The following is a 72,089-nucleotide window of genomic DNA, read 5'->3' as shown; positions in this document are numbered from 1 at the left end:
AAATCCAGAATAACTTTGACCGCATGATCTCATGGCATATACAGCCCTTGTATTTATATCAAAACTTTTTTGTTTGTTGAATGTCGATGAGTAAAATTCTTTTGAGTAATTACAAATAAAACAGTTAATATAGAGACAAGACACTAGATCCTTTCTCTTGTTTTCATTTTCTGAAAGAAATAGCTCTAATGACATGCATTCTGGACATCTAAGGGTAGAAACTACAGAGTTAAGTATTTCTAAGTCAATAAAACAGTATCCTGTAATTAAGCTACTCAATATTGTGGGTCTTGATGATGAAATGTTTTTAATTTTTTTAGCAGAAGCACTAATTTGATCAGAACCAATTACATTAAAATCAACAGTTCTCATCATACTTACATTTATATCTTTAACACTTTTAGTAATATTTACATTTATATCTTCACAATTTGATTCTATTTTTACATTGCTATTATTTACACCCATATACACACTATTTACAACTAATTTCTTCGTTCCATAAAACATTTGTTTATTTTATTTCTTTTAGTTCCTTGTTTAACGCTACAAGCTTTAACCATTTTAAAAGATCAAAAATGGACATTCCAGTGATTGCTTTTATTCTAAAGTGGTTTTAAACAATAGAAAATAAATTTCCTTTTTTAAGTATGTTTTCTAAACAGAAAAATAAGATTTTTAGTGGATTTTTTCGTTATTACGAAAATAAAGTGCCGTCGCTATTGCGGTTGTTATGGAAGTTAAAATTTTTAGGGTTCAATGAATTCTAGCTTAATAAAGATCTATAAAAAAAATTTTTAAAATGGTTTTGAGAAAAAGAACATAGCTAAGGTACACAGTGAATTAACTCATTTTGAAGTTTATATATAGTTTAAATACTAGGAGAATAAAACCTCCACCTTGGTGCGATAAAGATGATTGTGATTTCTAGAAACGAGTCACAATAAAATTACTCGGTTTTGAAATTTTGATCCGTTTGCAAAAATCAAAGAAAATAGAGTTATGAAAAAATGTGTAATCCATTAAATTTAGAGAAATTATTAGCAATCATAATTTAAAATTTAACCGGCTGCGATTTACCAAATAAACAAAATCATCGTCTTTTGGCATCGCAATTCTTAGATGCGATAAGAAAAACGGCACGAAAACTAGTTACCGGAGCTGGCTAACGGTGGAATTTTAACTAAAAAAATTATTGGAGTGGTTAATAAACGGAGCCTAAATGGACGGATTGGAATACCATTTACTTTTCTCCGTTTTACAACCGACCGTTTAGACGTTTTCCTAATGGATGCTCAAATTCTCTGTTAGTTTAACCAAGAACGTTTTAATAGATGGACGTTTAACTAATTGTTTAAAAGCCAAGATATGAGCGCTTGCAGTTGTTATATATAACAATAGCCAAACAATAGGAAATACTTGTGTCTCGAAGAAATAATTTTATATGATTATATATCAAAATGACAACTGTCTCATCTATCGAATTAAATAAAAAAACTTTATTATTCAAAGTATTGTAATTAATATATTTTGCTATTTTGTTAAAAGTTATTCTATCTATTCAATTACCCTTGTATAACTCCTGTATAACTATATAACAAAAAGTCTTTAATTCGTATGATTATTCTAGAACTCTACTTGTAAAAAAAAATCATATACCAAAAAATATCAAAACAAAGTTGTGAGACAAAAAACAATTTGATTTCCATCCTAAATTAGAAGTTTAAATTTTAAAGAAAATAGTAAATTCAAAGTGTAGGGAGTAATGGTTGCTAACAATTTTTAGTTCCATCTTTAAATGATTTATGATATGTCCTACAACACGTAGAAAATTCTTTTTACAATATTCATATTAATATATCATATATTGGATTTTACGAAAACAATAATTTTGACGTCGAAATTTTTTTACAAATAATTTATTATTAAACGAAGCTTGCACATTATTTAAAATGTTTTTAAATACATGAGACATTCTTAACTACATTATAATGCGTTTATATTTTGTAAAAGTTAGTATTTTACGAGTAATTAAACATTTACTGAAAGAAATTAGTAAACCAAAAATGTCAATTTTATGTCGGTTTATTTTGTAAAGTTTTTTGAAAAAATGACGCTAAGAATTCCAACCCGCATTGAATTTCAGTAATTAGCGGCGCCTCTGATCTATAAACGTCCTTTTATATATTTTTATATATATTTTATTATGTATTTTATTATTATGTGAAGTTGCCCAAGGATCTATCCTTGGTTCAATCCTGTTTTTAATTTATACTAATGATTTTTGCAATGAGTCTTTAAAACTTAATTCAGTCATGTTTGCTGATGATACAAATCTATTGCTTACTAACAATGATATCAAGAAATTAAATGCAGACATGAATACTGAAGCAAATAAAGTAAATAATTCGCCGAATTCAGAAAAAAACAAACTATACATTATTCCTTTAAAAGACACATTAAGAAAACCTTCCTTATAAGTTGCCTGACCTTATCTTAAATTGTAATTTAATTAAAAAACAAGCTAGTATAAATTCTAAGGGTTTTTTTTATCAGAATTTATCCTGGCTTCATTAAATAAGATATATTCAATCTAAAATTACCAATATAAACGGTATGATGTATCGAATTTGTTCTTATATCAATAAACAAAGTTTCAAACTAATATATTTTGGACTAATTCATTGCTTTATTCGGTATGAAAATATATCATGGGCAAGTACGCAAGTATCAAAACACAAAAAAACTTATACCTTAAAAAAACATGCGTGCAAAATCATTTACTCTAAAAATAAGCGTGAACACGCTAAACCTATGATGAAAGATAGGAAAATGATGGATATTTTTAAAATAAGTATTTATCAGCATTTTATTTTGATGCATCAATTAAACAATAATCTCTCTCGTGAAAACTTTAATAAAAAGTTTAAATTAAATAGGAATGAAAGCTATTATTTAAGAGCAAATATAAGTAACAAATATAAACAACCTCAAAGCTTTAAGAAATATACTGACAATAGAGTTTCATCATGAGGACCAAATATATGGAACATTTATAAAAAAAAATTCAAAGTTGTGGCAAAGTCATTAAAGTTATTTAAGTTTCTAGCAAAAAAGATTTTTTAAAATATGAGATTTATTTGTACTTGAGTAACTTTGTAGTTATTTAGTTTTAATTTTTCAGTTTTTTATCTTTATCTGATCAACGGAGCAGTTTTGTGCCCATTAGGGTATTATAGTTAATGAAGTTCTGTTGAAAAAATTTATAGGGACTCTATGGAAAGATTGCGATGACGTATTGTCATCTCCATCTTCTTTGAGCCCCTATCTCTTTACTTCATAATTTTATCAAGTCTGTTGTAAAAATTAAGTTTATGTTATATATTGTTCATACAAAAACGGTGTTTGTTGACAATACTTTACTGTCTTCTTCGTTTTACGAACATATTTTTTTCTTTCTTGTATATATATATATATATATATATATATATATATATATATATATATATATATATATATATATATACACAAACACACATATATATAAATATATTTATATATATATATATATTTATATATATATATATATATATATATATATATATATATATATATATATATATATATATATATATATATAAATATATATATATATATATATATATATATATGTATATATATATATATATATATATATGTGTGTATTTATATACACATATATATCATTATATATATATCCCAGACAGCAAGGATATACTGGTCCGATAATGGCTAGCCTATGCCAGCGAATTCATTTCAGTCCCGATAAAGTTCCGTTCTTGGATTGCCAGTTCTGAGAAGCCGTAGCAGGGCCATAGCCGAGCCTTTATAAAATTGCCTGAGCTGGTTAGCTGCAAGAAAACCATTAATGATCCAACAAAGGTTTGCCGAAGCAGAACAAAATTCTGCTTCGGCGAACCTTTGTTGGACCATTAATGGTTTTCTTGCAGCTACCCAGCTCAGGCAATATTATAAAGGCTCAGCTATGGCCCTGCTACGGCTTCTCAGAACTGGCAATCCAAGAACGGAACTTTATGAGACTGGGCCGATCCTGGTTTATCAGTGGTATAATCCACTGATCTATTTTATAACTGGATAGCGCATCTCCTAATAAAATATCGTAATTTTTGAAGCCAAAATATTTTCGCCAGCGCCATATTGGGAGGACCCACGGAGAAATATTATTTAGTTAAAATATTGCTAGGTGAACAAGCTATTTCTTTAATTTGGTGGTTTAACTTTATGTTTTTTTATACCTAACATAGATAGAACGTATGGAAAATTATTATTTTTTTTTCAAATAATAATAAATATTTTTCAGTAAAATAATTACAATGTTCATTCTATAAATGTCTGGAGAAAATTCCAAATAGCGAGGGACACAGTGTATTGCATTTGGTTGCAATAAAAGAAAACATAGTGACAGTAAAGAAGTGATAGTGATGGAATTTCTGATGATAAATCATCTTTAAAACAAAAGTTTCCTAGAACATTTTATAAGTGACTTTCTTAATTATTTTTAAAAATAAAAAATTTTTAAAGTTTATTGACCTCTGTTTGTTTGCTTGGAATCTGAACAAATGGATTTAAATAAAATCAGTTGTGAAAAAAGTATAACAAACTTAATAAAATATCAAACGTTAATTTTGCTACCAATTTTCAGATTTCCTTCAAACACTGAAAAAAGAAAAGAATAGACCAAATACACCGTCAAGAATGAAGTCCAAGTAGAAGCAGTTTGATATGTTCTGATCATTTTTTAGAAAAAAGATATTGACAGAACCGGACAAACTGTTAGGTTAAGGGAAAATTCTTTTCCTTAAAGATTTAAAATTTCCCAGACCACTTAGAAAGGTATATAATCAATTATGTTTTTATGTATTGTACAGGTTTGTTCAATATGTACCTTTTAGCTTTTAGTTACGCTATGCAGTGTGCTAGAAGATTTATAACACAACTGTATGGTAAGCTAAAACATATAATAACCATTTTGCTATTGTATGCTTTAATTTTATAAATGCTGCATGAACTATTAGCTAAGCTCTGTGAGTAAACATAACTTAGAGGTTCCTTTTATTTTGAGATCAAATTTGAAAATTTTACAACTATATATATATATATATATATATATATATATATATATATATATATATATATAATTTTTTTTTCTTTCAATATTAGAAAATGAAAAAGAGAAAAGTTCTTGTTAATAGATCAACTTTTGAAAATTCTGAAATAAGTGATTTTGAAACTAGTGTTATATTTATCTCCATGAAAGTTGGCTCCCCCAAAAAAATATATAATTGCAGTTTAACTCCAGAAAAAAAAACAGATCGTAGAAACAAGATAGTTGTGTCTTTGATAAAGAAGGTATAAGCAGAACAGCAAAAATCTCAAATGAAAAAAAAGATAACATCTCTTAAATCAATTGTAAAAATATTAGGTCAAATACAAAAAATATCATCAAATTGTGAAGAAATTCTATTAAAAACATTTTCAGAAGTTCCTCAAGCTCTAACCAGAAGAATGATTATGTGTAAAAATCATGGTAAAGGATATAAATATTCATAAGAAACCATATCCTTTGCACTTACCCTGCAGTTTTATTCAAGTAAAGCTTATGATTATGTGTGAAAAATATTTAACTTTAATTTACCACATCAAGCACAAATTAGGAAATGGTATGGAAAAGTTTCAGCAGAACCAGGATTTACAAAGCCAGCGTTCGCAGCGCTTAAATACAAGGTTAAAGAAGCTGAAAAGTTACGATCTAAAGTCATTTGCTCACTTATGTTAGATGAAATGGCTATTGAAAAACACATATCATGGGATGGAAAATCATTTAATGGGTATGATAATCTTGGGAACGGCATACAAGATGATTCATCCCCAGTTGCAAAAGATGCCCTACTTCTCATGGCTGTTAGTATAAACAGTTCATGGAACGTTCCATGTGGATATTTTTTTATAGATGGGTTAAATGGTGCTGAACGAGCAAACATTGTAAATTTATTTATTTAACGCTTGACAGATGTTGGTGTTGGAGTCATATCAATAACATGTAATGAACCCTCATGTCACATACCCATGTTATTAAACCTTGGTGTTTCAATTGATGCTTTAAAAATGAACACTTTTTTTGCTCATCCTCTCAACTCTGACAAAAGTTCATACTTTCCTTGATATTTGTCACATGCTTGATATTTCTCCTTGATTTTTGTCACATGCTAATTCGAAATTGCTTTGCAGATAGTGATGTTTTGTTTGATAGCGAAAACAATGCAATATCATGGAAATATATAGTTTATCTTCAAAAACTGCAAGAAGCATGTGGTTATATTTCAAACTTACAAGACTCATCTCACAGACTGTTGCATACGACAAGAAGAAAAACTGGGTTCATTGGATTTTTATTAGCTATAAAAAGTATTAGGCAGGTTAAAATATTTTGAAAAGTTATATTTATATCTGAAACTTGTAAACTTGGTTCTAAAAAACATGCTCCAGAAACCAATTTTCTTAAAGTAAAGGACAATGGTGGTCTTATAAACCAACAAAAGATATAATTACTGTTTGTGAAGAAACTGAAAAAAAAATACAAGAATGCTAGCAACAATTCCTTGAAAACTGCCACAGTCCAAAAATATCCCAGAAGATATATCTATCTCAGTTTTAGAAAGTTTAGGATCTGTTATATATTGAGACTTGTATGAACATATTTTTGATACTGGTATTAATGAAAACCATTTTTTAAATTAATCAAAATAATTTCTCAATGTTATGGAAAAGTCAGACTATATGATCTGGGAAAAAAAGCCACTGAGAAAATGTCACAGAAAAATAATAGAAAAACATTAAGTAAGTTCGTATTATTTAATCATCAATAACTACAACGCTTACAAACACAAAACTATCTTATATCATAAATAGTAACTTAATATATATATATATATATATATATATATATATATATATATATATATATATATATATATATATATATATATATATATATATATATGTATATATATATATATATATATTCATATATTTATATACTTACTTTTAGGAGTATTATATTTTCAACTTGTACTTTTAATCATAGTTTTTGAATATCAACATAAGAATCTAGATAAATTATCTAAAGAATACGATCATTCGTTAGACATTTTACAACAGATTTTTACTATTTTGTTAATATTGCCTTTTTTCCTTCTAATTACTAGGTACTTTCAATCCTTTTCTTATCGTCTTCTTTCTATTGGTTTCATTTCTTAGAATTTCAAGCGCGTCATAATAAATCGTCGGTCCTCACAATATGGCCGCCAAAATAGTTTTTCGGCTTCAATTTCGATATCAGAGATGCGCTATCCAGTTATAATATAGCTCAGTGGGTAAAATCAAATTAATAATGATATAAACGAGAGCATTTACGTTTAAGGCGCAGATTTTCGCATCCATCTTGAAAAAGTTTTTTTCCACTTTTCATACAAATATATCTAAGAACGTTATTGCTTAAAAAATACTTTCAGGTAAGAATCTAATCTGTTTTTTTATATTCTTCCTTGCGTACATAATAATTTCTAGTTAAGTTTTAAAAATTAACATTTTTTAACAGGAAATTTATGTTTTTTAAATAATTTCTAAATAAATTATTGCAAGTTAATTCTTTTTAAACAAATAAAGTTTCATATACGATGTATTGTTAGACTACAAATAACATAATGATCATGTTAAATAAACATTTTTTACAAGTCTACTTATCTCAAACGTAATTATTTGCATCAAACATTAACCATTAAAATTGGTTTAATGTTTAAATTAAATTTTTTTCGCCAAGCTAAACTGGTTAGAGAAGCTTAAAACCTAATTTATGGAAACAACGGCATTTGAAGAATGATAGATATTCATAGAAAATAGCTGATAGAAATGTTGGATTGAAAAGGAAATATATTAAATATATGTATCTTATTGTGTAGACTATTTGAATAACTTTGCTTTATTTTATTTTCTTTTTGTTGTAATAATCATAACTTTTCCTAAATATAATTTCAGTGTTATTAACACATTTATCTTTTTTGTTTTTATAGTTCAATAGGAATAATATTAAGATAACATCTTCTTTAAATATATAGCATAAGAATATTATTGTGTTATACAAAGTTGTTGAAGTCAAAAAATGGATACCTAAGTATTATTAACATATGCATTAGATAGGAAAGACAGAGGAATTAGATAGGAAAAGTTATCAAGTCTATAAATCTAGATTTGGGCATATAGGTGTGTTTAGCAAAATAGTTTGAAATATTCGTTGTGGACTATATATATTATTTTTTTTAAGGAGTTTAAGCAATTTTTAATATTTTTATCTAAATAAATTTGCTACTTTGTTTACTTTTAAATACAATAAATAAATATAAATAAACCAAAAAAGTTGTGATACACATTATTAGTGTATAATCTTACAAAAGTAAATGTCAGACCTTAACAGCTTTTCACAGTTTGGAATTTTTTTATAGTAGAGTGTTAAAAATATAGTTTGGTTTTTCGCTTTTGCAACTTCTAGTTATAAATAGTTTCATTTGTCGGCTATTCTATTTATGAAAAAATTATGTTGACTGTTTGACTTTTTGCATTGTTGTTTATATATCATTTATTTTTGTCTTTTTTAATAGAATTTTCTTTAATGATTTCAGCAATATACCAATTTATTACATCCAAGTCAATAATAATTATGTATAGTTGTATCACATCACCTCTTGATATTCTAGTTTTTAATGTGGAGAGAAAGGTTAATCAGTGAAGTTTTACATGATATATTTTTTAAAGTATACCTCGGAGTTGTTTAATCATACTAACATGTTTCCGTATATTAAAACTTCTTAATGGGTTCAATATTTAAGGTGAGGTCTAAATAATGATATAAGTAATAATGTTATATTTCTTTTATCTAAGTATTTCAAGAAGTATTTGAATCGCCCTAATGTCAAACTTCCAAAGTTCCTAATGTCAAAATTTTTTCTCTATAATTTCATTTTTAAAACGCTTTCATTAATGGTTATAAAGAGTTGCCAATAATGTTTTTTCTTATTTTGTTATTTTATATGAAAACAACTCAAAGAAAATAATTTCAATTATTAGATTTAATAGTATTGATGTTTTGTTTTTAGAGTTTGTTTGTGATGAATAAGGTGCCACCACATAAAAGTAGCAAATATTAATAAAGCTCTGGCAATTAACATAATGTTGAAACAAAATGCCAAATCTCAAGTTAAATGGTTAATCTAAATCAGGTAAGTTTACACTTAATCAAATAAGTTATTAATATTTCCGTTTTCAGTGTTTAAGTGAAGGAAAAGTTTTTTTTTCTAGATTTTGCTATTACTAATGATTAGATTTACTGTGTTTTATAATATAGTTTCTGTGTATAAAAATATTTAGGAAGATTGAAAGGCAGTTAAATTTTTTTTTTCTTTTTATTTATTCAAAGCAAGTTTTACAATAAAAGAATGGATAAAGTACATAAAACACATCCAATAAAAATTGCAAACTTTGTAATTCTTTTTGTTTATAACTTTACAATAAGTTTGCAGATACACGCAGAAGACTATAAGATCTTGTGATTAAGAACTGCCTAAACAGACTATAAATAAAAAATAATATTTTAATGATACATGTGTAAATATTCACCCATAAATACATATATAATTATTTACTCACAAATAAATATGCAAACATATTAGTGTATAAACTTACACATTCACACACGTATACATGTATGTCTAAATTTACACAATTGTCTTGTTTATTCGAATTTGATGAATTTTTTTATCAATGTAGTTAATAAGTCTTCTAACATTTTTAGTGCTCCCTAACACCTTATACCTACCAGATACAAGTAGTAAATTAAATCTTTTTTTGTTCCCTTGCTGACAAGTTTGTGTTGCTGTTAGATAAACAGATTTTATCTGGGTTTTTACAATAATGAAGAACAATTTTAGGATTTCAATTTAAATATTTTATGTAATATATGTTTTTGTGTATAAAAATATATAGTTAATATATAGTTTTTGTGTATAAAAATATTCAGGAAGATTAAAAGGCAATTAAATTTTTTTTTATTTTAATTTATTCAAAACAAGTTTTACAATATAAGAAATGGATAAAGTAAATAAATTACATACAATAAGAACTGCAATTTTTGTTAATTTTACAATAAGTATGCAGATACTCGCAGAAGATCATAAGATCTTGTCATTAAGAACTGCTTTAACAGATTTTAAATAAAAAATAATTATTTATTAATACATATGTAAATATTCACCCTTAAATACTAATACTGTTATTTACTTACATATATTGTTATTTACTTACATATCATGTTTATTCAAATTTGATGAATTTTTTTATCAATGTAGTTTTTAAGCAACATTCTACTAACATTTTTAGTGCTCCCTAACACTATATACCTATCAGATATAGATAGTAAATTAAATCTTTTTCTGTTCCCTTGACAAGTTTGTGTTGCAGTTAGATAAACAGATTTTATCTGGATATTGTCAATAATAAAGAACATTATATTAGGATTTCAATTTAAATATTTTAAATAATAAATGTTAATAATTTTAGATATTATAGGTTCAATCTTAAAAATTTTAATGGTATAATGATAATGTGCATCTTTCTTAAAATATTTAAGATGCTTCGAAAAACGGAGCTTCGCCAACGTCGACAGCCATAGCCGGTCCAGCGCGGCAGCCTATTCAGGACCAGTGCGGGACCATTATATCCTTGCTGTCTGGGATACATATATACCCAGACAGCAAGGATTTAATGATCCCACACTGGCCCTCTATAGGCTGCCGACGTTGGCGAAGCTCCGTTTTGCTCAAAGGATTTTTCTTGGACCAGCCGTGGCTAACCAGTGATTGCAAAACAGCAGCTAGGCAGTGCTGGACAAGAAGTGGCAGAACAACAGTTTGCCAGTTTTACATCGTACCATTGTGGTTTTGTCTTCGTTAACTAACTGGGTCGCGCATGGGATTGTTCTGGATTTTTTTCGGGCAATCCTATTTGAAGTCCCTATATTTTCCTTTATATTTAGACTTCTTAATTATTTAAAGTTATCTTTAGCAGAATCGACAGTAATTTTCTGGTTAAAAATTGGCGTAATTTTCATTAGTTTAAGGACAATAAAATGTATTAAACAAATGATTACTGACAATTTTAATTATTATGAATAAATTTAAAAAACAGGTCTAAATTTCAAAATATATATATACGCGAAAATAGCAATGTTTATACAAAGATTTGATTCACAACCATTCGACAATGGTGCTTTTCTGCGATTCGTATCCAATTGTCAACATGGTTCATTATAAATTTATGCTTCAATTTGTAACGTTACTTTCTTTTTTAGTGCTTGCATCCGTTTTAACTTTGATAACATAAAAATAAACATAAGCACAACTTAATAATTTATTACATATATACTTATACAACATAGTAACAACATATATACAAAATGGTCACAGATTAAAAACACCATGGTTATCATGTTACAATAACAATTATCTTTATTGTTGACGAAAAAGTATAATCCATTAACATCAAACCATAAATTCATAGACTTGAGTTAAGGATCTTATTAAGACTTTGTGAACTAAAATGTAATGAATATCACAATGAAAATTTACAATTACAAAAAAATGCAGGAAACTTACAAATATATTTATTAAAACATGCGTTACTCGGATTATTATGGACCAAAACTCTATTAGCAATTTCATGTCTTGAGATTTGGCAATTTATGATTGAATATTCAATTTACTCTACAGCAGATTTTAAATAAAGTATACAACAAACTGTGAAAAAAATAATTTATCATTTTATTATAAATAGACGACTTCTTGCTACAATATGATTACAATTTAAAGCATCTTAAACATTTTAAGGAAGATGCACATTATCATTATACCATTAAAATTTTTAAGATTGAACCTCTAATATTAAGCAATATTAACATATATTACATAAAATATTTAAATTGAAATCCTAAAATTGTTCTTCATTATTGTAAAAACCCAGATAAAATCTGTTTATCTAACAGCAACACAAACTTGTCAGCAAGGGAACAAAAAAAGATTTAATTTACTACTTGTATCTGGTAGGTATAAGGTGTTAGGGAGCACTAAAAATGTTAGAAGACTTATTAACTACATTGATAAAAAAATTCATCAAATTCGAATAAACAAGACAATTGTGTAAATTTAGACATACATGTATACGTGTGTGAATGTGTAAGTTTATACACTAATATGTTTGCATATTTATTTGTGAGTAAATAATTATATATGTATTTATGGGTGAATATTTACACATGTATCATTAAAATATTATTTTTTATTTATAGTCTGTTTAGGCAGTTCTTAATCACAAGATCTTATAGTCTTCTGCGTGTATCTGCAAACTTATTGTAAAGTTATAAACAAAAAGAATTACAAAGTTTGCAATTTTTATTGGATGTGTTTTATGTACTTTATCCATTCTTTTATTGTAAAACTTGCTTTGAATAAATAAAAAGAAAAAAAAAATTTAACTGCCTTTCAATCTTCCTAAATATTTTTATACACAGAAACTATATTATAAAACACAGTAAATCTAATCATTAGTAATAGCAAAATCTAGAAAAAAAAACTTTTCCTTCACTTAAACACTGAAAACGGAAATATTAATAACTTATTTGATTAAGTGTAAACTTACCTGATTTAGATTAACCATTTAACTTGAGATTTGGCATTTTGTTTCAACATTATGTTAATTGCCAGAGCTTTATTAATATTTGCTACTTTTATGTGGTGGCACCTTATTCATCACAAACAAACTCTAAAAACAAAACATCAATACTATTAAATCTAATAATTGAAATTATTTTCTTTGAGTTGTTTTCATATAAAATAACAAAATAAGAAAAAACATTATTGGCAACTCTTTATAACCATTAATGAAAGCGTTTTAAAAATGAAATTATAGAGAAAAAATTTTGACATTAGGAACTTTGGAAGTTTGACATTAGGGCGATTCAAATACTTCTTGAAATACTTAGATAAAAGAAATATAACATTATTACTTATATCATTATTTAGACCTCACCTTAAATATTGAACCCATTAAGAAGTTTTAATATACGGAAACATGTTAGTATGATTAAACAACTCCGAGGTATACTTTAAAAAATATATCATGTAAAACTTCACTGATTAACCTTTCTCTCCACATTAAAAACTAGAATATCAAGAGGTGATGTGATACAACTATACATAATTATTATTGACTTGGATGTAATAAATTGGTATATTGCTGAAATCATTAAAGAAAATTCTATTAAAAAAGACAAAAATAAATGATATATAAACAACAATGCAAAAAGTCAAACAGTCAACATAATTTTTTCATAAATAGAATAGCCGACAAATGAAACTATTTATAACTAGAAGTTGCAAAAGCGAAAAACCAAACTATATTTTTAACACTCTACTATAAAAAAATTCCAAACTGTGAAAAGCTGTTAAGGTCTGACATTTACTTTTGTAAGATTATACACTAATAATGTGTATCACAACTTTTTTGGTTTATTTATATTTATTTATTGTATTTAAAAGTAAACAAAGTAGCAAATTTATTTAGATAAAAATATTAAAAATTGCTTAAACTCCTTAAAAAAAATAATATATATAGTCCACAACGAATATTTCAAACTATTTTGCTAAACACACCTATATGCCCAAATCTAGATATATAGACTTGATAACTTTTCCTATCTAATTCCTCTGTCTTTCCTATCTAATGCATATGTTAATAATACTTAGGTATCCATTTTTTGACTTCAACAACTTTGTATAACACAATAATATTCTTATGCTATATATTTAAAGAAGATGTTATCTTAATATTATTCCTATTGAACTATAAAAACAAAAAAGATAAATGTGTTAATAACACTGAAATTATATTTAGGAAAAGTTATGATTATTACAACAAAAAGAAAATAAAATAAAGCAAAGTTATTCAAATAGTCTACACAATAAGATACATATATTTAATATATTTCCTTTTCAATCCAACATTTCTATCAGCTATTTTCTATGAATATCTATCATTCTTCAAATGCCGTTGTTTCCATAAATTAGGTTTTAAGCTTCTCTAACCAGTTTAGCTTGGCGAAAAAAATTTAATTTAAACATTAAACCAATTTTAATGGTTAATGTTTGATGCAAATAATTACGTTTGAGATAAGTAGACTTGTAAAAAATGTTTATTTAACATGATCATTATGTTATTTGTAGTCTAACAATACATCGTATATGAAACTTTATTTGTTTAAAAAGAATTAACTTGCAATAATTTATTTAGAAATTATTTAAAAAACATAAATTTCCTGTTAAAAAATGTTAATTTTTAAAACTTAACTAGAAATTATTATGTACGCAAGGAAGAATATAAAAAAACAGATTAGATTCTTACCTGAAAGTATTTTTTAAGCAATAACGTTCTTAGATATATTTGTATGAAAAGTGGAAAAAAACTTTTTCAAGATGGATGCGAAAATCTGCGCCTTAAACGTAAATGCTCTCGTTTATATCATTATTAATTTGATTTTACCCACTGAGCTATATTATAACTGGATAGCGCATCTCTGATATCGAAATTGAAGCCGAAAAACTATTTTGGCGGCCATATTGTGAGGACCGACGATTTATTATGACGCGCTTGAAATTCTAAGAAATGAAACCAATAGAAAGAAGACGATAAGAAAAGGATTGAAAGTACCTAGTAATTAGAAGGAAAAAAGGCAATATTAACAAAATAGTAAAAATCTGTTGTAAAATGTCTAACGAATGATCGTATTCTTTAGATAATTTATCTAGATTCTTATGTTGATATTCAAAAACTATGATTAAAAGTACAAGTTGAAAATATAATACTCCTAAAAGTAAGTATATAAATATATGAATATATATATATATATATATACATATATATATATATATATATATATATATATATATATATATATATATATATATATATATATATATATATATATATATATATATATTAAGTTACTATTTATGATATAAGATAGTTTTGTGTTTGTAAGCGTTGTAGTTATTGATGATTAAATAATACGAACTTACTTAATGTTTTTCTATTATTTTTCTGTGACATTTTCTCAGTGGCTTTTTTTCCCAGATCATATAGTCTGACTTTTCCATAACATTGAGAAATTATTTTGATTAATTTAAAAAATGGTTTTCATTAATACCAGTATCAAAAATATGTTCATACAAGTCTCAATATATAACAGATCCTAAACTTTCTAAAACTGAGATAGATATATCTTCTGGGATATTTTTGGACTGTGGCAGTTTTCAAGGAATTGTTGCTAGCATTCTTGTATTTTTTTTTCAGTTTCTTCACAAACAGTAATTATATCTTTTGTTGGTTTATAAGACCACCATTGTCCTTTACTTTAAGAAAATTGGTTTCTGGAGCATGTTTTTTAGAACCAAGTTTACAAGTTTCAGATATAAATATAACTTTTCAAAATATTTTAACCTGCCTAATACTTTTTATAGCTAATAAAAATCCAATGAACCCAGTTTTTCTTCTTGTCGTATGCAACAGTCTGTGAGATGAGTCTTGTAAGTTTGAAATATAACCACATGCTTCTTGCAGTTTTTGAAGATAAACTATATATTTCCATGATATTGCATTGTTTTCGCTATCAAACAAAACATCACTATCTGCAAAGCAATTTCGAATTAGCATGTGACAAAAATCAAGGAGAAATATCAAGCATGTGACAAATATCAAGGAAAGTATGAACTTTTGTCAGAGTTGAGAGGATGAGCAAAAAAAGTGTTCATTTTTAAAGCATCAATTGAAACACCAAGGTTTAATAACATGGGTATGTGACATGAGGGTTCATTACATGTTATTGATATGACTCCAACACCAACATCTGTCAAGCGTTAAATAAATAAATTTACAATGTTTGCTCGTTCAGCACCATTTAACCCATCTATAAAAAAATATCCACATGGAACGTTCCATGAACTGTTTATACTAACAGCCATGAGAAGTAGGGCATCTTTTGCAACTGGGGATGAATCATCTTGTATGCCGTTCCCAAGATTATCATACCCATTAAATGATTTTCCATCCCATGATATGTGTTTTTCAATAGCCATTTCATCTAACATAAGTGAGCAAATGACTTTAGATCGTAACTTTTCAGCTTCTTTAACCTTGTATTTAAGCGCTGCGAACGCTGGCTTTGTAAATCCTGGTTCTGCTGAAACTTTTCCATACCATTTCCTAATTTGTGCTTGATGTGGTAAATTAAAGTTAAATATTTTTCACACATAATCATAAGCTTTACTTGAATAAAACTGCAGGGTAAGTGCAAAGGATATGGTTTCTTATGAATATTTATATCCTTTACCATGATTTTTACACATAATCATTCTTCTGGTTAGAGCTTGAGGAACTTCTGAAAATGTTTTTAATAGAATTTCTTCACAATTTGATGATATTTTTTGTATTTGACCTAATATTTTTACAATTGATTTAAGAGATGTTATCTTTTTTTTCATTTGAGATTTTTGCTGTTCTGCTTATACCTTCTTTATCAAAGACACAACTATCTTGTTTCTACGATCTGTTTTTTTTTTCTGGAGTTAAACTGCAATTATATATTTTTTTGGGGGAGCCAACTTTCATGGAGATAAATATAACACTAGTTTCAAAATCACTTATTTCAGAATTTTCAAAAGTTGATCTATTAACAAGAACTTTTCTCTTTTTCATTTTCTAATATTGAAAGAAAAAAAAATTATATATATATATATATATATATATATATATATATATATATATATATATATAGTTGTAAAATTTTCAAATTTGATCTCAAAATAAAAGGAACCTCTAAGTTATGTTTACTCACAGAGCTTAGCTAATAGTTCATGCAGCATTTATAAAATTAAAGCATACAATAGCAAAATGGTTATTATATGTTTTAGCTTACCATACAGTTGTGTTATAAATCTTCTAGCACACTGCATAGCGTAACTAAAAGCTAAAAGGTACATATTGAACAAACCTGTACAATACATAAAAACATAATTGATTATATACCTTTCTAAGTGGTCTGGGAAATTTTAAATCTTTAAGGAAAAGAATTTTCCCTTAACCTAACAGTTTGTCCGGTTCTGTCAATATCTTTTTTCTAAAAAATGATCAGAACATATCAAACTGCTTCTACTTGGACTTCATTCTTGACGGTGTATTTGGTCTATTCTTTTCTTTTTTCAGTGTTTGAAGGAAATCTGAAAATTGGTAGCAAAATTAACGTTTGATATTTTATTAAGTTTGTTATACTTTTTTCACAACTGATTTTATTTAAATCCATTTGTTCAGATTCCAAGCAAACAAACAGAGGTCAATAAACTTTAAAAATTTTTTATTTTTAAAAATAATTAAGAAAGTCACTTATAAAATGTTCTAGGAAACTTTTGTTTTAAAGATGATTTATCATCAGAAATTCCATCACTATCACTTCTTTACTGTCACTATGTTTTCTTTTATTGCAACCAAATGCAATACACTGTGTCCCTCGCTATTTGGAATTTTCTCCAGACATTTATAGAATGAACATTGTAATTATTTTACTGAAAAATATTTATTATTATTTGAAAAAAAAATAATAATTTTCCATACGTTCTATCTATGTTAGGTATAAAAAAACATAAAGTTAAACCACCAAATTAAAGAAATAGCTTGTTCACCTAGCAATATTTTAACTAAATAATATTTCTCCGTGGGTCCTCCCAATATGGCGCTGGCGAAAATATTTTGGCTTCAAAAATTACGATATTTTATTAGGAGATGCGCTATCCAGTTATAAAATAGATCAGTGGATTATACCACTGATAAACCAGGATCGGCCCAGTCTCATAAAGTTCCGTTCTTGGATTGCCAGTTCTGAGAAGCCGTAGCAGGGCCATAGCTGAGCCTTTATAATATTGCCTGAGCTGGGTAGCTGCAAGAAAACCATTAATGGTCCAACAAAGGTTCGCCGAAGCAGAATTTTGTTCTGCTTCGGCAAACCTTTGTTGGATCATTAATGGTTTTCTTGCAGCTAACCAGCTCAGGCAATTTTATAAAGGCTCGGCTATGGCCCTGCTACGGCTTCTCAGAACTGGCAATCCAAGAACGGAACTTTATCGGGACTGAAATGAATTCGCTGGCATAGGCTAGCCATTATCGGACCAGTATATCCTTGCTGTCTGGGATATATATATAATGATATATATGTGTATATAAATACACACATATATATATATATATATATATATACATATATATATATATATATATATATATATATTTATATATATATATATATATATATATATATATATATATATATATATATATATATATATATATATATATAAATATATATATATATATAAATATATTTATATATATGTGTGTTTGTGTATATATATATATATATATATATATATATATATATATATATATATATATATATATATATATATACAAGAAAGAAAAAAATATGTTCGTAAAACGAAGAAGACAGTAAAGTATTGTCAACAAACACCGTTTTTGTATGAACAATATATAACATAAACTTAATTTTTACAACAGACTTGATAAAATTATGAAGTAAAGAGATAGGGGCTCAAAGAAGATGGAGATGACAATACGTCATCGCAATCTTTCCATAGAGTCCCTATAAATTTTTTCAACAGAACTTCATTAACTATAATACCCTAATGGGCACAAAACTGCTCCGTTGATCAGATAAAGATAAAAAACTGAAAAATTAAAACTAAATAACTACAAAGTTACTCAAGTACAAATAAATCTCATATTTTAAAAAATCTTTTTTGATAGAAACTTAAATAAATTTAATGACTTTGCCACACATTTGAATTTTTTTTTATAAATGTTCCATATATTTGGTCCTCATTATGAAACTCTATTTTCAGTATATTTATTAAAGCTTTGAGGTAGTTTATATGTGTTACTTATATTTGCTCTTAAATAATAGCTTTCATTCCTATTTAATTTAAACTTTTTATTAAAGTTTTCACGAGAGAGATTATTGTTTAATTGATGCATCAAAATAAAATGCTGATAAATACTTATTTTAAAAATATCCATCATTTTCCTATCTTTCATCATAGGTTTAGCGTGTTCACGCTTATTTTTAGAGTAAATGATTTTGCACGCATGTTTTTTTAAGGTATAAGTTTTTTTGTGTTTTGATACTTGCGTACTTGCCCATGATATATTTTCATACCGAATAAAGCAATGAATTAGTCCAAAATATATTAGTTTGAAACTTTGTTTATTGATATAAGAACAAATTCGATACATCATACCGTTTATATTGGTAATTTTAGATTGAATATATCTTATTTAATGAAGCCAGGATAAATTCTGATAAAAAAAACCCTTAGAATTTATACTAGCTTGTTTTTTAATTAAATTACAATTTAAGATAAGGTCAGGCAACTTATAAGGAAGGTTTTCTTAATGTGTCTTTTAAAGGAATAATGTATAGTTTGTTTTTTTCTGAATTCGGCGAATTATTTACTTTATTTGCTTCAGTATTCATGTCTGCATTTAATTTCTTGATATCATTGTTAGTAAGCAATAGATTTGTATCATCAGCAAACATGACTGAATTAAGTTTTAAAGACTCATTGCAAAAATCATTAGTATAAATTAAAAACAGGATTGAACCAAGGATAGATCCTTGGGCAACTTCACATAATAATAAAATACATAATAAAATATATATAAAAATATATAAAAGGACGTTTATAGATCAGAGGCGCCGCTAATTACTGAAATTCAATGCGGGTTGGAATTCTTAGCGTCATTTTTTCAAAAAACTTTACAAAATAAACCGACATAAAATTGACATTTTTGGTTTACTAATTTCTTTCAGTAAATGTTTAATTACTCGTAAAATACTAACTTTTACAAAATATAAACGCATTATAATGTAGTTAAGAATGTCTCATGTATTTAAAAACATTTTAAATAATGTGCAAGCTTCGTTTAATAATAAATTATTTGTAAAAAAATTTCGACGTCAAAATTATTGTTTTCGTAAAATCCAATATATGATATATTAATATGAATATTGTAAAAAGAATTTTCTACGTGTTGTAGGACATATCATAAATCATTTAAAGATGGAACTAAAAATTGTTAGCAACCATTACTCCCTACACTTTGAATTTACTATTTTCTTTAAAATTTAAACTTCTAATTTAGGATGGAAATCAAATTGTTTTTTGTCTCACAACTTTGTTTTGATATTTTTTGGTATATGATTTTTTTTTACAAGTAGAGTTCTAGAATAATCATACGAATTAAAGACTTTTTGTTATATAGTTATACAGGAGTTATACAAGGGTAATTGAATAGATAGAATAACTTTTAACAAAATAGCAAAATATATTAATTACAATACTTTGAATAATAAAGTTTTTTTATTTAATTCGATAGATGAGACAGTTGTCATTTTGATATATAATCATATAAAATTATTTCTTCGAGACACAAGTATTTCCTATTGTTTGGCTATTGTTATATATAACAACTGCAAGCGCTCATATCTTGGCTTTTAAACAATTAGTTAAACGTCCATCTATTAAAACGTTCTTGGTTAAACTAACAGAGAATTTGAGCATCCATTAGGAAAACGTCTAAACGGTCGGTTGTAAAACGGAGAAAAGTAAATGGTATTCCAATCCGTCCATTTAGGCTCCGTTTATTAACCACTCCAATAATTTTTTTAGTTAAAATTCCACCGTTAGCCAGCTCCGGTAACTAGTTTTCGTGCCGTTTTTCTTATCGCATCTAAGAATTGCGATGCCAAAAGACGATGATTTTGTTTATTTGGTAAATCGCAGCCGGTTAAATTTTAAATTATGATTGCTAATAATTTCTCTAAATTTAATGGATGAAACATTTTCTCATAACTATATTGTCTTCGATTTTTGTAAACGGATCAAAATATCAAAACCGAGTAATTTTATTGTAAATCATTTCAAGAAATCACGATCATCTTTATCGCACCAGAGTGGAGGTTTTATTCTCCTAGTGTTTAAACTATATATAAACTTCAAAATGAGTTAATTCACTGTGTACCTTAGCTATGTTCTTTTTCTCAAAACCATTTTAAAAATTTTTTTTATAGATCTTTATTAAGCTAGAATTCATTGAACCCTAAAAATTTTAACTTCCATAACAACCGCAATAGCGACGGCACTTTATTTTCGTAATAACGAAAAAATCCACTAAAAATCTTATTTTTCTGTTTAGAAAACATACTTAAAAAAGGAAATTTATTTTCTATTGTTTAAAACCACTTTAGAATAAAAGCAATCACTGGAATGTCCATTTTTGATCTTTTAAAATGGTTAAAGCTTGTAGCGTTAAACAAGGAACTAAAAGAAATAAAATAAACAAATGTTTTATGGAACGAAGAAATTAGTTGTAAATAGTGTGTATATGGGTGTAAATAATAGCAATGTAAAAATAGAATCAAATTGTGAAGATATAAATGTAAATATTACTAAAAGTGTTAAAGATATAAATGTAAGTATGATGAGAACTGTTGATTTTAATGTAATTGGTTCTGATCAAATTAGTGCTTCTGCTAAAAAAATTAAAAACATTTCATCATCAAGACCCACAATATTGAGTAGCTTAATTACAGGATACTGTTTTATTGACTTAGAAATACTTAACTCTGTAGTTTCTACCCTTAGATGTCCAGAATGCATGTCATTAGAGCTATTTCTTTCAGAAAATGAAAACAAGAGAAAGGATCTAGTGTCTTGTCTCTATATTAACTGTTTTATTTGTAATTACTCAAAAGAATTTTACTCATCGACATTCAACAAACAAAAAAGTTTTGATATAAATACAAGGGCTGTATATGCCATGAGATCATGCGGTCAAAGTTATTCTGGATTTTAAAGATTTGTTACATCTATGGATATGCCTAAACCAATGACTAATAAACAACTATAGTAAAATTTAACTAATGCAGTAAAATGTGTAGCTGAAGTCACAATGATGGATGCTGCTCAAGAATTAAATGATTTGAAAAATGATCATTTTATTTTAAACTCCATTACTGACCATTTGCTCAACCCAATTGATATTGCAGAATCATTGGATGGAACTTGGCAGCGGTGAGGCTACTCCTCAATTAATGGAGTTGTTTCTGTTATTTCAATGGAAACAGGCAAAGTATTAGATGTTGAAGCAATGTACAAGGTATGTAAAGGTTGTTTTCTTAAAGAACACTTAAAGAAAGAAAACCTATTTGCCTATGAAAAATGGCACAATAAACACAATTGTACTTATAATTATCAAGGACTATCTGGTGGTATGGAGCCAGAGGAAGCCCGCAGAATATGTAATAGGTCTATTGCAAAACATAGTCTACGACATACTGAATTTTATGGTGATGGAGATAGCAAAGGTTATGATGCTATTTAAAATGTTTATGAAGGTGTACAAGTAAACAAACTTGAATGTGTTGGACATGTTTAAAAAAGAGTTGGAACACGCTTACGTAACCTAAAAAAAAAGGGAAAAGGTCTAGGTGGTCGCGGAAAATTGACTAATGCAACTATTGATTGTCTCCAAAATCATTATGAAATTGCAGTTCGCCAAAACAAAAATAATTTAAATAGTATGAAATCTGCTACAAGAACTATACTACATCATGTTGCCTCATCAAAAAATGAAAATTTACATTTTCCTCACTGTCCTGAAGGTGCAGAGAGTTGGTGTTGGTACAATCGCGACAAAGCAAATCATACCTCAAAATATAGGTCTGGCCCTGGTTTACCTATATCAATTTTTTGGAAACTTAAACCAATTTATGATGATTTAAGTAATGACATTCTATTAAAATAATGTCTTACCCAAAATAATAAGGAATCATTTAGCATGACAAAATGGGAGCGTATACCAAAAGGTCATTATGTTTCGCTTACACATCTTGAGTTTTGGTGCTTTTGATGCAGTTGCCCATTTTAACATTATTAAACAAGCTAGTGTGTTAATTTTAGAAAAAATGAATTTTAGACCTGGAATGTACTTGTTAGAAGGATGTAGGCAAATAAATAAAAAACGATTAAATTTAGCCAGATGTAAAAAATTAAACCGCGTAAAAAAATGCTGACAAAATAATTCGAGGAAAAAAAAGAATAGATATCATAAAACTCTTGAAAAAGAGGGAAACCCATATCAAACTGGTTTATTTTGAGATTTCTCTCATTTATTTTATCAAAATTTAAGTGCAACAGATTTTTTATAAAATTTATTCCAGTCGTGGAATAGGTCAACGACGTCACAAAATTCGGTTAACTTTTTAGCCCAATTTTGATCCCACTCTTTAGCCTATTAAAAAATCATATCAAAAATTTGTTCGACTCATATCACAGAACAAACTTGCAAGAACAATTATTAAACAAAGATTTTGTTAAAGTTGTGTAGATCTTGAGATACGCTGGCTGGGGTCTTTCAATAACTGTGTAGTTTTTTACAGGTGCCATTTTACCAAAAAAAAAATTTTTCTTTTTTAATCTAGTTTTGTTATTTACATTATGTATATAAAGTTAAATATATAAAATGATAAATATTACTCAAAAAAAATTCTGAGGGGTATTCCACCTTAAATGATATTTAATATAAAGTGCTACAAACAAAAAAACATATTTATTTTTGTAAAAATTTGTGCCCAAATTCTTTTAATTATGCTTAGTATGATTTTAACCGAAAAAGTTTCATATAACTTCTACAGAGTTTTGTCTTAGAGCATATAAAAAGCTTTATTGGCCACTAAATCCTTTTTTTTGTTACTACAGTCCTGTAATACAGGACTGTGTACATATAATGCAGCGGTATGATACAATCATACAGTGTATGATTATACAATTTAAAAACATAAACTCAATATAGCCAAAGATTAGACATACAATGTTTTAGAATTTACCCATCGATATATATATATATATATATATATATATATATATATATATATATATATATATATATATATATATATATATATATATATAATATATATTATATATATAATATATATATATATATAATATATATAATATATATATATATATAATATTTATATACATATATAATATATATATTATATATATATATATATATATATAATATGTGTATGTATGTTTATAGATGTATATATAACAGTGCGTGCATTATAATCAAATGCAAAATAAACTTAATTTTTAATAACTTCATAAACAAGATAAATAATTTTTTTCACAATTAAGGGATAAATCATATAAATTTGGTATTGTATATATTATAGCTTATTTGTTATAAAAGTAAACTTATTTGTATATGCTTGTTTTGATTGGATACCTTTTTTTTATTTTTCTTAGTATAATAGAAAACTCCTCCCTTAACAGTTTTAACAGAAGGGAATAGCAGGGTTAGATTTTGGCGTTAACAGCCATTCGATAGCAAAATTTACTCCTGCCGTTAACCAAATGGAGGCATTAGAATACGAGTTATTTTTATCGCTGGCGTTAAAAACTGCCGATTTACTTTTAACCAGCCGATACCACATTGCAGGGTTAAACGAGAAAGGGGGACGTCCGAATACGGCTGCAAAACAATTGATGGCTCTCGTTCTACTTTAGCAAGCCCTATTCAATGGGCTTGTTCAACTTTAATATCTTTCTCGATTCCATGTTGTACATTAAAAATTTTATTTTTTCTTTAGTTGCATCCCAATCTTTTTCATTGCTCGTTTCAATATTATTTAATAAGTATTATCAAAGTCATCTTCTAAATATTTCCTGTGGTGTTCCTCAAGGGTCTATCTAGGGGCCACTCTCGTCTAATCAATATAAATGACTTAAATAAAGCCTCAAACTTAATGAGTTTAGTGTTCCGACGATAGCAACTTATTCCTGACTAATATTGACATATCCAAACACTTTTCTACAATAAATGATGAACTTAAAAACATATTTACTTGGTTCAAATGTAACAAACCAAATGGATTCTTTTCCATTCGCTCTCTTAAAAACGCTATTTACCCCAAAATTTGCCAAAAATATTTATTGATGAAGTCGAAATAAAAAAGTTTTTGTTACTTAAATTTTTAGGATTGATTCTCGACAAGAACATTACATGGAAATCGCATATTGACTATATTTGCTCGAAAATATAAAAAAGTAACTGAGTTAAATATAAATCCATATCTTATTAAAACATAAAAGCCTTAACCCATCTTTATTACTCATTAATTCACACGTATATAAATAATGCCAACAGCTGGGGAAGTATCGAAAAAAGTTAGTTAATATGCCTTTATCGCCGTCAAAAGCATGCGATCCGATTGATTAATATTGCGAATTGTTTTACTCATTCCAAACCGTTTTTTACGGAGATAAAAATACTTAATATTTACGAGCTTAATGTTTAGAACATTTTATGTTTTATTTACATGTGGAAAAACGATTTAACTTTACCTATCTTTAAAGATCATTTTCTCTAAAACCGATTAATAAATATTTACTTAAAAATAAAAAATTTTTATATGAACCAACTTGCAGAACAAAGTTTAACAAATTTTACGATGCATTACGAGCACCATGTCTTTGGAATAAAATTGTTATATCTAATTTGATACACCCATTACATTTCCGATCGTTAAAAGTAAATTTAAAGGTTTGATTTTATCTATTGATGATGTATTTAAATACTTTTAATAACAACCACGTATTTGTCTTTTTAATTGTAAGACTGTTGAATTTTCGCTATCCTATTATAAAGAAATGTCTTACTATATTTACTTTGTAGCTATATATTTATATATTTGCGTTTTCATAAGTTCTGACGATAAGATCAGACATTTTTAATTATAACGGGTGATTACTAAAAATCTGTACAAAATTGCTTACATCATATTTCTATATGCAACTAATACTTTATTTTTCAAACAATTTTTAAAATTTATTCTTCTTTTGAAATATATATTAACTTTTATATAAGTATTTTAAATTTAGTATTAAAAATGACGTCAAACGAAGAGCTCCAGAGAAAACGTGTGTACTAGTTTTATCAAGAAAATTCAGATAAACCTAAATCATTCACTGTTTCTCATTTTGAAGCAGAAAAACGTATCAGGATTGACTATATATGGAATTATTAAACGTGTAAAAGAAGATAAACCATTTGAAAGGCAAACTGGTAGTGGTAGAAAGCCGAAAATAATGACTAAGCGCGCCATCAGTCAACTTACCAAGCTTTTTGACCATAAATGTGGCATTTCTCAGCGTATAGCTTCAAAAAAGTTCAAATGTTCTCAGTCACTTATTTCTAAGACATTGAAAACCAAAACATCAATAAAAAAAAGAAAACAAATGAAGATTCCAAGTCAAACTGAGAGCCAGAGAGCAAAAAACCGACGTTTGTGTGGGCAACTTTTTAAAAAAAATAATAAAGGTTTTATTTGGGTTCTTGATGACGAGTATTTTACTCTCTTGAACAGCCAAATTAATGGTAATGATAATTTCTATTCAAGTAACATCGAATTAACACCAAACAATGTTAAATTCAAAGAAAAAAGAAATCTGAAGAAAAATTATTGGTTTACGTGGTCATTTCGCCTTTTGGCCTATCAACTCCATACATTGTACAGTCTGGAACAGCTATTAACGAGCATATTTATGTAGATGAATGTTTGACTAAAAAACTATTACCACACATCAAACAGCTTCCAAAAAATACCAAATACACATTCTGGCCTGATCTAGCAAGTGCCCTTTACTCAAACAAAGTTGTTAAGTTTTTGAATGAAAATGGTATAAAGTTTGTAACAAAAAGTGAAAACCCTCCAAATATGCCTAAATGCCGTTGTATTGAGTATTTTTGGTCTTGTATCAAAGGAGATGTTTACAAAAATGGTTGGCAGGCAGAGAATTTGGATCAATTACGCTCTAGAATAATTTACTGTTTTAAGAAATTCGACAAAGAGCTGGTACAACGCTAGGCAGAGTCTACCAGCAGAAGACTCGACACAATAAAATTAAAAGATCTTGTTGAATTAAGATAAATGTATTCTGAAATAGATATTACATTTCATGTAATATTTACATATAGTACAAGTACTAATTTTAAGTAAACACCATAATAAGACTAAAACACCAAACTAAAAAAACAAAAAACACAAAATAACACAAAAAAACACACAAAAAACACACACGCAAGAAAAAAAAGAAAAAAAAAACGTAAAACAGTACAATACTTAAACGAAAAACTTTTAGAATAATAATTAAGTAAGAGGTTTGTAAATTTAGGACATAATTCAAATTTCTTTTATACATCTATCTAGTATAAAAGACTTTTATATACCTAATTAAAATATAGCAATAAAAGAGAATTAGATTATAATAATATACAGTAACAACATTGTAAATAATGTATTAATATAAGTATCGGTAATAATAATAGTCAATAATAGTAAAAACTCCAGTTATTAATATTATCTATTGGTAATAATAATCAATATAATAATAATACAAATGATAAAGATAACTATCCTACTAATAATAATAATAATAACAATAATAATAATAATAATAATAATAATAATACTAATAATAACAATAATAATAGTAATAATCTCAATTGTGCTTTCTCTACGCGTAGTTTGTGCTTTTTCTACGCGATATGTGCTTTCGCTACAGATTTGTGCTTTCTCTACGCTTTTTTTGTGCTTTTTCTACGCAATGTTTTTTTTTCTACCGTTTTGTGCTTTCACTACATTTAACGTTTGTGCTATTTCTACCGCTTTGTGCTTTTACTACAATTTAGTGCTTTCTCTACCTAATATTTACCGTTTTCGCTACCGGCTAAAGGTAATTATTATTTAATTATTTTGAAGAATTCTTAAAAGAAAATCAAAAACCTTTTTTTTATTTGTTACACGTTTTTTATTTTTTTATTTATTTGAATAAGTTTAATCGCTTAAAATAAAAGTTATTTTCTTGGAATTTCAGCAAGATACATGTGTTTGTATATTTATTTAATTGTTATAGATTCAGATGAATTTGGATCAAGATATTCTTAAAAGTTTAGCGTTAATTTTTAATAATATTTTGACTGTTTTATGATGTTTATTGCTATATTATATATATTTTTGTTCGATTGTCCCTATTATAAATAATTTTTTTTTCATGCAACTGCCTTTAATTTAAATAACCCAAACAATCTTCAATAATAAATCTGGAGAAAATCTAACTGTTTCCATTCTACAACATTATTAATGTTTATTGTTAGTATTGCTTATTAATGTTAAGCAATAATAATAATAAATAAAAAATAATATTTATAATGTGTTTCTAATAATATCATAAACACATTATAAATATTATTTTTTGCTTATATTTAGCAGTTGAAGTTTAGTAAGAAAAAGTTTTTAAATTAAACAGTTTATATCATGGACAAAATTGTGAAATCATATGAAAAGGTAAAGTTCCTTAAATATATATATATATATATATATATATATATATATATATATATATATATATATATATATATATATATATATATATATATATATATATATATATATATATATATATATATAATATAAACCAAAAAAAGTTTTTTATATTATATATACAGTTACAGAATATACACATTCATTTAAGATTAGTTGAAATAGATATTGATATCTGTATAATATTTAGAGAGGATCTGAAGTTTCAGCCAAACAAAAGTTAGTATATGCTTGTGAAAGAGATGAATCACAGCATTTTAAAAAGTTGTTCATTGATAATAAAATTGGTTTGTTTTATTTTTTATAATATGTTCATTATTTTATAACAAGCATAATATTTAGTATTTTATATTTTATTTTACATTTATGTTTATTTATCATAACTTGTAAATATCTTAAGTGAACAGATAAAAATAATCCTAGTGTTATCTAAAAATATTTTAAAATGTGTTATAACATGTCCTTTAACGTGTTATAACATGTTCTTATAACATGTTATAGCATGTCCTTTAATGTTAAAGGACATATTAGTTTTCTTTTCAAATACTTTACATATATTTTGAGATGTAATATATTAGGTTATGGGATTTTTACCAAAAGAGATTTTGAAGCTAACGAAGTTTTATTAGAATATAAAGGTGAAGTTATATCTCGTGTGGAAGCAAAACTGCGTCACAAAAAGTATTTTATGGAAAAAAAAGGTTGTTTTATTTATGATGTAGATTTTGGCTCTGAAAGAGTGAGGTATGTAATTTTTTCGACAATATAATTTTTTATAATGATAATTGATGATAAATATTGAAAGGTTCCTTATAATAATCTCCTTAATATTTGTGTTAAACTTAATTAAGTTTTATGTGATAAATAATTAAACTATTGCTTTTAATAATTTGAAAAAATAATTTTATTTATTGAAGAAAACTCAAGTTCAAGAAGCTGAATTTTATTAAGTTACATTATGTTTAATAGGCTGTTGAAAAATAACTTTCGTAAACTTTTATTATTATGTTTTATTATTAATATTATTGTTATTGGGTGAGAATCTTATCAACATTCGGTGTTTCTATGTCTAAAATTCAAATGATTTTTGATATTATAATTTTATAATGAAATTTAGCATTGATGCCACTTTTTCATTGTCTTTTGGACGTTTTATTAACGATTCAGCTGAAAAGTTTTCAAACTGTAGGCCAAAATGTTGTTTGGTGGAAGGAAAGTATCGCCTTATGTTTTTTTCCAAATGTTTCATTCCTTTGAATACTGAGCTGCGATATGATTATGGAGACAAAATCAATCAAAAATGGAGAGATTCTGTAAATTTTTTGTAGTTTATGCATTTTTTGTTTGTTTTCATAAATAGATTTAGTTTAAGATTATTAATTTTGTTGCTTAAGATTTTCTACATCCTAATCAAAAATTTATCTTATCTAGAGAGACTATTTAAAACCATTAACAGTTAATGACTTGAGAAATTCATTACTTGGAAAGGTTTACTCTATATACTTTTTGTATTTTAACAACCTAGTTGTTTTTTTATTTAGTAAATAATTCTTTTAAGAGCGTAAAAGTTAATAAAATTTATTTATTAATTTTTGTTTCATTTCACTTTCAGCCTCTTAAACAACATTTGACAAAGGTGTCAGAGGTTTGTGTATTTGTGCATTTATTATAGATAAATTTTCTATACTTATATATTATTTTTTTTAAACATTTTAAAATAAAATTGCTTTAAAGGTTTTGTTGTGTTCAAGTTCTAATCAGTTAGAGGTATTTTTATTGTCAGCTTTTTCAAATAATTTAAACTTATTTGAAAACTATTATGAATAAAATTTAAATAAATCATATTTAGCATTTACTTTATATTTTTTCCCTCAAATGCCTAGATATCAATAAAACTGTTTTTTTTTTGAAAAGAAAAGAGTTGCAAAAAATTTTCTAGATTTATCCAAAAATCTGGGTTTTTTTAAACTTTCAATTTTTCCAGATTTCCAAAAAGTTTTATGTGAATACTAATTTAAATATATATTTTTGCAATGTTTTTTTTTCTAGCTTTTTCAGTCTTATAAAAAATATATTAAATATTTCATAGAAATTAAGAAAGCCATTAGCTTAAAGCTAAATTAAGAAAAAAATAAAGAAAAATAAATTTTGTGTGTGTGTGTGTATATATACACATACAAAATATGTGTGTATATATAAATATATATACACACATATGTGTGTATATATATTTCAGTTAGTTAAAATTTTTCAGCTTTCTTTAAAAATAATTATTCAGAAATTTTTGGGTTTTATTTGTAAAAATTTTATAAAAACATAAACTTATTTTTATAAAATATTTCTTTCTTTCAGGATGTAGGTTTGAAAGAAAGTTCTCTTGCAACAAAGTAACCAAATTTAGTCTCACTTATTTTCTAATTTTTTGTTATAGTTTATTACTTTTTGTTTTTAACAAAGCTTGAACTTAATATTGACAGATATCGAAATTTTGGGTGAATATGTCAGACTTGAGTTAAAAAATATTTTATTTTTTGAATTAAGCTATTTTTGTTAATTCTCCTTTACCATTGATTTGCTTTTTCTACTTATTGATCAATTTTATAGTTTAATGAATCAATTGCGTCAGTCCCCGGCTGTGTTATTCAAGGAATCAGAAGAAGTATTGGTATTACATCAGTTGTATTTATGTTTACAATGTTTTATTCATTTAAATTATATTGCTTGGGATAATTAATTAATCAATGTTAAATAATCAAATTAGTCAATATCTCATATATTTATGTCTAGTCTTGCAAACTAGAATTAGAGTACGAACCAATGGTTTCTTTATCTGACATCCTTCTTGTAAGGTAAAATTTAAAAATTAGTTATTTTTAAAATAGTTGTTCTTCAATTGTTTTCTGTCACTAACTAATTATGAAAGTGACATTCTTTAGACCCACTGAAGAAAAAATTGATGAGGTAGTTTTGATAATTTTATTTTTGTTTAAAAGGATGCAATAAATATAAACTAAAATGCCACACTGATTTTATGTGCAGAGTGAAAAGAAAAACCTAATGATTGATATAAAAGAGATCAAGACAATGAAGCAAAAAAAGCGAACTCCGATAATGTGATTCAAGAGTAATTTTATTAAGTTCTTCAGCTTGTAACCTTTTTACTGAAAATTATTCTATTAACAAGCTAAATAATTTTTAGATCTTTTAAAATCAGTGTTGAGGAGGTAATTAATTTGAGTTTTTATATTTATATGTTTGTATGTGTGTTTATATATATATATATATATATATATATATATATATATATATATATATATATATAATTCATTTTAAAATAAGTGTTTGCCAACCATTGGAATAGAAAAAACTACTTTTATGGTGTCTAATGAGAACAATGGAAACCATCATATAGGTTTAGAAGAAAGTCCTCATGGGTCCAAGTAAACCGAAATTAACAATTAATTTTTTAAAGTTTTTTTTTTTTTATTGTAAATTTCTTTTTTAACTTAAGTTTTAAAATTTATATTATAAAAATGTAGAACTTTTGTGTAAAGTTATTAAAACAGCTTCCTATCTTTTTTAATACTTTTCTTTTCAATACACTTTTTCTAATAAAAGATCAATTTTTTACTTATATGAATCAAATGCATCCCAATGAAAACACTATGAAAAGGGAGGAAACAACAAAAGTATTGGTATGTTATAATTGCTGTATTTTTCTATCAAATATTTTATTCAATGAAATTATATTGCTTGGTAAAATTAATTAATTAAATATATCTTCAATTTTTTTCCCAGTCTTGCAAAAAAGAATTAAAGTATGATGCTAATATTTCTTTACCTGACACTCTTCTTGAAAGGTAAATTTGAAATAATAAATTTTTTTGAAATAGTTTATTAATTTTCTGATTTTCTAATTAATAATAGTGATATTCTTTAGAGCCTCTAAAGATAGAATTGATGAGGTAATTTTTATAATTTGTGTTTGTAATAATACATATACACAGTGTTGTCAAAAATATTAGAATCAACAACGTAAAAACCATAAAAAAATGACTTAGTGAAAAATAATTTGTAAATTCTTTATAATTTTTAAATCAAACACTTCATTAATACACAATTTAGTTTAACAAATTTTTCAACATGTTTTAGTGTTGTTGTTTTTTAAATTTTAGACACATTTTTTAAATTTTAGGGTCATAAACATTTTTATTTTCCAAATATTAATTAAAGCAAAATCAATGAGATTTTGCAAGTTTGTTAATGCCGTGAAGCTCTCTGAATATTAACTATTTTTAAACTTTAGATTGAATTCAAATCTGATGAACTTCTAGGCCACAGAAGATTGAAAATTTTTTATCAGGGTTATTGTTAAGTAGATCATATGATAAATGTTCTGGATAACTAATGTAGCAAACAGTTTAAATTAGGAACTCTATTTTTCAAAGGTCTAGGTTGCATATAAGAAAAAATAAGTAAAATTGAGTAAAATTGTTGTTGCACAGAAGAATGAATGCGATAAAATAATGTGATTCAACTTGGTTTGCTCCCAACTGGAATTTTAAGGAATGTTAGGCCATAAAAAATTTTAAGGAATGTTAAGCCATAACAAATTCTGTTTGTCTATACTGTGTTCTACTAATGGCAGGCCATATAATATCCTACTAAAGACATTTGTGTTTTTATTTGGCAGTGGCTACTTGCTTGGTCACAAAAATAAACCTGATTGATTAGATAGGACTTTACACAACTGTTAGAAGTATTGATATTATCTTTGTTTTTCTTGCACTAAGCCAATCAAAATAATATGACAGATGCTATTGTGATCAACTTTTAATCTAAAATCTGAGAATTTTAGGGTAAGTTTCAGCTACATAAAGTTTTTTGGATAGTGTAAACTTACTAACTGTAAACTACTATTTTAACAGTCTTAAAATAAAATTGAAGTAAAATTTTATTAAGGCTTTGGCTCTAACTTTTGCTTTAATTAAGGCAGTGGCATTGGTCTTGAAGTTGTACTTGTACTATGTATCATAGAATATTTGTCATCTGTTTAAAGTGTCTTAATGGTACTTATCTGCCATCATTTAAAACTTACTAGTAAAGATAAAATATATAAAAATAGCCACCAAATTATTATTTATGTGTATTTTTAAAAATAATTAAAATTATGCAAACTTGCCCTAAATTTAAAAAACTTTTAATAAAATAGTTAATATTTTATGTTTCGTTGTACAAATGTAACTAGTAATATAACAAAATTTTTTTTTTTTTTTAATTAGACTTAAAATTTTTTAAGGATTCTAATATTTTTCACACCACTGTATATGTATGTATATATATATTTATAGTATATGTATATATATATATATATATATATATATATATATATATATATATATATATATATATATATATATATCACTTTTTTTAATTTAGTTTTTACTAAACGAAGGCATTCAAAAAATAAACTATACTGTGTCTACTGAACAAAATAGAAACCTTCCCATAGATCTGGAAAAACGCTCTCATGATTCAAAGTAAACCTAATTAATTATAAATATTTTATTTATTTATTTATAGTTTAAGTTTGTTAATATTTTTTTTACAATTTAGGATTGTGGAAATTTTGGGTGAAGATTACAGGCTTGAGTTTAACAAGTTGTTATTGTTTTCTATTAATCTTTTTTACAAACATAGATTTTTATGTCTCAATAAATTATCATCTGTAAAAATCTTGTATATATATACATATATATATATATATATATATATATATATATATATATATATATATATATATATATATATATATATATATATATATATATATATATTTATTTATTTATTTATTTTTTAGCTTTATGAATCATTTTTATCAGGGCAATAGTAATTCTATGTGCATGAAGGAAACAACAAAAGTATTAAATATGCGTTGTTTTTTTTGTTGTTTTTTTTTTTTTTCGTATCAAATATTTTATTTGGCAATAATTATATTAAATTTTACTTTATAAAATTATTAATTGTAATGGCAAAATTTATGTGCAGACTTGTGAAGCATATTTAAATAATGAACAGAAGATTTATTCACCTGGAACTCTCTGTGAAATGTATGAATGTTAATTTTTGAGATAGTGTCCTTGTAATGTGTTGTTGAACAGCATAATAATAAAAGAAACAAATTTTTTAGATCCTCTGAAGATGAATTATATGAGGTAATTTTTTAACTAATGCGAATATATAATTTAATGAATTAGATTTTGGAACAACAAAGGGATTGGTTAACTAATTTTATAATTTAATGATTTGTATCACCTCAGAATCAGAACTTGGCATTTTTATTTTTTGTTGCTGGTGATATTTTTTTAATGAGTTATTTCTTGTTATTTCCTTTGGATTAAGTTTGTAAGATTATTAATGTTGGGGTTCCTTCAAAGTTTGTATGCTTAAAAAAATTATAGTTGCCTAATTGTTTTTAAAGTTTCCTATGCTTTATTTATCTTTGTTTTCATATAACTGAAATAAATTGTAAAATTTTCAATAATTTGATTTATTTTGAGCAGACTGGTAAGATAGTGGTGATGACTAATAAAGTGGAAAAGCTAGAAAGTAAAAAAAAAGAAACTCCGCTTGAAAAGTAATTTTATTTTTTTATAAAATTTAAACATTCACTTTTTTAGACGGTTTTTAGAACTTTTGAGGAGGTAATTAGTTTTAATTTTGTTAATTATACTTTTTTTTAATAATCTACAATTGATCTAACTATGTTGCATGATATAAGTGACAGAACAAAACATTGTTTATAAAACAAACCAATTGATTAACAGGCTTTAAAATTTACTCAAAAATTTTAACTCACTTTTAAAATAATTTTTAAAAGCAGCACATATGTATTGATTTAATATGATAAAATTAGCTAATCTTTTTATTTAAATAATCCATAACTTCCTTTAATGAGAAACTTTTATTATTTTGTTTTGACTTATATTATATTCCAGTGTTTTGGTACCTTTACTAGTGGTGTTTAAGAAATTTCCGATAAAAAACAAAAAAAAGAGTTATTTTGAAAGAAACCTTTAAATTGTGCTTGTATCATATAGAAAAGTCTGAATTGTGACCTTTATTATAGAATTACTTGAAAATGTGCAGAAATATTTTTGACTAAAGATTTTGAGACTTTTTACAGGAAGAGTCATAAGAAATAAAGATTTTATTTCAAAAAGTTTTGTAAATTAAAATATTTATATAAGTAAATATTAATTATATTATAGGAATCAATTAAGTTTTTAAAATTTAACCTCTACCAAATAATAGTTTAATATTTTTGTTATTTCAGCCTCTTTAAACATAAAACATATAGATGTCCTGTTGATGGTTGTTTTAAAGAAGTTGTCAATTTGTCAAGACATTTACAAAGCAAACGCTTAAACCACTTTTGGAGTAAAGAAAGTGCACAGGAAGAAGCTCTTACCTACTTCAATCATCGTAATAGATCTTCTGATATACAAATCCTTTTTCAGTGTCCTTACCAAAATTGCATGGCTGCAGTTAAAAGAATGGATAACCATCTTAAAAGGGTTCACAATTTTAAATCTAGTGATCCATTTTACAAAAAGTTATTGAACAGTGCAAGCAAAATTAATATTAATAATATGCCACCAAATGTCATTTCCTCTCCAAAACAGTTGTTTAAAAAAAATTCTTTAACTGAAAGCAAAAGTGCATCTACTTGTTCTAGCAATGATATTAGTATGCCCTTATTGCATCATGCAGACAGTAATATAAATTTTGGTCATATCATTAGTGATATAAATTCCTTGCCTAATGAAAATAAAAGTATAGTTTTGGAAAAAAAATCTCTTCTTACTGATATTATTTCTAGCAGTGAAGTAAGTTTAAATCTTTCATCTACACCTTATATTGCTAATATTCCTTCTACTATAGCTTCAGAGTCAGATTTAAGCACTTCAGGTTCTGATGATGACAGTGATGAATTATATATACCTGAAGACAATTTCATATTGCAACTTGATGCTAATATTGAAATATTGTTAAACAATTTTAAAAACTTTTTAGTCGGACCTGATAACAAACGAGTATCTGAATCTGCTTGCAGAACAGTAAGAGATGTCCAGAGGTATTTCCAGTTAGTTAGCACTGCACATTTTAACAATGCTTCTAACCTTTTCACTATTGAAACTATACGGGACATCTATATTCCAAAACTTGAATCCAAACTTTTGAAACCTGGCTCAATAAAAAAATATTTGTTTTCTTTGCTAGATTTTTCTAATTTTTTACTATCAGAAAAAGAATCTTTAAAAATTTCTCAATGTAGTAAAGCAGATTTATATGATATAAAATTAAAGTTAAATACATGGATAAAAACATATAATCGCGAAAACAAAAAGCAACATTTTCATCGTCAAGAAAGGGACTACCAATCAATTATTACACCATCACAGATTTCATCATACTTTGAGTCTAACATTGCTAAGGAAGCTTTGAAGCTTTTTAATTATTTTATTCTTAATAAAAGACCTGTAACTCTGACAGAGTACACTATCATGAGAGATCATTTGATACTTGTGATTTTACTTGGCACAGCTCATCGCTCTGGTGTCTGTGCCAATATCACAGTAGATGAATTTTTGATGTCTGAAAAGAATGCAGACGGAATGTTTCTTATTCCTGTTGCTAATCATAAAACATTTAGCACCTATGGTCATATGTATGTTGTTCTCCAACCAGAAAAGTTTCAATGGTTAGATGTTTTTGTAAATAAAGTTCGTTCACAGCTAAGTACCACATATAGAAATATTTTTTTATCGTGGTCTGGTCATCGCATGAAGTCTGGTGCCATAAGTGAACGACTTGGTTCACTGTGGAAAAATGCTGGGATTTACCACAAAAGTTCAGGGAAACGAAATGTTTGTGCTACACTTCTGCGTAAGTCTGTGGCTACCGGTATACGGGAACAAAATATCGGAAATAAAGATGAGATTGCTGGTAGTATGGGGCATTCGTCTTTAACAGCAGAAACAAATTACACTTGTCGTAAAAATCGTAATACGGCTGTGAAATCCAGTAAGTCTATAAGCGCTTATTTTCAACATGATTTTATGGATTCAAAAAATTCAAATTCATATACATTAGATAAAAAAATAGAAATAGAGGGTAGTATGACTCCCACCAATAGGAAAAAATGGTCATTGCAAGAAGAAAACATTTTGAAAAATACTTTTCATGCAACTCCAACAATGAGTGAGATAATGGATGTACTGCCATCAATTGGAATTAATGCCACTCCAAAAAAGATGTATGATAAACTAAGAAGCATGTTTGAACCTGCAATAAAAGTATAAATTTTGTAATTTTTCAAAGTAATAATATTATTTATTGTATATATAATTTATTATATATGTAACTTTTCCAACTTTTAAACTGATTTCACTCAATTTATAAGTTAAATACCCAATTTTATTTTGTTTTTAATTGAATTTATCAGTTTAATACAATATATTAATTGAATTTATGTTTTTTTTAATGCATTTAGACCAATGTTACACCAAAAAGGCAAAAAATGTTCACTAAAGAACACATATTAGTTCTACATTCAAATGGTGGTGAACTTATTTCTGGTGGCCCATTGATCGAAGAATTGTAAATGTTTTACAAAATTCTTTGTTATTAGAAAAGTATAGTTGGCAGCAGTTGAGAACGCGGATTCTTATGAAAGAAAAAAACGCCTAATTAAAGTAACTTTTAAATTATAATATTTATTTGCATAATTTACTTAATGTTTTTGTATAGGAGACCCAGGCTAAAAATAATATTAGATTTTTGAATGTACTATTTCTAGGTCAAAATTTAATTTTTTTAAAATTAGTTGCTCAAGGTCATAAATTATCCTATTGATTAAAAGACAAATTACATGAACACAAGTTTCACTAAGGAGTGTTTAAAGTCTATGGGTTACTCTTAACCTCCCTACCACTTTTTGCTCTTGTAATTTATGCTCATGTAATCTTAAATTTATATTTTAGTTTCTCATTTTGATTAAAACTTAATTTCTTCATGTATTTTTTTACTCACAAATAATAATAAATTTTTTAGTTGGAGACAAATGATGGAAATTGTCAATGAATATGAAAATGATTTCATTCCAAGAAGTTCTTAAAACACTTTTCTAGTCATAATATTTGTTATTTGTTATATTTGTTAGTTATGTTTTAACATTTAAATATTTTTTTTATTTGTTTCATTTTATTAGATCATATAGCTGATTTTTGTATCTATGATCTATGATTTTTATTTTAAGCCATTTGAAGTTTGTTTTTGTTGACCTGTTTTTTGGAAAATTTATAATTATTTACCTTATAGTTTTAAAGTATGGCTAATTTATCTTAAAGATAAATTATAACTTACCCAGATTTTTTGGTGGGAAATTTTATTTGTCGAAGTTTTAACTATTTACTAAATTTATTTGTTATTTACTTGATTTTGGTGTTATTTTCCTAAAGTTGGTGTTGTTTACCTGTTTTTTGTTATTGTCCTGACTTTTTTTAATGGCTTCATTTTTTACGTTTGTTGATTTTTTTATTATTAACTGATTTTTTTTTTTAACCTGGTTATTTGTCTGATTTTTAACTTTGGGTTTTCTGGTATTTATCTGATTTTTTTGTTATTTAACTGATTTTTTATTTGATTTTTTTCGTTATTTTGCAGCAGATTTTTTTGTTATTTACCCGATTTTTTTTCTGTTTTTAACCTGGTTATTTGTCTGATTTTTTACTTTGGGTTTTCTGGTATTTATCTGATTTTTTTGTTATTTAACTGATTTTTTATTTGATTTCTTTTGTTGTTTCAGCGGATATTTTTGTTATTTACCTGATTTTTTTTCTGTTTTTAACCTGGTTATTTGTCTGATTTTTTACTTTGGGTTTTCTGGTATTTATCTGATTTTTTTGTTATTTAACTGATTTTTTATTTGATTTCTTTTGTTGTTTCAGCGGATTTTTTTGTTATTTACCTGATTTTTTTTCTGTTTTTAACCTGGTTATTTGTCTGATTTTTTACTTTGGGTTTTCTGGTATTTATCTGATTTTTTTGTTATTTAACTGATTTTTTATTTGATTTCTTTTGTTATTTCAGCGGATATTTTTGTTATTTACCTGATTTTTTTCTGTTTTTAACCTGGTTATTTGTCTGATTTTTTACTTTGGGTTTTCTGTTATTTATCTGATTTTTTTGTTTTTAACTGATTTTTTATTTGATTTCTTTCGTTATTTTGCAGCAGATTTTTTTGTTATTTACCTGATTTTTTTCTGTTTTTAACCTGGTTGTTTGTCTGATTTTTTACCTGGGGTTTTTTTAGTATTTATCTGATAACTTTCGTTATTTATACTGATTTTTTTGCAATCTACTTAATTTTTTTTTATTATTTAGCATGTTTTATTTTTTACTTTGTTTAACAAATTTTTTCTTTGTTTAACAGATTTTTTTGTTATTATTATAATTAACCTTATATTTTTATTTAATTTTATTTACATGGTTTTTTTCGATAATTAATAGGTTTTTTGCTATTTATCTGATTTTTTTAATTTTATTTATTGTTTAACAGAGTTTTTTGTTATTTAACTGATTTTTTTTTCGTTATTTAACTGGTTTTATTTGTTATTTAACTGATTTTTTTTTGTTATTTACCTGGGTTTTTTTGTTGGTATATACTGGGTTTTTTTTCTCGTTATTTACCTGATTTTTTTATTTAATTTTTTCATTTGACTTTTTTCGCTATTTACCGGCTTTTTTGTTATTTGCTTGATTTTTTGTTGTTGCTATTTACCTGATTTAAAAAAAAATATTATTTATCAAAGGCTATCAATTTAAACTTCATTAATGGCTTGTGTCGTGGTCATAAGAACCAATACTAGCACAAAGTTGTGAAAAAACTTCTCAAGAGACGTAATTTTGTATTGAATGGAGTAGCTAATATTGGAATGAGCTTATAGAATATATAGTAACGATCTTTCGAAAAGTCAGAATTAGTCAGTGGACACTTTCATATATATATATATATATATATATATATATATATATATATATATATATATATATATATATATATTTATGTATTTGTGTTTTTTTTATGTATTTGTATTTGCATATGTTTTTATGCATGTGCGAATGTATTTATGTATGTATGTGTTGTGTTCTGACCAGGGGAGGATCCAGCATATTTTTGTCTTTTTGTCGAGATATCTACCTTCCAGACATGGAACTAACTCCTAACATTTATATGTTTATACTTGCGTAAAATAAAGATGCTTTGCAAAAAATTGCGGTTATTGGAGCCTGGAAAAAAAAAGGCCACAAATTTTCGCCCCTCTTCTACCCCAAACTTGAAAGCAACAAGTTGATGATATATTTTTTGAGCTATTTTCAACTAAACTTATATTCATCGAGAAATTATAAGTTTCATAGCATAATTTCTCAGCGTTCAAAAATTATGACCCTATAAAATTTGCAACCCCCTCAAATTGAGGGGGGTTTAAACTTTATATGGTCTTTATTTGAACGCTATAATATTTTACCATGAAATTTATTGATGAAAATAAGTCTAGTTAAAAATATTAAAAAGAAAACTTCATCAACTTGTTGCTCTCACGTTTTGGGTAGGGGTGCAAATATTTTGTTTTTTTGTTTCCAGGCTCCAATCATGCCATTTTTTGCAAAGCATCCTTAATTGACATAAGTAAACACATAAATGTTTGGAGTTTGCTCCATGTCAAGAAATTAGCTGTAAATCTCAAAGACAAAAAAATGCTGGATCCGCCCTGGTTCTGATTGGGTTTGATTATTTTGTATATATTACTAGTTGAAACAATAAAATTGATCTGACCTAAGGTTTATTTTCTGCTTATTTCTAATTTCGTAAATAATAGTTTTTTTATACGCATTTGTGTGTAACTTTACTGCAAAAAACAGTGCAAACAGATTTTGTAATTATTCAAAAAGAAAAGTTGTAAAAATCAGCTGGCATATCAGTTTAAGCTTGCTAATAACTAAAAAACTTTACCCAAAGTTTCGTTACTTTTACATTACATAACAAAACCTAAAAGAAAATTTTAAAAATATGTAAAAAAAAGTTGCAATGTCAATCAATTTTGAACAAAATAGAAAAAAATTTAACTTGAAAACCGCTAAAAGTTAGAGTTGATATTTGATAAACGTTTTATGCCAATAAAATGAATGGCATGCCCTTTAATGACTGATATGCTTCTAGTAAAACTTGCAGTTTTTTGATTTTTTGGCAAAGACAGGAAAGCTTGGAGAATCGGTTTAGAAGGGTATATTTGATATAAGCACTAGCATGCAATAAAATTGTATGCTAATAACATAGTAATTGTTAATTTTGTTGTTACAGAATTCCCTGCTGACATATTTACATATGCACCTTATTTTGGGCGCCCTTTTATATTAGCATTGTATTTTTTTTTATTAAAGTATTATTAAAAAAATATTTTAAAACCTTTCAGAAGTTTAAATTTATAAAGCAGAAAATCAATTTTACAAAAAGTTCTATTATCCATGAAGTTCAATTATTCTATTATTCAAAATTATTCTTTTATTCAAAAATTCTATTATTATTGAATTATTCTATTATTCAAAAAGTTCTATTATTCTTCTAAATCCCTGGATGACCAAGGGTCTAATAAAATCGTCTAAAAAAAAACAAAAACTATATGTTAAATATTTAAGGCATAAAACATATAAAAATGAAATAAACTACAAAAAATATAAAAACTTATTTGAAAAAACAAAAAAACATTCTAAAAAAATTTATTATGCAAAGTTGCTAGAAAAAACCAACGGCGACACTAAAAAAACGTGGAATATAATTAAACAAGTAATTGGTAAAAATAAATGTGTAACAAATAATCTCCCCCAAAAGCTTTTAATTGACGGGGAAATGACTTACGATAAAAAAAAAAAATAGCTGAAAAACTTAACTCATTTTTTCTTGAAGTAGGGCCAAACTTGGCGAGTAAAATTCCACCAAGTACCATAGAGTTTGAATCTTATATCAAACCGTGTAATACTATTATGGAAGAATCTAATTTAAATCTAAGCGAGTTAAGAAATGCTTTTAATAGTCTTAAAAGTAATAAAAGTGTCGCCATTGACAAAATTAGTGTAAATGTTGTTAAATCCGTCTACGATATCATTGAACCGTCATTATTTCATATTTTTAACCTTTCATTAAAACTAGGTGTTGTGCCAAAAAAACTTAAGGTTGCCGTATCACTCCAATTTTTAAATCTGGTGACGAAACTAATATTTCCAACTACAGACCAATTTCCGTCTTACCTTGCTTCTCAAAATTATTGGAAAGAATTATGCATAACAGACTTTATAACTATTTGATGTCAAACAGTTTGCTGTACAGTAAACAATTTGGGTTTAAAAAAGATAATTCAACTAACCAAGCGGTAATTGAACTGATTAATCACGTAGCAAATGCATTCAATAATGACTATTATGCCCCAAGGTCAAATCTAGGACCATTATTATTTTTACTGTATATAAATGATTTGTACTTAGCATCAAATATTTTAAATGTTATATTGTTTGCATACAACTGCAATCTTTTTTATTCCGACAAAAACATAAAAGTTCTCTTTAATATATTTAATGAAGAACTATTAAAAATAAACGAGTGGTTTACAAGTAATAGGCTTTCGTTAAATGTAGAAAAAACTAAATTTATCTTATTCTCCAAACCTAGTAAAGGTGATGATGTTCCTCTAAAATTACCTAAACTTATAATCAATAAAATATTTATTAAAAGGGAACCAATCGTTAATTTTTTAGGAGTAATACTAGATAAAAATTTGTCATGGAAACCACATATAAAATACATAGAAAATAAAATCTCAATAAATATTTCCATATTATATAAAACTAAACCATATCTTAACACTGCTTCCTTAAAAAAAATATACTTTTCATTTATCCATAGTTTTATCTCGTACTGTAATATTGTAAGGGGTAGTACTAATTATAGTAAATTAAAAAAACTTTATAGTAAGCAAAAACACGCATGCAGGATTGTATTTGGTGCACACAGAACTTTTCATTGCGAACCTCTTTTAAGGAAGCTTGGTGCCCTAAGTATCTATAAACTTAATATACACCAGGTTCTACAATTCATGTTTAAAATAAAACGTGGGCTTTCTCCTATTGTGTTTCAGTCTAACTTTAGTGAAATCTCGCACAAGTATCCTACTAAATTTTCAATTAACAACTTCATTGTACCAAAAACTAATTTAAAACTAGGTTCTTACCAAATTCAATATCGTGGACCGTTTCTGTGGAAACATTTTTTAAAATTTATTACAAAAAAAAATAATATTCAAAACATCTCTTTGGAACAATTCAGGAAAGAATCTAAGAGTCTCTTATTGCAAAATGACCTTGATTTAAAATATCTCTTTTAAAATAAATAATATAAATTATCTAAAAAATAGTTATTGACACTACTTCTCTTTTGTTGCTGTTTTATTTATATTTAACTTTTGTTAATTTTTGATATATTGCATTATATTTCAACACTTATATTTATATTGTAACTAACGTGTAAAATGGTTATTATGTACTTTGCTACTTTTCTTTTTTTATATATAAGCTGACGATTTTTTTTTCAATGTAAATGGGGCTCGATGATAAGACAGTTTATGTCTTCTGCTTGCTCCAGCTCTCTTATTTATTAACACGATTTATTTCATTGTAAATTTTAATATACGGCAAATATATATTTAAAAAAAAAAAAAGTAACTAGTTTTAACATAATGGCATTTATTTGCTATCTTTAATTTTATCTTTTTTTAGAAAATTTTCTGTTCTTATTAATTATGTATTTTTGATCCTTAAAAAATGAGAACTTTGCCGTACATCAATTTCTAAGTAGGGACTTATAACTCTAATTACCAGTAGTTCTTTCATAAAAATGAAATTCAGCTGAGTGCACTCTTAACTCTAAGAATCTAACACTCTTAACTTTAGTGAAAAAAAGCGTTTTTTGGATTTCTTGACCATAAAATATTTGGATCAGTATCTCATTAGAACTCTGTGTTTAAAGCGGTGTGCATGTTTGAATATTGCTCAGTTTTTCAAGCTTTTAATGATATTTAGATACAAGTTGATAAACTAATTTTTGACGTGTAAATACTATTGTATCCAAAAAAAATTTCTGTCATTAATATCAGCAATATGACGCACAAGAAATGATACGTGACGACGAGACTGATCAGGAAAGATAGTTCAATAATAATGTACTTCGCAGTTTTTTTTGTAAAATATATTTTTTTTTGTACACTTTTTCATTTTCACTTAAAGAATTATTAGCCGCCGTTTGTCAAGTAGCCATACAAATAAAAAAATTTTTTGTTTAACTTTGTATTCTACAAACTGCGCGTTAACCGATTACCATAACGTTAAACTTTACTTTAGTTATGTAGTCTGGTACTAATAATCTTCTGGATAAATCATCACGCTCTAAACTTTTTGGTTCAATTTAAAGTTTTTTACATGGGTTACTATTAAAAACATCAAATGCCAAGGAATACTTTTCTTTCAATTAATATTTAAAAATTAAGTTACAGTAATATAATCAAAATAAAGATTTTTTTGTAATAATAAACTTTGTGCATTTTTTTACCCCTGATGATGCCGAATGATTTAAGGAGAAAATATGTTAAGCCTTCCATTCAGCATAACTTACATGATTATGCTTTCTTTACTGTATTCTACATCCACTAAAATACTTGAAACGGACTTTGATGTCATTATATTCTTATTGTGAAATTGTGGCCAGCGTAGAGCAAAACACGTTTTCGTTTTTACTGTAAGCCATCGGTAGAAATTCTAATGCTTTTTTTGCCTGACTCGTTATGATACTCTTTAATAATACTTTTGTTGCTGCTGCTTTTGTAGAATTTTGTTTTTCTTTTGTTTTACTGATAACTTTTATGAATTTTGAATAGTGTTGTTAACCTTGACCAATACGTTGATATTCATACAGGAAGTGTTTGCAATTTGGTAAAAATCCACTAAGGTTTGGCGCCTCTTTCCAATTTCAGGGAAAAAAACAACCATTCTAAAGTTGACATAAAAATGTTTAGGTTTAGCTTTTTTAGTACCATCAAATGTATGTTATTCAACTGAAAGTCAAGTACCACAAAATAAAATTTTATATTTTGCTGTCCAATAAATTTTACAATGCAAATAAATAGTTTAATTTTAATGGTCAGAGCAAGAAAAGACAATGTTTTTGTCTTTTTGCTGAGTATCGCATTAAAATTTCATTTTTTACAAGGTTATATGCGGGACGCTCCGGTTGACACCATCACGACCTGATACAGAGGGGTGAAATCAAAATTAAAAAAATGCAAATATGACAGAACGGCTTATGCATGTGTTAATATATTTTTGTGTTTGGCCTAACCAATAGTTTTTAGGCTTTGATTTTTCAGTGTTTTTATTAATAACTCTGCTTTTTCCTCATTTCACACAAAAATCTTTCGTCTTTTATTTAAAATCAAAAGTTTTTTTTTTTTGATAGAAATTCGAAACCCCTGTTGTTGGGTCTAAAAAATCTAGAGGAGTGACACCAAAAAAGTTTAATGACTTTGGTGACACCAACCGTAGCGACGCCAGTATAGTATATACTAAGAATTAAATAGATGTCTTAGACATCTATTTAATTACGACCTTATTTAATTTTTTTATATTTTTGCACACATGCTACTCGGTGTAGTTAGGGTGGTACATACCTCAAAATATTCAAAATTTTCAAAATTTGAATTATCAATTTTTCTGGTTAATTTTACATTGCTGATTCTGAAAATGAGATCAAAATTAGATTAAACAGCATTTAAATTAGTCTAATTTAGCATTTGAAATGTTTATAATTTTCTAGTTCCTTAGCAACCGTCTTAGCAACCAGGGTGATACCTGAACTTATTTTATTTCCTATCTATATTTGTGTTATTCAGTATGGAAACTAACTTTTGAACCAATAGAGCTTCTTGTTTAGACTTGAAGACATATTTCCAAGCAACACAACCACGGTATTTCCATAAATTTACTGGATACATGTATTGAAAAAAAGGTTAAGTTCTCATTATTGAATAAATCTGAAGTTTTTTACTTATAATAGGCTCAACTAGCAAAAAACTGAAATCAAAAGCGAGAAAAAAAAAGTTTCATGGTAACAGATTCTCTCAAAATCAATTAAATTATGACGAATTCAATTATGAAGTAAATACTAATTGCAGTCAAGATATAAAAGACATTGTCAATAAAGTTGGGTTATGTCCAATATGCTTCGGAAAGTTAGGTTTTAATAGTAAATATAATAAAAAAAAGGATTGTCACATCTTTTTATAATTACTTCCTGTACTTATGAATGGAAACACGAGTTTTATACCTCAAAAAAAAGTCTCAAGTTTTAACAAAAACAATGGTGGTAAGGGATATGGTATTAACTATTGCTCTGTTTTAGCATTTTGTGAAATTGGAAAAGGTCATTTAGCTATCGCACGTTTTAGTTTGATAGCTAAATGACCAAAGAAAAGCTTTACATGGTATAATTTTTTTTGCTTTAGGTTTTTTTTTAATATTTAAAGAAACTTTTCTTTTTTTATATATAATTTTCGAAACCTTTTTACTACCCGTAATAGTGAATCTAAAGAACACTATTTTGAAGTCTTTAGATCATTTCTGCTCATCGGCGTTAGCATGAATTTATTTTAAATCTATTTAAAAAGTTCCTTAATTTACTATTGATCCTTATTCTAATCGGTTCTGAAGTATATAAACTATATATAATGTCAAAACGCAACATTTCAATCACAAAAAATACTATAACTCTGACCAAGAAAGACCATATGATTAAGAAAAATTGCCGTCAAACGATCAAAACAGATTACGTTGTTAAACTATAATGTTCATTTCGCCTTAAAAACATACTTGTTTAAAATGTTTTTAAAATTTAAACAAGCGATTGTGATTATAAGAAAAATATTTTTAATTTTTTTCGTCTTTTTATAATTCACAGACCTGATCATTTAACGGAAATATGTCGTCGTCAACAAAACGTCTTGCAGACGCTGTGATATTTTAAAATTGCTCTAACTGCACCGATTAGTTAAGGCAATTTTAGTGTCCCTCCCTCTCCTGTTTTTTATCTAAAGAAACTTTTTTTTTTTAATTTAGAGGATATTTTTTAGAAATTGACAATTGTGCCCCCTTACTTCAAAACCCATGACGTCGGCCCTGTGTGGTTAATGAAGTTTTGGTTCAGTTATAATCTGTTCAAAAAAAAATTTCAATGTTTGCTAAGATTTTCTACAAAATATAAGATTATTTTTAAAAGAGATTTAGGCACAACAAAGTGGTTTAATGAAAATTTTGTAACATAATTATGGTTTATTTCTTTAAAACTTTTTGCTTTTTGTTTTACATGAACTCTAAAGCAAGATGGATGCTAAGTTTAAAAATATTTAAAGTTCTAAGTGTATATCAATCTGTTGTTCCGCCTCGTTAAAGTTTCGTGTTTCGGAGTTTTAGGTTGAGAATGAGTTACAAACAAAAGGTAATAGTAAAACTAAAAAAACAAAAAGCCCCTCTGTAGCTGTAGAAGGTTAAAAAAGATCAACTCCGAATATAATTCTAACGGTTTTTGTTTACTATAAAGTTTTTTTAGCCTAATTTGATGCATACTTGCCTATATGTGACTCATCTGACCAAAACCAGTCGGATGTCGCGTTATGTTATATTGAGAAAACCATCAAAACATCTCAAAAATTCAATTTTTATCATTATTTATTTTTTTGCATAATTGTTTACATAATTAACTTTTCTTTCCTATTCAAACTTAACTTTTAATAAAAAATAATTTTTTGATGGTTAATTTGATGATTTTTGTGAGGCTATTGTCTTAAAATTTCTGTGATTACTCATTAAATTGGTCCACTTTCAGTAATAAACATGACTGCCTAGCGCAATAATAACCTTGACATTTTGGTATGGTTAGAAAGCTGACCTCTTTAGCTATTCAATGGTGACACGTGTTTTCTATTTTATATGACATCAAACCATTAAACGCGTTTTTTTCCGTTTTAAAATTTTAATATAGATGTTACATTTTTGCTCATAACTTTGGCTAGGGTCAAGCTAGAGCAATAATTTTTGCCTCATTTTAAAGCAGAATATTATACCTTTTCAAATATGTATCACACTCAAAACTTAAAATTTTATACATGTGACTGGTTTTGGTCAGATGGGTCACATATGATGTTGCCGTAAATTAATTAATTATGTAATAAAGAAAAATTTAAACTTTTTACAAGATTAAAAATGTAAAAAAGTTTAACTTGATATTTATTAAATCTTTAGAATGTTTTTTTAGGTTTTTTTTTTATATGAAGTTTTTTTATTTTTGTTTTTTATTTATTTCGCCGTTTAATAACTTTTACAACTTACAAGATTTATAAATAAAAAAAAAACTGGCGGGGCAAGTAGAAGACATTATTTTGTCTTATCACCGAGCCCCAATCGCACGCATTTAAAATAGCCGGATAATATATTTATATTTTACAAACTATTTATTAATTTTAATATGAAGTTAATATGAAATTTTAATATGAAGTTAATATGAAGTTTTCATGATATGCTAGAAGATTTTCATTATATGCTATAAGTGTTTTTTTAGATTAGTTTAATTAGTACTTGCCCATACGATGTTGTTTAATAAATATGTATTGAAGAAAAGTATAAACTTTTTATGGATTAAGAATTTAAAATTGGTTTAACATTTAACTTTTTAAATTATGACAATGTTTTTGAGATTTTTTAAATATAAAAATCATATGAAATGTTTTTTTATTAAAGAATACTCCTAAAAAAAAAGTTTTAAAAACCAATTTATAATTAAAGTTATTATATTGTTACCGGTGTCACCCTAACCAACGCTGAAACTAGAGAAGATATATTATATTATTAAATATTAACATATAAATTGCACAAAATTTCAAATTTTTTTCAACAGTTAAAATTTGAAATACGTTTTTTTTTTGGACTCGTTACACATTGCCATAATCAAAGAGAAAGACCTAAAATAGTGAAAAGTAAAACTGTGACTTAAAGTACAACTTGATGTTGAAATATTTTTGTATTTTGAATCACATTCGCGTCTCCTTAAAAAAAAGATCCTCTATTTCTTTGATATTTTAGGACTTTCAGATTCCGGTAGGGGAGGGGGATGCATAGCCCCTATTCCACCCTCCCCAGATCTGACACTGATCCATGTATATATAAATATATATATATATATATATATATATATATATATATATATATATATATATATATATATATATATATATATATATATATATATATATTAATCAGTTATTTATGCAACTCAGCTTAAATATAATAATGCATCAGAACTAAAAAAATTATTATTAAGTTTTTTTGAAACTTTTTCAACAGATATTTGTAGAATATTATTAAATAAATGTTTTTATATATTTTCCTTCGATTATTCCCTAAATATCGCGAGTAAACATTGATGTTGAAAAAAAAGTTCCGGGTTAAATGCCTATCGTCGAAAAATAATCGAAATACACAATACTTTGACAACAAAGTATTTTTTTTTTCGATTGTTCGGTGACAGTTTTTTTTAAATAACAAATTTTTTTTTTTTCTTTTATTTGGAATCGTCATTTAAAGACTTTTAGCTCATCCTCAAATGAGAGCCAACTTCGTCGTTAAAGAAAAGATAATACTGAAAATAAATTAGGTTTTTTGATCACGCAAACTTTTAAACTACTATATTATATTTAAACTACTACGATAAAATATCTAACTGTAACATTATTAAGATATTTTTTATTAAGAAAATTTATTAAAAAAACTAAGATATTAAGAAAGTTTATTTTTTCCAGAAAAATTATAATAAAATTTATTTTTCAAGGGATGTTTTTACATATATATATATATATATATATATATATATATATATATATATATATATATATATATATATATATATATATATATATATATATATATATATATATATATATATATATATATATATATATATATATATAGATTCATTTCAACAATTCATTTGTTTGTAAGTTCGATGATAGTTAAAATTTTGTTTTGTTTAAAATCAGCATAAGACGCGTGAGTCATAAGTTTCCAAAAAATTGAACAAATTAAATATTAATCTGTTTTAACATTTTTTCATATCTGTTTCTAGAATATTTATTTATGAATTTAATTTCAAACTTCAAACTTGTCAATTTGCAAAAATAATAAAAAAAGTATATTTTGGCATTATCATACACCATTTAAAATAAGATACGCAAACCATCTCAAATGATATGCATCAGTTAAGTATAGAAACGACTCAGAACTCTCTGAGAAAATGTAGAGCTTGAATGACCAAAACATAAACCCTACTATAAAATGGAAAATTAGCAAACGTTGCTAACTTTACAATCTAACAACAACTATATACCACCTTTGTCACTACAAAAATTTTTATCACATAATGTTAAAAACCTACTAAACAAACAAAAAACGAAATTGTATTTCAGTGTCGGCATTCAAAAAAACTCTCATTATCTTTATTTGACACAGGAGATTAGTAAACTATAAATGCTTTTTGTTTTTTATTTATTTTATTAGACTTGTTTATCCCATCTAAACTACACTAGCTTTTACATTTTTGTAAAGGTATGTTTACGTTTATTTTTTGTATTAACCAAATTTATTTTATTTTATTAATTTCTTCAGAGTTTTATAAAAAATATATATTTATATTTACTATACATATATATTTTTAGACTAATAATAAGGTCACTGAGCAATGGCTACACGAACATCATATGCTTCATTTGTAGAAATATAACTTATAGCAATGAGCAATGGGCACAAGAACATCATGCGCTTTATTCGCAAAAATTTAACTAGAAATATAACTTATTACTAGTAAACCCGCTGTTTTAGTGGTTGCTCTTTGGTATTTCGGTTTGCATTTAGGAGAAGATGACGTAGAAGATAATATTGGACTCAGGTAAAGAAGTTGAGATTTCAAAATCCGAAAATTCTGTTTTTGAAGGTTGTGATTGGACAGAGGCTTGAACTATTTTTGTTTCGGATGATTTTGTTTAGGCAGATTAATTCCAAAAGGGTCTTATTTGACCATCGAATAACCAATCTTTCCTCCACTCTTTAACTGCCGCTGGTAGAGTTTACTATCATCCGTACTTTTTCATTCTCCAGATCGGAAAAGCAAGGATGATAATAAAATCTATCAGCATAAAGTAAAAAATAGTAGAATTTCCAGAGTTTAAATTCTTTATTGAGAGTATTGGCTTTGCAGCTAACTTTCTCTGTTCTTTATGTTTGCTGCAAAGTAGTGCTTAAATAGCACTTCTATATTAATATGTTATACACTTCTATCTTAATATGTCATACACTTAATAGCACTTCTATCTTAATATGTTATAGCATGTGCATGGTATTTATTAATATACCTTTTTTTTTTAAAAAAAATTCTGATAAGATATAATTAAAATTTTCTTTTAATTTTAAGTATCAGTTATATTGTTCTCTTTTCGTATTTAACCTAACAACGCTAAATCATAATATTTAAAATCACCAATTACTCCAAAAACGCTATTGCTTTTTTTTATTCACCCGGCCTTTTGTATTTCACTACTTTTGCTCCAGTCATTTTGATATTATTTGTATAACACAAATTTGTATGCAATATTAACAAAGAAGTTTGTAAATGTGACCTTATTTTATCATCAACCATTTGCATGTATTAATGTTAGTAAAATCACAGACAATCCAACTATTGTATGCACTATCACATGTTATACTTTTGTTTAATAATTTATACCCATTTATATGTATGTCCTGCTATGGTCTCTACTGCAACATTGAACTTCTCTTTATTCTATTTATGCTTTGCTTTTGGATTACTGTTGCAGTTTCTTCTAAAAAGCAGCCTGTATTTATTAGGTTCTCTTAAAATGTGAGATTCAGAATATAAAAATTTACTTGCAAAACCAGTCATAACACGTAACTTGCAAATTCGATTATCTTAATGTGTTCTTTTTGCCATTGTTAAAGCAGTCACAGTCTGTTGACAGTTTACAAATAAAGTTTAATTGCAAATTCAACGTTTGATAACAATTTCATATTTTAAAATAACGTATTTTCAATAAAAAAAAAATAGTTTTATGCGAAGTTTTAACAGTTGCGTATAATAGTTCATTCAAAGTACAACTTTTTAAATGTCATATCATAAAATTTGTAAAACATGTTATTACAGTAAAGATAGTTGTAAGCCTATAAATTTTTAAACTAAAATGACCTTCGAGATGTCGAATTAAAAATATTTGGGGCATTTTTGTGTCCATTGGGTTAATTGGATAAAAAAACGGCAAACCTCGTATGCCATATTTTTACCCAAACCTCGGTATCAGTGGCTACTTAAGTAACACCTAATATTTTTGTACCTATAAAAATAGTCTATTAAAAAAAAGTTGTACACTTTTAAACAAAAAAATATTTCTTTAATATTCATTTTGTCTGAGAAAAAAAGTATTAGCAATAAAATAGTTCCACTCAAAAAAGCCATCAACTCAATAACGCAGCAAGGTTACATTTTTGAGTTAAACCATTCTCTTAAATCTTAATACCGAGGGCAATAGTTTTTTAATTAAAAAACTATTGCCCTCGGTTTTGTTGCATGTATTTACGATGCACATTGGTGGATTGGACATGTTTGTGAAATTTCAGAAGAACAGGAAGATGTTTTCATTGATTTTTTGCATCCTCATGGTATGGCTCAGTCATTTTACTGGCCTAGCACCAAGGACAATTGTTGGGTTCCTGAGCAGCATGTTATTGCAGTCATTCCAAATCCAATCAGTTCTGCAACAGGTCGATATTACAATTTACCATCAATTGTTGTTTCAGACATTAATTCCAAATTTGAAGCTATTTTAAATATGTAATTTGGAATCAAGCTGATTATAGTTTCGTACAACTGAATTTTTTCTATCACAAATTTTTTTTTTTGTAGATAAGAAACAATATATTAACATAAAAATATTTGTTTTTAGTTTTTTGTTGCAGAAAATGTGTTGTAAAAGCTGTATTGTTTAACTAGATTTTGCATCTATAACCAGGACCGCATTTGTGACGTGTTGGATTGATGGTGCTCTTAGGCATATGAATAATCGATAGAATTTAAAAAAATACATATATAACAAAAAAACAAGCGCCCCTTTTTGGTTGGTGCCCATAGTCAGTTGCCTCAACTTCTCTAGTATTTTAAATTGCCAATAACATGCATTTATCTGCAGTATTTTATAGATAATAAGATAATCTCTTCAATAAATCTGTTGTAAATTTTTTTCTTTTCCTTGGCGTAGTACCATTTTCAAGAGATTAAAATAGCTCTTCTAAATCTTGAATTTAATGGCTATATATTCTAGTTTTTATTATCATTAATAGCTCTCTACTTAAAGTATCATTAGATTCTTTTAATATTCTTAACATAAAATCAATTGCTAATCGGGCTGTTGCTAGATTAGCAGCGTTTCTACTAAAAGCTTCAACATTTAATTTAATAGGCTTTAGCGTATTGTCAACTCATGTTCCATATTAATATTTTCTTAAAGTGCACACTTCCAATACCTTGAAGAGTTTCTTAAATGATACAAAATTGTTTCAAAATACATTAGAAAATATTATAATTTATATTTTGCCTCTTTCTGGATTAGATTTACCCAACTATTTTGTAATTGACAGTTTTGATCCAACCGTTAATTTTATGAACTTTTTTTACCGTGGGTTGCCCTAGCAATAATATAACTACAGCATTATCTAAGCATGCTATTATGCATCACATACAGATGACTAGAGAGGTCAGGGATTCAAAAATCACCCTGATGCGTCCGAAACAAGTCCAGGCATTCAAATCACAAGACTCGCCGAGTCTTAGACCGGGTATTCAGCCACAGACTCGCCGTGTCCGGGTACCCAGACCCGAAAATCCCTAGAAATAACTCAAGCAAAGGTTAAAAAATATTTTTTGAACATTAAAATATTTTGATTTTTGGCACAATAAGCTTTGATTTTGATGCAGTATGATAAATCTTTATGTTTAGGACGAAATTGTAAAATTCAAAAAATTTATATATTGACCAAGTTTTTTTCGTTCATAAGAAAGATCTCTCCAAGACAGTTTTTATTGTTTCTAAAATTTTGAAATAAGGTCTTTTCAAAAATACAATTAAAAAAACAAAAAAAATTTGCCCACATCAAGTTTTAGGGGTTCAAACATACGTTATTTTAGGGTTTTTCACTTTTTTCGCCATACTGCTATCAGAATAACTCAGCTGAGAAATTTTTAAAATAGCAAATTTTTAATCCATATCATTATGATAGTATGTAGAACCTTTAGAAAAAATAGCAATATTCAAAAACCTTTAGTTTTAGAGATATGACCCTACAAATAAATAAAAAATATTTATAGTGTTGCGTTTGTGACGATATTTGGCGAACCATAGACTAAAATGTAGGCATAATATGAAACTTGTAATAAATTATTTGTGATCTGCACCTTCGGTTTACTAAGAAACCACGTTTTTAAGATATATTACCCTTTCATTGCAAAAATATAGGACCCCAAAAATTCAATTTTTAGCTACTGACAGATAATGAAGTTTGGGTAAGCTTTACAAAAAGTACCGCAAAATCCAAAATAATAATTATTTTGATCTGAAATTTTGGCAATGTTCATGAAACATGTTTAACAACATACTGTCAAAGTTTTAATAAAATCGGAGATGGTAGTGCGGGGACCTCTGGACCACTTGGCGTGGAATGATCCTAATACAAAATTATTATCATTAAAAATATTATATATATATAAAAAACAAAAAATGTTTATTATTACATAATATAAATAACATAAATGTGGATCCAAGATCAGACGTGACCCACGATCTTTTATTTTTGGCCGCTGCTATAGTAATGTTTCAATACTTTAACTGAAAATAAATAACAAAAAATTGATGGCGGTTGTTTGCGTTAGACGGCTTCTTTGTAGAATGATTTAGCGACTAACAATTGATTCGTAATTGCATTGTTTTCTTTTCTTTCACCTTTCTGCATAATTAGTGGTTGAAAAAAAAGAGAAGATTTTAAAGCGATAAAAATTTGCTTTAAAAAAATAATAAGTGAAACAATAACATACTTTTTAAAATGCAAATAAAGCAAAACTATTGGGTGGATTTCAACTAACTATATATTTTTAAGAAGGGATTTATATAAACCCCTATATTCCAAAAAAAAAATATGTAATAATAGTTTGTAAAACCGAAATATTTCAAGTGAATATGAAATGAATTTTAGGCGTATTACCTAAAAAATCCTTCAAACACTTAGTTTTGATTACTTTTTTTGACGTAATTGAACATACTATTAACTTGTCTAGCAAAATCTTACACAAAAAACGCTTTATTAACAAATCCATCAAGTTCCGGCAATTTCACTTATTCTCAAGATAGATGTTATAGTAATAATAATAACAATAATAACAATAATATTAATGGAAATAGAATAGTGATATTATTATGAAAAAAAGTTAAGAAAGAGCAAGTATTAGTAGTAATAAATCAGCATTGAAATGAAGAGAGTAGTAGAAAAGAATTTTAAAAAAGATCAATTATTAGTAGTTATAGACCAGCATTGAAGTGAATAAGGTTAAGATGGATAGTTAGCAGTAGAGTAGCATAGAAATTAGGAAGAATACTTGTTTAATAAAAAATTAAATACACTGTTTTTGAATTTGGAAAATGTAGGGAGAGATTTTAACTGTGAGGGGAGACTATTCCATGTGCATGTGCTCTGATATTTAATCGATTCATGTCCGTAACAAACAGTTCTATGTTTAGGTATAGATAATTTGAAGCTTTTAGCTGATCGAAGTTGGTAACGAGTATTTTTTTTATAAGTAAAAAAATCAGTAAATGGAGGAGATAAGGTTTTATGTTGCTGTTTACAAACAAATAAACAGTTGGAGTGATGAATAAGGTCTTTTAACTTAAGTATCTTTGATATGTAGTAGAGGAAATTTGGTTCAGAGTTAAAATGCTGAAAATAGATTATTTTTAGGGCTTTATTTTGGAGGTGAAATAATCTTTTAGGAGTTAAAGATTGGGTTTGTCTCAATATTTGACAAGCATATCTAAGATGAGACTCAAAAACCACATGATATATGTTAAGAAGCGTTTCAAGATTAAAATAATGTCGAACTTAGGCCAACATACCGTTTGACCTGCTTAGTTTCAGTGTTAAGTCTTGAAGATGGGATGCAAAACTTAAATTAGAATCAATTTTGATACCAAGATACTTGATAAAATTCACAGTATCTATTTTTTGACCACTTAATCTGAAACTCAGGTGCTTTTTAATTTTTGTTTGACTTGATTTAAAGATAATAGTTTCAGTTTTTTTGGAATTAAGTGATAATTTATTAGATAGAAGCCACTGGAGTAGATTCGCTAAGTCATGGTTTATATTTTTGGTTTACTTTTTTAAGTGATTTGTTTATTAAAAGCAGATTGGTGTCATCAGCAAAGTGGTAAGCAGTGGAAAACTCTGGAGAGGTATTAAGATTAATAATTAAGAAAAGGAAAAGTAATGGTCCTAATACAGAGCCTTGTGGGACTCCATTTGTTGCTTTAATTAAATCAGATTCTTTCCCATTAACTGAAACAAATTGTGTTCTATTTTGAAGATAAGAAGAAAACCATTTGAGTGTTGTGCCTCTGAAACCATAATATTCTAACTTTATGATAAGAATGAAATGATCAACTGTATCAAAGGCTTTCTGGAGATCGACAAAAACACCACATGCAAACAATTTATTGTCTAAAGCTGTTCTAATTTTTTCAGTTATATCAATTAGTGCATGAGTTGTTGAATGATTGTTTCTAAACCCATACTGATTTTCATAAAGACACTTGAATTTCTCCAGAAAATTATTGAGTCTATTGTGCATAGCTTTCTCAAATAGTTTGCTTATATTTGAGAGAAGAGAGATTGGGCAATAATTAGAGTAATCCAGTAGAGAACCTTTTTTTATGTATTTTATGTATTAAAGCTAACTATTGTACAAATTATGCTTCTTTTATCTTTCTAAAATAGCACAAAACGTTAATAGTAGTCAATCATCCAAAAGTAAATATAAAAATTGAAAAATTACGCCCTGCAAATTTTTTTATGAAAAATGAAGGAGGTGTGGAAGGGGGTGGTTATTGCGTGGATTAAAATTAAGTTGTTAATTTTGAAATGCCATATTATTTCAAGAATATTACTTAGTTATAGTTAACACATTATGACTTAATTATGTCTTAGTTAGTTTACACATTACACTTTGCTTGAATAGAGTCAGTCCTTTCGAAAAAATACAATACTTTTGGTCTTTTGAGAAATATGGCATTATAAGAATGAAGTAACAATTGTTTTGAAGAAAGGCAACTTGCACCTGGAAAAAATAGTTTTCAATGTAAATCAAGATTTATAAATGAAAGGAAATGCTTTGAAAATATTATTAGTAAAAGCAAATGACGTTTTTAGGAAGAAATCAGTGGCGCCAATTGGGGGCGCTATAACATTTACAGATTTGTAATGTCATATGTAGGTCCTTATGGATCAAAAAAATGTCTGAAAAATTCTAAACACATACAGTCTGACAAAAAAAAATTGTTACAGAAAAGATAAAATTTACAAAGCTTAGTATGAAAATTGTCTTCGGAATAGCACAAACTTTATACTAATTTTAACTAAATTTAAAGGAATAAATAGTATTAAAGAAATTGCCTGTAAAATTATCCTGCTGCTGATGATAAATTTGATTAAAAAATTTGTTCATAAAATATTAGCAGTAAGTCAAAACACATTACTTTTTAGTTACAATCTTCCAAGTGACACTAATAATTTGTGGTAATTGCAACAAATTAACTCTTAAACTATATTTAAATAAAATTTCAATAAGATATTAATATTCGGAAATGTTAAACAAATATATATGTTCGATTAACGGAAAAACACCAAATAATAAATACGGAGTAAAACCGGGTCAAACCGGGATCACACTACTTTACCGATTACATATAAATATTTTTTTGTCTTTTAGTTAAAAAACATACAAAAAAATTAATATTAAGTTTTTTCTGGTAAAGCTGATTGTTTACATTTTACTTTTAAATTCTTTTATTGATTACCTATGTGAACTTTGAAATTAGGTACCTATGTGAATTATAGAACTTTTTTATGTGTTATTCCGGTTTATTTCTATCAAAAGTATTTAAACAAAAATGACTAATATTTATTAAATATTCACTTTCAAGATGTCAACAAGTAAAAAGTCGTACAGTAATTAAGATATAGATGCCGATGATATAAAAGAAAAAAAATACCTCCATCAGAAAAGCTATATTCAAAAATGACATTTCGTCCTCAACTCTAATAGGTCGCACAAACAACAACAACGCAAGTTTCAAGGGAACAGGATCCACAATCGAACTCTTACAGTGGTAACTCAAAGTAAAGAACCGATTATATTAACTTCAGCCATATGCAGAAAATTCATTAAATGCAAAAAGTATTGAAAATAATTACATTCAAACATGATGCCATGGGAGAATCCAAAATGCATCTTCTAGGCACTGCAACGAAACATGTTTATCAAAAAAATTTGTAATGGATGCATTATTTTTTTGTTGTAAAAAATGTAAAACTTAAATCTTTCATTATTTCTGTATGCTATGTAAAAAAATATATTTAAATATAAAAATTTAAATGCATTAAATGTACTTTTTATTAGCCGGTGATCTGTTAGACCATGTTTTACTCTACATTTTTTTTAATGAAATGGAGTGTACCTTTTTTAATTTTGTGTATCAGGGGTCGCTCATAATCGACGTCGCGCTTAAATGACCACTGTCTCTTTTTTATATGGTGTCTGTAAAACATTTGTACATCTATCTCTTAATCTTTACGCATTTTTCCATGTTTTTTCGTATATCGGTATATAAAAGGTATAGATCGGTAACTTAAAAAACATGTATTTTGGTATATAAGATTTTTTTATTATTTAGGTGCCCCAAGAAGACCTAATGGTCTTGTTACAGAGCACCATAGAAGGGCATATAGCGGGAAGTTCACGCCTCCTTCCTTACCGTGACGCGAATATATCTCTAGAGTTCGTTTCGAACCTGGATCTCCTGCTTCTAAAGCAAGTGCTTTACCCACTGCGCCACAGCCGCACACATATTTATAGATATAGATCACTAACTTCTAAAATATACAGTTACTTAGTATATACCAACCAATCTACCTTAAACCCTTACAACAATTTATAATTCAAAGCAATTTATCATGGTCTTACATTGGTTAGTATTTAGAGTCGTTTGCATTAATAATAACTATATTAACCAAGTTAATGTTAACAATAAATGAATAAATATTAAAATAATAATAAATATGCTAAAATAAAATATAAATAAAGTAAATTTCCAGTAGTTCAAACTGGCGCTTATTCAAATTTCTCGCTTATTCGAAGCAATTTTCATTTTCCGTGAATTTTCCTTAACAAACTCATGCAAATATTCATCAGTTATTCGGACCAGCATTTATTCGAAATTTCATTTATTCAAAGAAATTTTTTGCTTCCCTAGTCAAACACCCCGTCAGTTATTCGGAGTTTTCTTTCGGCTGAAGATACCATTGGATTACATTTCGAAATATAACTTAATTGAATGTAATCAAAATATATGTATATATGTAAAACAATAACGTTATCAAAATATAAAAAAATTGAACACATTACACGTAGTAAAAACTTTAACAAAAAGGCAGTACCATGCCCAGACCGTGGCGTTTGTCGGGTGCGATCAACCTCCCTTTTTTAATAAATAAACTCTCTTTGTTTCACGCAAATTCTAGAGTAAAAATGAAGCAAGAGTCAAATTATCAATTAAAGATAAATATTTTGCCTTTAAAGATTGGAAAAAGGTCAAACTAAATAGAATGTAGCAAAATGTTTAATGCTCCTCAAAGCAATTTAACTTACTGAATTAAGCATTAGGAAGACATATTCATTAAGAGTCAGTTTGGGGCTAAGAGACAAAAGTTAAGTTTTGGAAAGCATGATTTCGTTGAAAAAATTTTTTGATAAGTTGTACAGATTTTATTTTTTTATTTTAACTTATTTTAAATTTGTTTTTCAGAAGGTAAAAACTTAAACAGCATCTTATTTCAAAGTTTTACTTCTTTTTACTCTCTTCTTCTATTAAAATATGGTAGTAACTTGAAATAGGTCACTTAAAGGAAGATTTTCAGATATTCGAACTTTCGGTTATTCAAAATAAATTCTAATTCCCCTAGGAGGTTCGAATAACCGGGAGTTCACTGTATACTAAAATGTATAAAAATATAATGACACCCTCAATAAAACTTTGTTTAATATAAAATTGATACTATTAAAGAAGCACGAAGATAAGAGGGCAGTATATTGATGCAATACTAAGTTTCAAACAGAAGACCAAGAAAATCAAAACAGAAGATCAAGAAAATAAAAATAAAAAGACAATAGATAAATAATTTTTATAGTCTAAAACGAAAAAATCAGCAAAAATCTAGTTTTAAAAATCTGTAAATATTTAGGCGGTAAGTAAATATTCAGGTGGTATTAGTTTTTTAATTAGCAGATAATTATTAATGGCGGTAAATATTGTACTCAAGTACAAATGTTAAATAAATCATTACAAATAATGTAACTTAACAAAATAAAAATAAAACATATTAAATACTGCATTTAAAAACAATTCATTCAAATATTGTTCCGTTAGGAGATGAATTGCAATGTATACAAAGTATAAAATGTTTTCGGATCGTTACATTTTTTTAAAATCCAAACTTTAGTCGAGATAAACTAAGATTAAAAACGCCAATCAAAAAATAAAATATTTTCGAATCGTTACATATTTTCAAAAAAACAATTTTTAGCAGTTTCGCCGAGATTAACTACGTTTAAAAGCATCAATCAAAAAATCACTTAGAGTATCCATTTCACTATTTGTATCCATAAATCGTCTGTCAGCTTTCGGAAAAAAAGTCCTTCCGCGTTACCTAAACGTTCAACAAAATTACAGAAAAACGAAATTAAAACAGTATTTAATCGTGTGCGAAGAAGAATTTATGAATATTATATTATATAATATTATTTACAACATCCTAAATAATAATATTTAGCCTTAATACTTTTACCTAACCATTGATATGTCCCAAGAGTATAAATTTGTTCATAATCGCCTTTCAAATTTTTTACGTATGTTGAATCAAGTTTGTTGGAAACCATGACTAAAAATTGCTGATTGGTTATTGCCAACCATTTCTTGTAGTAATTATAGAACATCAAATACGTTTTTCTATTCCTATGAACCGCGTAAAGTTCTTTTGTTACGGAGTGACGACCGAGAACGGAACCAATTCGAATATCCATGGCTAAAATTAGTATTAGCGATGAAATTTCAAATCTCAGCTGAAATTTTTTCAATAAAATTTTCTTTCTGTATAATATTTTCATACTTCATCATTTTAATTCACTGTAATAGCCTCAAATAATATAAAAGCAACATAATTTTAATATAAAAAGTTTAATGGTTTAAAGAATTCGAATTGAAAATCAAAAATGAGAGGCCCAAGGTTCTATGCCAGCTCTAAGCATATTTCCATCCTTGGTTAGTTAGAAAGCATAAACTTCTTAGTAAAGAGCTCTTCACCGGAGCTCACAAAAAACACCGGTTTTGTGGCAAACACCGGTGTTTTTTAAAGCACCTTAATAACCAGAATAAAAAAATAAATGCAAAGTCTCTTTTTAAAAAACCTCTCAAGATACAATAAATTATTTTCGGATGATGGGAAAGTGTGATTTAATTTGTACAATTTTTAAAAAATGAATTTATTGCTAACACCGTTGAAATAGAAAGCAAAGAAGAAAGTAAAACAAAGTTGATAAAAAACTGTAACTGTATGAGTCAAGAAACCATAAAAACGAAAGAGAATAAGTATAAATGTTTGAAGATAAAAAATAAAAGTTTTTTGAGTCTGAGGCAACAATAAAATCAAAAAAACTAACTCTGGTTAGTGGAGCAAGTATTGATAACTGCTTAACCAACGAACATGGTAGCATATGTCGAAAGAATTGCAGCTTACGATGACTGGACAGAGCCTCAAGCTTTGCCGCTATTTATTTATTAACATTATATTTATATAGGATAAACACTTTCAGTTATACAAACTTTTATCAACATATGTTCTGTTAAAACAAAGAACATATAAAAATAACGAAAAGTGCAAAAATTAGTAAAATTAATGTTGCTTCAAAACAAGTGATTATTAAATATATATCTATGAAATGTGACTTGAGGAGTATTTCTAATGTCTAATGGTAATTCGTTAAAAAGTTTGGCCCCTGCAAAGAAAAAAGATTTTTTTTGTCATTTCGGGTTTTATTTTCAGAATATTCAACAATAAGCCTTGTCTGATACGTATCTTATGTTGAATGGTTTTGAAGTAATTAGCGAAAATTTCATAAAGCTTATTATTTAAAGAGCAGGTCCAACAACACTTACAATACAATTTTTGACCTAGTCTGGAAAAGAGAAAGCCTCATTAGAAGAACCAGCCCAAAAATGGCATACAACATATCACCATACAACAACAGATAAGAGATTTATAGAGGTAAAAAAATGAAATTATTTGTTAAAAATAGCAAACACAATTAGGATAAGCAACTATAGCTGATGCTAAGGTTGTAACATTTTTACTGTAACTGTTTAGGCTAAAAAACTGTGCCTTAATGATTTTTAATTATAAAATTTTATTAAAATCATTTAATCATTACTCATTAACAACAAATAAATAAAAATTTTATCAGAACAACTTAGTGATCAGCATTTAGTTGTGACTTTCTGAAAAATAAAATTTTATCAGAACAACTTAGTGACCAGTATTTAGTTGTTACATTCTGAAATAAAATTTTTTATATGAACAAATTAGTGACCAGCATTTACTTGTGACTTTCTGAAATAAAGTCTTTTATCAGAACAACTTAGAGATCAGCATTTAGTTCAAAATTTTTTTTTAATAGATAAAAATGAAATGCGTTCACAAGAAGAAACAGATAGAAATTGATGGAGTAACATGCAAGCACGAGTTGAAACATATTTAAAATGATGATTACTATAATAAACATTTCATTTTTTAACAAAAATAATTTAAAAACAGTTTTACTGGTATTATTTAATACTCTACATTCAATAATATATTAACTCTATTTATTTAAATCTCTTCTAAAACAAAAAAGTTCAAAGAAATTTCTCATAATAAAATTGAAATAATAAAAATTGATAAAACTATTGATATTTGCTTTCTTAGCCTTAAATAAGTCATATATAATAACAATAAAAATCACCTGTCCATAAATATCCTTCATCATCCGAGAAATAACAAACAGGTTTTGTACTAAAGTATATTGTAAATATTTGATGAGGTGACTATAGAAAGGAATGACATAGAGCAAAACTTGTGTTGTATTATATTGTATAATTTAGTAATCAAAAAAAACTAATTTTAACAACTGAAATGAAATTTTTGAATCAAAAACTCTTGCTAAACAATCTGTTTATAAATCGATGAATTGAATTATTGGCAAAATAAGGGCAAGACCATGCCTTTCTAACCAAAAAGCGCTATATTGTTATGACATAGTTGACCTGCAAAGTTAAAGCATCAGGGTTGGCTAACTAAAATAAATCGGTCATAAAGTCATCCTTTATGACTTTGTTGTTATTGAGTTTAAATAACCTTTAAATTGTTTAAAGTATAAGTAAAAAAGAGAGTAAAAGTAAATCAATTGAAATTAGAAAATAGTAGTAAAAAATAAAATAAGAAACTAATAGTGGTAATTGAAATAAAAGACAAGTAGTAGTAATTGAAATAAGAAACTAGTAGTAGTAATTGAAATATTAAACTAGTAGTAGTAAATGAAATAAGAAATTATTAGTAGAAATTGAAATAAGAAGTTAGTAGTAGTAATTGAAATAAGAAATTAGTAGTAGTAAATATTATAAGAAATTAGTAGTAGTAATAAAAAAAAAGAAACTAGTAGTAATAATTGAAATAAGAAATTAGTAGAAGTAAATAAAATAAGAAACTAGAAGTAGTAACTGAAACAAGAAACTAGTAGTAGTAATTTAAATAAGAAATTAGTAGTAGTAAACGAAATAAGAAACTAGTAGTAGTAAAGAAAATAAGAAATTAGTAGTAATTGAAATATAAAACTAGTAGTATTAATTGAAATAAGAAACTAGTAGTAGTAAATGAAAAAAGAAACTAGTAGTAGTAATTAAAATAAGAAATTAGTAGTAGTAAATAAAATTAGAAACTAGTAGTAGTAATTTAAATAAGAAATTAGTAGTAGTAAATGAAATAAGAAACTAGTAGTAGTAATTGAAATAAAAAATTAGTAGTAGTAATTGAAATAAGAAACTAGTAGTAGTAAATGAAAAACGAAACTAGTAGTAGTAATTGAAATAAGAAACTAGTTGTAGTAATTGAAATATTAAACTAGTAGTTGTAATTGAAATAAGAAATTTGAAGTAGTAAATTTTATATGAAATTAGTAGTAGTAATTAAAAAAAGAAATTAGTAGTAGAAAATGAAATAAGAAACTAGTAGTAGTAATAAAAATAACAAACTAGTAGTAGTAAATGAAATAAGAAACTAGTAGTAGTATTTGAAATAAGAAGCTAGTAGTAGTAATTGAAATACGAAATTAGTGGTAGTAAATGAAATAAGAAACTAGTTGTAGTAATTGAAATAAGAAATTAGTAGTAGTAAATGATATAAGAAACTAATAGTAGTAATTGAAATAAGAAATTAGTAGTAGTAAATGAAATAAGAAACTAGTTGTAGTAATTGAAATATTAAACTAGTAGTAGTAATTGAAATAAGAAATTAGTAGTAGTAAATATTATAAGAAATTAGTAGTAGTAATAAAAAAAAAGAAACTGGTAGTAATAATTGAAATAAGAAATTAGTAGTAGTAGATAAAATAAGAAACTAGAAGTAGTAACTGAAACAAGAAACTAGTAGTAGTAAATGAAATTAGAAACTAGTAGTAGTAATTTAAATAAGAAATTAGTAGTAGTAAATGAAATAAGAAACTAGTAGTAGTAAAGAAAATAAGAAATTAGTAGTAATTGAAATATAAAACTAGTAGTATTAATTGAAATAAGAAACTAGTAGTAGTAAATGAAAAAAGAAACTAGTAGTAGTAATTAAAATAAGAAATTAGTAGTAGTAAATAAAATTAGAAACTAGTAGTAGTAATTTAAATAAGAAATTAGTAGTAGTAAATGAAATAAGAAACTAGTAGTAGTAATTGAAATAAAAAATTAGTAGTAGTAATTGAAATAAGAAACTAGTAGTAGTAAATGAAAAAAGAAACTAGTAGTAGTAATTGAAATAAGAAACTAGTTGTAGTAATTGAAATATTAAACTAGTAGTTGTAATTGAAATAAGAAATTTGAAGTAGTAAATTTTATATGAAATTAGTAGTAGTAATTAAAAAAAGAAATTAGTAGTAGAAAATGAAATAAGAAACTAGTAGTAGTAATAAAAATAACAAACTAGTAGTAGTAAATGAAATAAGAAACTAGTAGTAGTATTTGAAATAAGAAGCTAGTAGTAGTAATTGAAATACGAAATTAGTGGTAGTAAATGAAATAAGAAACTAGTTGTAGTAATTGAAATAAGAAATTAGTAGTAGTAAATGATATAAGAAACTAATAGTAGTAATTGAAATAAGAAATTAGTAGTAGTAAATGAAATAAGAAACTAGTTGTAGTAATTGAAATATTAAACTAGTAGTAGTAATTGAAATAAGAAATTAGTAGTAGTAAATATTATAAGAAATTAGTAGTAGTAATAAAAAAAAAGAAACTGGTAGTAATAATTGAAATAAGAAATTAGTAGTAGTAGATAAAATAAGAAACTAGAAGTAGTAACTGAAACAAGAAACTAGTAGTAGTAAATGAAATTAGAAACTAGTAGTAGTAATTTAAATAAGAAATTAGTAGTAGTAAATGAAATAAGAAACTAGTAGTAGTAAAGAAAATAAGAAATTAGTAGTAATTGAAATATAAAACTAGTAGTATTAATTGAAATAAGAAACTAGAAGTAGTAAATGAAAAAGGAAACTAGTAGTAGTAATTGAAATAAGAAATTAGTAGTAGTAAATAAAATTAGAAACTAGTAGTAGTAATTGAAATAAGAAATTAGTAGTCGTAAATGAAATAAGAAACTAGTAGTAGTAAATGAAATAAGAAATTATTAGTAGAAATTGAAATAAGAAGTTAGTAGTAGTAATTGAAATAAGAAATTAGTAGTAGTAAATATTATAAGAAATTAGTAGTAGTAATAAAAAAAAAGAAACTAGTAGTAATAATTGAAATAAGAAATTAGTAGTAGTAAATAAAATAAGAAACTAGAAGTAGTAACTGAAACAAGAAACTAGTAGTAGTAAATGAAATTAGAAACTAGTAGTAGTAATTTAAATAAGAAATTAGTAGTAGTAAATGAACAAAGAAACTACTAGTAGTAAAGAAAATAAGAATATAGTAGTAATTGAAATATAAAACTAGTAGTATTAATTGAAATAAGAAACTAGTAGTAGAAAATGAAAAAAGAAACTAGTAGTAGTAATTGAAATAAGAAATTAGTAGTAGTAAATAAAATTAGAAACTAGTAGTAATAATTTAAATAAGAAATTAGTAGTAGTAAATGAAATAAGAAACTAGTAGTAGTAATTGAAATAAGAAATTAGTAGTAGTAATTGAAATAAGAAACTAGTAGTAGTAATTGAAATAAGAAACTAGTTGTAGTAATTGAAATATTAAACTAGTAGTAGTAATTGAAATAAGAAATTAGTAGTAGTAAATATTATAAGAAATTAGTAGTAGTAATAAAAAAAAAGAAACTGGTAGTAATAATTGAAATAAGAAATTAGTAGTAGTAAATAAAATAAGAAACTAGAAGTAGTAACTGAAACAAGAAACTAGTAGTAGTAAATGAAATTAGAAACTAGTAGTAGTAATTTAAATAAGAAATTAGTAGTAGTAAACGAAATAAGAAACTAGTAGTAGTAAAGAAAATAAGAAATTAGTAGTAATTGAAATATAAAACTAGTAGTATTAATTGAAATAAGAAACTAGTAGTAGTAAATGAAAAAAGAAACTAGTAGTAGTAATTGAAATAAGAAATTAGTAGTAGTAAATAAAATTAGAAACTAGTAGTAGTAATTTAAATAAGAAATTAGTAGTAGTAAATGAAATAAGAAACTAGTAGTAGTAATTGAAATAAAAAATTAGTAGTAGTAATTGAAATAAGAAACTAGTAGTAGTAAATGAAAAAAGAAACTAGTAGTAGTAATTGAAATAAGAAACTAGTTGTAGTAATTGAAATATTAAACTAGTAGTTGTAATTGAAATAAGAAATTTGAAGTAGTAAATTTTATAAGAAATTAGTAGTAGTAATTAAAAAAAGAAATTAGTAGTAGAAAATGAAATAAGAAACTAGTAGTAGTAATAAAAATAACAAACTAGTAGTAGTAAATGAAATAAGAAACTAGTAGTAGTATTTGAAATAAGAAGCTAGTAGTAGTAATTGAAATACGAAATTAGTGGTAGTAAATGAAATAAGAAACTAGTTGTAGTAATTGAAATAAGAAATTAGTAGTAGTAAATGATATAAGAAACTAGTAGTAGTAATTGAAATAAGAAATTAGTAGTAGTAAATGAAATAAGAAACTAGTTGTAGTAATTGAAATAAAAAGCTGGTAGTAGTAATAGAAATAACAAACTAGTAGTAGTAAATGAAATAAGAAACTAGAAGTAGTAATTGAAATAAGAAACTAGTAGTAGTAAATGAAAAAAGAAACTAGTAGTAGTAATTGAAATAAGAAATTAGTAGTAGTAATTTAAATAAGAAACTAGTAGTATTAATTGAAATAAGAAATTAGTAGTAGTAAATGAAATAAGAAACTAGTAGTAGTAATTGAAATAAGAAAGTAGTAGTAGTAATTGAAATAAGAAATTAGTAGTATTAATTGAAATAAGAAATTAGTAGTAGTAAATGAAATAAGAAACTAGTAGTAGTAATTGAAATAAGAAATTAGTAGTAGTAATTGAAATAAGAAATTAGTAGTAGTAAATGAAATAAGAAAGTAGTAGTAGTAATTGAAATAAAAAACTAGTAGTAATTGAAATAAGAAACTAGTAGTAGTAATTGAAATAATAAACTAGTAGCAGTAGTTGAAAAAAGAAACTTGTAGTAGTAATTGAAATAAGAAATTATTAGTAGTAATTGAAATAAGAAATTAGTAGTTAGTTAAAAAGTTATTAACCTGAAATAGACAGCTATATAAGATTTAATTAAAGAACTAGTTTTTGCCAAAACACACCTATTTATTTAGTACTAGGACAATTATATTTTGACACTTTAATTTTTTTTTTAACAATACTCAGAAATTAAACTAAATTACATTTAACTCTAGATATAAACTAACCTTTAAATATTTTTTTATAAATACAATTTTAAATTAATAATACTATACCTAGGGTAATGATGACTCATACATACATATATATGATTATTATATGGATCCCAATATATTCCTCTCCCATAACTTTCTATATATTAAAACAAACAAATAAGTTATAAAAAAAGGACACTAAAATATCGGAACAAATTTAACAGTATTCAAAAAACAATTATAGATATATAAAAAAAACCTTTAAGAAATTGTTGATTTTGACTGACTGGTACTTTTGGATTGTTGAAACATTCAACTTGTTTTTGAAATGTTCTAGTTATTCTCTTACGGTTTTCTGTTTCAACATGGAGTGATAACATCAGTGGAATTTCTAATGTAAATACACCAGAGATTGGACACAATGAGTTGTTTTAAGTTGCAGTAAAATTGTAATCAAATGAATCCGAATAAGTAAAATTTCCGTTGTACTAAATTTAACAAAATATTAAATAATTAAAGAAAATAAATATATAAAAAACTCAATTAAAGCAACCATTAAAAATTATAAGAATCAATTAATTGTTTATTTATTTACTGTATTAATATTAGCACTTTTTTAGCTGGTTTATTGTTGTAAGGTTTAACCAGTTTTAATTTTTTTTTTTATACATCCATTCTGCATACAAAATTTAACGATGAATAGTCAAGTCTAGTTCAAGATAGTACAAAAAATATTTTATCAACTTGTTGCTCTCACGTTTGGGGAAGGGTGCGGAAATTTTGGGGCTTTTTTGTTCCTAGGCTCCAATTATTGCAATTTTTGCAAAGCATTCCTTTTTAACATTAGTATAAACATGTAAAAGTTTGAAATATGCTACATGTCTGGAAGTAATCTCAAAGACCAAAAAATGTTAAATCCACTCTAAGTATGTTTATATATTATATATGTAATAACATACTTTTTAATGAACAGTTAATTATTTATTTGAAACAAATTTTTCAAAATAAAAATTAAAGCTAAATCTCAGGTGAAAACTTAAGTGCCAAAAATAAATGACATAATTATGTGATTATAAAAGACATAAACATGAGATTTACTGTCTGCCACAAGATAAATTATCTTTAAGCAAAAGCTTTATTTTTATCCACAATCATTTTATGTTTATTTTCATCTTAATTTTTTTATAAACATTTTGTTAAATAATACTTGTTATAATTTTATTTTTCATCAGTATTTTATGAAGATTTTATTTGTTTTATATACTTTTATATATCTTTAGTTGTTTTAAATATTTATCTTCAAATAAATAGAACAGTGCCCCTCTATTAATTTTTAGTTTTCTCTGGACAACTGTCAAAATAATTTTAAAACAAATTTTTCTTAACTTACTTCTTTCTAACACTTCTTTAAAAATCTCAAAATTTCAAGCTCATGTTATTTCTTACCTGCTTTCAATGCATTTTAGGATCAATAACTATTTGGCATATAGAAAAAAATCCAGAGGTTTTTATAGTATATAATAATCCAGAGGCTTTTATAGTATAATAGTAAAAATCTCAGTTGGAAAGTCAGAAGCAAAAATGTTGCTTTTTATATTTATGCAAACAAGGAACATGCATTAGAATCATCATTAGGTTATCACGATGAGGTTACCATGATGAGATCATCATGATGACATCATTATGGTATAACTCTAAGTTACCATGTAACTTCCAAAAATGACATAACTTCCAGTAATTATACAACTTCCATTACTAAAAGCATAATCTAATTTATTTTAATCTCATCCTTAATAAAGCATAAAAAAAAAACTTACTGAATACTTAATTCGATTGATTTGAATCCGAATAAAACGTTGAATAACACTGTCAGATATTAATGTAAAAAATGGTGGCAAGAAGTATTCAAACTCCAAACTAACGTTTGATGGTTTTATGAATGTTGGATAAATTTGTAAGTTTAGTGTCAAATTTCTGAAAAAAGAGTCAAAAAGTTGAATTGAAATTCAAAGAAGTTAAAAAACACAAAAACTTATTTTATTTTGATGTTTGTTTATAAAATTCAATTCAAAAATTAGGAAAAAATGCTAATAAAAATTTTAATACTTTTATTTATATTTTAAAATATAAATAAAAGTATTTAAATATTTTTTTAGAACATTTAGACCATTCCAAAATGTATTGAATCTTTCAATTGTTAGAGGAACTTTATTAGTGGTGTAGAGGTAAAGTGCTTGCTTCATAAGCAAGAAGTTCTGCAAATGATCCTCACCATGTGCTAGTAGAGCATTTACTTATTCCTCCGCACAGCTTTGTTTGTCAAAACTCATTTTTCTGAGTTAAAGGGTTGAACGAGGCTTGTAACAAGAGGCTTGCAACAAGAGGCATGCAGCAATAGTTAAACAATAATAAAAATAAAAACAAGTACCTCGACTTGACTGTAGTGGTCCCCTTGGCTTTGGGGAGGTGAATATAGTAAAAAATATAATAAAAATAATAAACAAAATTCAAACATATCCTTGCATAGAAACTGTGTTAACAACATTCTACAATGGTGCTTAAATTATTTATACATAAATAAAA

The 72,089-nt window shown here is 26.1% G+C and overlaps 2 protein-coding genes and 1 long non-coding RNA gene across 4 annotated transcripts; 2 read left to right on the top strand and 1 right to left on the bottom strand.

Annotated features, from left to right (window-relative positions):
* Nucleotides 1–28,614: 28,614 nt before the first annotated feature.
* On the top strand, nucleotides 28,615–32,373 carry LOC136080666 (uncharacterized). 2 transcript variants are annotated; one of them, XM_065797607.1, is made up of 14 exons: nucleotides 28,615–28,699; nucleotides 28,926–29,022; nucleotides 29,314–29,416; nucleotides 29,853–30,048; nucleotides 30,167–30,223; nucleotides 30,348–30,380; nucleotides 30,470–30,502; nucleotides 31,088–31,122; nucleotides 31,340–31,400; nucleotides 31,523–31,584; nucleotides 31,672–31,696; nucleotides 31,775–31,859; nucleotides 31,935–31,959; nucleotides 32,075–32,373. In XM_065797607.1, the coding sequence occupies exons 1-12, from the start codon at nucleotides 28,670–28,672 to the stop codon at nucleotides 31,850–31,852; spliced, it is 810 nt and encodes a 269-aa protein (XP_065653679.1). In that variant the 5' UTR covers nucleotides 28,615–28,669; the 3' UTR covers nucleotides 31,853–31,859; nucleotides 31,935–31,959; nucleotides 32,075–32,373. The 2 variants fall into 2 exon arrangements, with proteins under 2 accessions (XP_065653679.1, XP_065653678.1); XM_065797606.1 differs by having other exon boundaries at nucleotides 29,314–29,479.
* Nucleotides 32,374–34,200: 1,827 nt separating this feature from the next.
* Nucleotides 34,201–38,402, top strand: LOC136080231 (uncharacterized). The gene is made up of 8 exons (XM_065796845.1): nucleotides 34,201–34,275; nucleotides 34,352–34,396; nucleotides 34,618–34,656; nucleotides 34,784–34,845; nucleotides 34,926–34,950; nucleotides 35,299–35,372; nucleotides 36,072–38,094; nucleotides 38,292–38,402. Exons 3-8 carry the CDS (start codon nucleotides 34,633–34,635, stop codon nucleotides 38,400–38,402), a joined length of 2,319 nt encoding a protein of 772 aa, XP_065652917.1. The 5' UTR covers nucleotides 34,201–34,275; nucleotides 34,352–34,396; nucleotides 34,618–34,632.
* Nucleotides 38,403–62,274: 23,872 nt separating this feature from the next.
* On the bottom strand, nucleotides 62,275–69,665 carry LOC136079993 (uncharacterized). Its single transcript, XR_010638365.1, has 3 exons — nucleotides 69,588–69,665; nucleotides 64,386–64,435; nucleotides 62,275–62,413 (listed from the first exon to the last, which is right to left on the bottom strand). It is a non-coding gene; the product is annotated as an uncharacterized LOC136079993 (long non-coding RNA).
* Nucleotides 69,666–72,089: the final 2,424 nt, after the last annotated feature.

The sequence above is a fragment of the Hydra vulgaris genome, chromosome 05 (assembly GCF_038396675.1).
Source record: "Hydra vulgaris chromosome 05, alternate assembly HydraT2T_AEP".
In the NCBI taxonomy this organism is placed as follows: domain Eukaryota; kingdom Metazoa; phylum Cnidaria; class Hydrozoa; order Anthoathecata; family Hydridae; genus Hydra; species Hydra vulgaris.
The sequence above is the reverse complement of the archived record's forward strand: the minus strand, read 5'-3'. Positions and strand labels throughout refer to the sequence as shown.

Bases quoted from the DNA above. Each gene is read 5' to 3' on its own strand.
- LOC136080666 (XM_065797606.1), top strand. From the start codon at position 28,670: ATGGACAAAATTGTGAAATCATATGAAAAG. The intron at 30,049-30,166 runs GTAAATTTTTTG...TATCTTATCTAG, and splicing joins ATCAAAAATGGAGAGATTCT to AGAGACTATTTAAAACCATT. The intron at 31,697-31,774 runs GTAGTTTTGATA...TTTTATGTGCAG, and splicing joins CTGAAGAAAAAATTGATGAG to AGTGAAAAGAAAAACCTAAT.
- LOC136080231 (XM_065796845.1), top strand. From the start codon at position 34,633: ATGTGCATGAAGGAAACAACAAAA. The intron at 34,846-34,925 runs GTATGAATGTTA...CAAATTTTTTAG, and splicing joins CCTGGAACTCTCTGTGAAAT to ATCCTCTGAAGATGAATTAT. The intron at 35,373-36,071 runs GTAATTTTATTT...TTGTTATTTCAG, and splicing joins AAAGAAACTCCGCTTGAAAA to CCTCTTTAAACATAAAACAT.